This window comes from Lepidochelys olivacea (assembly GCF_965140295.1).
Source record: "Lepidochelys olivacea isolate rLepOli2 genome assembly, chromosome: 7".
Classification (NCBI taxonomy): Eukaryota; Metazoa; Chordata; order Testudines; family Cheloniidae; genus Lepidochelys; species Lepidochelys olivacea.
Genome location: NC_140417.1, coordinates 31845655 through 31905127, shown reverse-complemented (window position 1 = coordinate 31905127; position 59473 = coordinate 31845655). Strand labels below are relative to the sequence as shown.

Below are 59473 nucleotides of genomic sequence, written 5' to 3'. Positions count from 1 at the left end.
CAGAGCCATGATGGGAGTCCTCCATTGGAGAGGTGGGGATACAGTGGGTAGGAGATGAATGGGTCATCCCAGACCACCTCCTTAACAGGAGTCGGCATTTATTAGGCAGCATGAGTGTTCTGTTTACGCCCCATGGAAACAGACGTGATGGTAATTGAAGTTGTTTTAAACATTTCCTCTGACCCAAGGGCTCCGGTATTCAGGTATGTGGAAAACGGCCATGGGCCTCTCTACAATGGGAGCTGAATGAAACACATTCCATCCACAGCCATTAGATTTTATAGGGTGAGTTTTCCATAAAATACAGCTGTTTATGAGATTTGGGTTGGGAACCAATTTATTGTCTGATGGCAGGAGGTCGAGTGTTAACCAGCTGTGGTGGAAAGGGAGGGAGCCTTCTAACAGTGCTGACCTGTGTGTTTGTTGCGAGTGTGTGTGAACGGGAGTGTGTGAGAACTTCTGTCTGAGTGAATGAGTGTGTATGTGTGAGCATGTGTGTGAGGGTTTGAATGGGACTGGGTGTATGCATGAGTGTGAACATGCATGAGTCAGTGTGCGTGTATATATGAATTCGAGTATCTGACTGTGTACGCAGCTGGGTGTGTGTGACAGAGATACTTCAAAGATTGAGGAATCTGCCATTTATTTGTTGTGACTCCCCTGAAATTTCTCTCTGCTCTGTAGCACTGCATGGACCCAGGCCCTGTGAGTGTACTGCTGTGCACAGAAACATAGGTGACACTTTGAGCAGAGGACTACCTAACTCAAGGGGCCCCCTCTTGTATCACACCATCAGGCTTCCTGCAGCATTGCTGGCCCCATTGTCTGCAGAAGAATCTTCTCCTTTTGATCTTCATTCTTTAGGTCTCTAGCCCTTGTCCTTTAAAAAAAAAAAAAGAGAGAGAGAGAGAGACAAATAAATATTGAGCCAGATCCTCAGCTGTTGTGATTGGCCTAGGGCTATTGACTTCAATGGAGCTATGTCCGATTTTCACCAGCTGGGGATCTGGCCCATTGAGTCCAACTGAGCGACACCTATTTACACCACCTGGGTATCTGGCCCCGTTCACTTCAGTGACACTACAGCCAATTTACACTGGCTGGGGATATGGAAGTGTTGACTCCAGTTGAGCTCTGGCTTATTTACCCACCCTAACTGAGACCAAGACTCCATTGGGCCAGGTGCTGGACAGACAAGCAATAGGAGACAGTCCCTGCCCTAAAGATCTTATGATCTAAAAAGGCAGAATAGACAAAGAGTGGGAGGGGAAACAGAAGCACAGAGTGACGGGAGTGAAACCCAGTCTCCTGACTCCCAGTCCAGCGCTAGCCCATGCTGCTGCTACGGTGGGAGGTGTCAGTTCTTTTCTTGCTATAGTGTAGTTATATTGAATCCAAGGCAGTTTCTTCCCATTTATATGAGAGAGAAGGCTCAGACGAACTACTGTAGGAGAAGACACAATCAAAATGAAGTGAAAGCAGACTAACCCTCTCTCCACTTCTTCTATGGTGTCGGGCAATGGCACATTGAGGGTCTCTGGCAGGAATATAGCAGCGATGCCTGAGATTATAGGAGCTGTCCCATATATAATTGGTGGGAGGTATGGGAAATATTCCCCCGTCACCCTTACCACCGGAGCTACTATGCCGCCCACGCGAGCCATGGTGCTTCCGAGCCCCATGCCGGTCTGTCTGCAAGTGTAGAAAACAACCTTTAAAAAAAAATCATAAAATCATGATAATATTGGACTGATTCTGCAAAAGACCAGATTCAATCTGCCCATGGACTTTTTTCTCCCCTTGGTCTGCTCAGAAATGGCCTTTGATCAGAACCGTCTTTCCTTATTTCTACAGCCAGTTAGGAACTTCCCCTCAACAGGAAATGCAGTTTCTGCAAAAACGAATTTTTCTGTGGGAAAAAGGTCACATTTTTGCCAATTTTTTTTTAAATTTCTCTCAGGGTCGGGAGGGATCAAAACTAAATGTTTTGGGTTGACTCTAATCTTTGAGGCTTCCCCAAACTGAGGTCAGGACTCACTGTGACAGGAAGGCTGGTGCTGTACTATAGGATTATAGTCTGTAAATACCTAGGTGGGCAGAAGTTATCTCCTAGTAGAGATGCATCCTTTGAGGCAGAGGTGGGCAAACTACGGCCCGCGGGCCACATCCAGCCCACGGGACCATCCTGCCTGGCTCCTGAGCTCCTGGCCGGGGAGGCTAGCCCCCGGCCCCTCCCCCGCTGCTCCTCCTCCCCCGCAGGTATGCCGCTGCATGGGCTTGCGCTCACCCACCTCCCAGGCTTGCCAATAAGCTTGTCCTGCCACTCTGAGCAGCGTGGTAAGGGGGGGGGGGGTTGGATAAGGGCAGGGAGTTCCGGGGGGCAGTCAGGGGACAGGGGGCAGTTGGATGGGGTGGAGGCGGTCAGGAGACAGGGAGCAGGGGAGGTTGGATAGGGGGTGGGGTCCGGGGGGGGCAGTTAGGGACGGGGGTCCTGGGGAGGGGGCGGTTGGATGGGTCGGGGGTCCCGGGGAGCCTGTTAGGGGGCGGGGTGTGGATAGGGATTGGGGCAGTCAGGGGAAAGGGAGCAGGGGGGGTTTGATGGGGGTGGGGTCTCGGGGGGTGATTAGGGGCCGGGGGTCCCCAGAGGGGTCGGTCAGGGGACAAGAAGCAGGGGGGGTTAGATGGGTCGGGGGTTCTGAGGGGGGCGGGAAGTGGGAGGGGGCCAGGCTGTTTGGGGAGGCACAGCCTTCCCTACCTGGCCCTCCATACCGTTCCGCAACCCCGATGTGGCTCTCGGGCCAAAAAGTTTGCCCACCCCTGCTTTGAGGCATCAGAAAAAGGGCAAATGAGAGTTGCAAGGGCTAGGAGTTGGAGCTAGACCAATTCAAACTGGAAACAAGGTGCACATTTTTAACAGGGAGAAAGTTTTGAAAATGGAACTTAGGTAATTCAGAAAATGTTACTTTAGGCCTAAGAATAGAACTGAGGGGAAATTTTCCACTGGAACAGTCTTCTGTAGGAAAATGCTGATTCAACGAAATTGAAATATTTCATGGGAACATAATGATTTTGTCAACATTTTCAATGAGAAATGATTTAAACATTTCATTTCAGTGAGGTCAAAGGGCTTTGTTGTTTTTCTTTTTGTCCTGGTGGAGCCTTGGGAGCCCAAGGATGGGAACAGGAGAAGACTTACATTGGGGGTGGGGGATGGCGAAGGTCGATGGTTCACCTATTTCTATCCCCCGGCCAATGGAAGGAAAGAAACCTCGTACCCCCGAGGTGCGTTCTTTACTTAATCAGATATACGGAAAGTGCAGGGCTAGGAAATATTGAACGGACTTTATCAAAATGGTTCAATAGGGACCTACTGAAATGATAACTGATTTATCATTTGGACTATTATATTAATCAATAAGATGAAATTCAATAAAGACAAGTACAAAGTACTAGTGTCATGGGACATGCCTGCCTTGTAGCACCCCATGCTGCTTGAGTGTGGTGCTGCAAGCACTCCCTGCCTCAGTTTCCTCCTCCTCTGGCTTTCCTGTCTCTCCTGGGGGTTCACATGGCTCAGCCCTCTGGCTGGCTCATTTCGAGTTCAATTGTCCCTTGGGGTAACAAAAGTTCAAACACAATCAAAAGTTCTTTGTCCCCACTTCAGTTCCCCTTCAGCCCACCCATCAGGCTTAGTTCCCAATCCTTTCTGGGTTACCCTTCAGTCTCTGTCTTTGGCTGAGGGACACAGCCCTGACTGCTTCCCTGGAGCCTTTCACAATCTCCTTCAGACTCTTGCTCAGGGCCTTCCACGGAGTCCTTCCAACATCTGACCAGGACCAGCTAAGGCAGGGGGTTAGCTAATCTGGCGCAGGTGTGGCTGAGCTCAATTACCCTTAAAGGGCCAGGCAATCTGTGACAACTGCATGTAAGAAGGGAAAAAAATCAAAAGCACAAATACAAAATGATGAATAGCTGGCTAGGTGGTCGTACTGCTGAGAAGGATCTGAGGGTTATAGTGGATCACACGTTGAATGTGCATCAACAGTGACATGATGTTGTGAAAAAGGCCAATGTAATTCTGGGATGTATTAACAGGACTGTTGTATGTAAGAAACAGGAGGCAATCGTTCCACCCTACTCTGCACTGGTGATGCCTCAGCTGGAATCCTGTGTCTTGGAGGGAATCCAGAGGAGAGCAACAAAAACAATCAGCAGTTTAAAAAACCTGACCTATGAGGAAAGGTGGATAGAACTGGGCGTGTTTAGCCTAGAGAAGACTGGAGGCTGGGGACAGGGGAAAACACATAAGTCTTCAAATATGTAAATAGTTGTTATAAAGAGGATGATCAATTGTTCTGCATGTCCACCAAGGTTAGGACGAGAAGGAATCAGTTTAGTTTGCAGCATGGGAGATTCAGGTTGGGTTTTAGGAGAAAACTTTCAAACTCTAAGGATAGGAACAGGTTACCAAGGGAGGTTGTGGAATCCCCATTCTTAATGCTTTTTTAAGAACAGTTAGACGAATACCTGTCAGGGGTGGTGTAGTTATACTTAATCCTGCCTCAGCATGGGGGGATAGACTAGATGATCTCTTGAGGTCCCTTTCAGCTCTACATTTCTGTGATTCGATGGTTTATATAATATAATGTTATATAATAATTGAAATGATACATCAGTTATTGTTTTCATAAGTCCTTATTGAAATGTTTCATAGAATTTAAGGCCTGAAGGGACCAGTAGATCTTCTAGTCTGACCTCTGGTTTAACATGAGCTGTTAAATTTCACCCAGTTACCCCTGCGTTTAACCCAATAGCCTGGGTTTCAATAAGGTTGTTCAGCTATTTCTGAAATGAAATTTTTTGGGATTTTCATCTTGCAAGAAATTTTGAAATGTTGAAACTTCCTTTGGAATGGAAATTCGGAACTCTGGTTCCAGCTGCGCCTGAGGAGCATTGTCGTTCCGAGCACCGACCCCCTGACTTGAGTAAAGCATTGGGTAGATTTTCATCTAATGCAGAAATAGATGAGTGCTGCAATAGGTACCTGATGACTGTTGGGTACAGCTCCCCGGTGTAGAGGTACAAACAGTTAAAGGAAGAGGCTAAGCATCCTTTCCCAAGCACTGCCAGGGATGTACGTAAGGCCTTCAGCTCTTGTGGGGGGACATAAAAGGATGAGAGTTAGTGGTCAGTGCTGGTAGCAGTCCCGAGTGGGGTCAGTTGCTGGAACAGTCCTGACTAAGGCTGGTCACTCAGTGCCTATATACAATATGTATCCGAGATACAGCCAGAGTAACACTATGATCTATAAAAGGAATGTCTACATTAGAGATGGTCAGAAATTTTCCATCAAAACTGTTTTTTTGATGGAACATTGGGGTTTTCAACTAAGCGAAGTTTTCACAGAGTGTGTCAGCCTCCCGCAGACCATGTCAATTTTTTGTGTGTCAAAAAATGAACACCTGAAAGTTGAAATAGTTTTGATGCTATGGTGGTGCCACGTGGGAGTTGCAGTTCAGTTGCCTCTTGTCCCCATTCTCCTTTGTGGGCCTGGCTCCCTCCCTGGACAACACCTCCCATGAAATTCCTGTTCTGCTCCCGAGGAGATCGCTCCCTCTGTCATTTCCAGTGGATGTGGGGCTGTAGGTCGGGGTTGGGCTGTGGGGGTTGAGGCCGGGTCATGCAGTGGTGGGTTGTGGAGGGGAGGCATAGCTGGGAGGAGGCAAGGCCATCGGGTAAGTTTTGTCTATGGGGGCAATGGACAAGGCCATGGAGAGGGCTTTGGCTGTGGGGGTGGGGTTCAGCCAAAGATGCAGGGTCATGGGGTGGATTGTGGGGGTGGGGTCATGAGTCAGGAGAGGCCCCTGGGGCGGGGTATTGGGTCAGGGGAGGTCCCTGGGGGTATGGCCATAGGGGTAGACTTGGGCTATGAGGGCTGTGGCCCAGGGGAGATCATCTTGGGAGTAGGCTGTCCCATGTCATGGTATGACTAGAGTCCCAGGTCATCTTAATTCATCCCCGTACCTCCCCTGGCTGTTGCACCCTGAATGCCCACCTCGTGGCACAAATATGTTCGCCAGGATTGCCAGCCCTGCCAGGATGACGGAAGCTGCCTGGGTGAATCGCCGGCCGATGAAACTCATCCCGATGGCAGCGCTCAGCTTGGCCGGGATGTCAATGGAGCCAAAAGCCACCTGGATGAGATAAATGTTGAAGCCGAAGTGCTGCAGGTCCATGGCCAAGCCATAGAAGGCAAAGCTGGTGGCAAACCTGTGAATGGTCATTGGAGGGGGGATGTCAATATAAAGTGGGGCCAGATTTATCCCTGGTGTAACTAACTCTGATGGGAAAAGGGACAGGGGGATCTTGACTGGCCACATGTTTTTACCTTCAATAAATCATGGTGCGGTATTGGGGTCTGCACTGACTCTGAGGAGAGGGTGCCCTCTATTGAGCCCCCCCACCCCTCTCCCTGTAGCACAGCACCCCCTAGTGCTGCACTGGGGCCTCACAGTTAGAAAGAAAGAATAGAGCACACCTACCAGACACTAGATATGCAGCAGGATATCCTGCGTACATTGGGTGTGCGGACCAAACTATACAACGTGTAGGAAGATTGTGCCAAGGCCATTTCCTTCTTCATGTTGGATTTCAAGACCTAGGGAGAAGAGAGAGTAGGAAAAATAATTCTGGTGTATTATCCTGCTGCATCCTCCTCATTGTGCTCAGCACATCTGATACGCTCCATTGGAGAAAATGGGGCCAGATCCCCAGCTGGTATAAACCAGCTGTTGCGCCATTGAAGTCAGTTGACAATGAAGCTGAGGATCTGGCCCATAGCATGTAGCAGAAATATGTGGTGAGGGGAGGCAAAGATGTGCAATGCGAATGATTAGAGCTCTGGAGAGACTCCCATGAGACTGAAAGGATTGGGAATGTTTAGCACAGCAAGAGGGGACCTGATAAAGGGCCACAAAATAATGGATAGGATAAAGAGTAGTCTGCCAGGTTTGAGATAGGATGAGAACCCAAAAGTACTGAATCCCAGTTCCTAGCTCTAACCAGTAGGCATCACTCCCCTCCCAAAGTTGGGAATGGAACCCAGGAATTCTGCTTCCCAGCCTCCTCCAGCTCTAACCACTAGGCCCTGCTCTTCTCCCAGAGCCTGGAATGGGACTCCATGCTAGCTACTATCAGAGACAGGATACTGGGTTACACAGATCACTGGTCTAATCCAGTCAGGCAATTCCTGTGACCATCACTCCCCAAGGCCCAGGAGCTGTTTTACAATGTTTGCACCATTCCATTTAGAGGAAACAAAAGCAGACCAGGAATGTGGGTAAGCTCAGCACAGAAGAAAACATACAACCAATCCTTCATCCCCCTCTAGTGACCATCCGAGGGCTATCGCTCGGCTACAGGAGCTGGCACAACACTGAAGTGATCCGAAGATGGACTCAAGAGAAATGCAGAACACAGAGACTTTCCAGATTTTTTTAAATATGTTCATCCAGTTATATATGAACATAGATAGATACAGACAGAGGGGTATGTATGCAGATACATCGGATCACTTCATCCACCACTGAAATGCTCTGGGTTGGAAAGCAGAAGCTGTTTAACAGCTCATAATAATGCGACTCAACCTTAGGACAGAAGATGAAGATAATTTGACTTCGGTAGGTTTTCCTGGGGTATTAGTCCTCTGATAGTTTGGACCGAAATGTTAAAGGTGAAATTCTCCCTTGTGCTCTAGCCTAGACACCACCGAAGTCCCTCTTTTTACCCTTACACAATAGTGAGGGCAGCTTTATCCCCGGGGTAACTAACCCCATTGGGAAAAGGGCCCTGGGACCTTAACTGACCACATATTTCCACCTCCAGTGAATCGTGGTGGGTCATTGGGGTCAGCACTGACTGTGAGAGGACAGCACCTCCTGCTGGGCCCCCCCATCCTACTCCCTGTAACACAGTGTTCCCTAGCATTGCACTGGGGCATCAGGGCTAGCATGGATTCCAAGGAGAGAGTGCCCCCTACTCAGTCCCCAACCTCGTAAGCCATTGTCTTAACGTAGTAGAACTGTTAGTATCAAAACACTCTGCAATCTGTTGTGACATACAAGTAGCCAGCAGGAGAGTGAGTTTGTGTGTGTGGTTCTTGGGAGGGGGGGGAGTGGGGGAGAGAACCTGGAGTTGTGCAGGAAATGGCCCAACTTGATTGTCATGCACATTGTGTAAAGAGTGGTCACTTTGGATGGGCTATCACCAGCAGGAGAGTGAATTTGTGTGGGGGGGCGGAGGGTGAGAAAACCTGGATTTGTGCTGGAAATGGCCCACCTGATGATCACTTTAGATAAGCTATTACCAGCAGGACAGTGGGGTGGGAGGAGGTATTTTCTCATATTCTCTGTGTATATATAAAGTCTGCTGCAGTTTCCACGGCATGCATCCGATGAAGTGAGCTGTAGCTCACGAAAGCTCATGCTCAAATAAATTGGTTAGTCTCTAAGGTGCCACAAGTCCTCCTTTTCTTTTAGCGAATACAGACTAACACGGCTGTTACTCTGAAACAAGTAGCATAGTTTGTACCCAAAGGCATTTGTGTCCCTGAGTTAACCATTGACTTAGAATGCCACAGAACCATGCAGGGATTCTGTTTATCTTTGAGAAACAAGCAGTTGAGATCATGAAAGGGCAGGAATTATTAATCTTAGTTCAGTCCATTGGCGTGAGGATCAGAATTCTTATTAGGGCTAAGACCTTACAGTCATATCTTTCTGCACAGCTTAATAGGTTTACTTTTGCAAATGAAACTGCTTCTTTCTGTAGGTCAGAATCATGGGACTTTACAGGGCGTATTAATGACAATGATTTTCAGGTTGGAAAAACAACAGCCACTTGTACTTTGGAATGAATTAGAAATCAGAATTCAGGCACAAAAGGCGAACAAATTTGTAATCTGATTTTGATCCCTGGACTAGGGCCAGAATTTAAGCATCACTGGAAGCATGCTAGATTTATATCATCCATATATTAAATTAATGTCAGCAAACATACCAGATCAGTAAGTGTGGTTATTCAGATGACATTGAGAGCTTGTATTTGAATGTGGCTAGAGGGGCTCAATGTCTAGCTAGATGATCTGGTGGTCTCTTGTTTTGGCCTTAAAATCTATGAATGATGATTTGAGGGCTGGAAAGAATGCCTTAGAGTGAACGACTGACGGAGCTCAATCTGTTTATTTTATCAGAAGAAAGATCAAGAGGTGACTTGATTACAGTGTATAAGTACCTTCCTGGGAAGAAAATATCAAGTATTAAAGGACTCTCAAGAAAGTGAAAGGCAGACCAAGAACCAATGGCTGGAAGCTGAAGCCAGACAAATTCAAATTAGAAATAAAGCACAAATTTTTAACAGGGAAGGTGACTAATCATTGAAACAAACTCTCAAGAGAAGTGGTGCATTCCCTATTTTTTGAAGTCATTAAATCCAGATTGGCTGCCTTCCTTGAAGATGCTTTAGTCAAACACAAGTTACTGGGCTCAATACAGTAATAACTGGGTGAAATTCTATGGCCTGTGTTATGCAGGTCAAACTAATGGTCTAATGACCTTAAAATCTATGCGTCCATGGACCAGCTCCTCAGCTGATATAAATTGACATAGATCCATTAACTATACTGATTTACACTAGCTGAGGATCTGGCTGCCAAAGCCTAAATGGATTGGATGACAAAGTTTGAGGGGTGTATTCTGCTCTCTGTTGCACCAGTGTAAATTTGGAATAACTCCTTTGACTCTGGATTTACAGCAGGTAAACAAAAACATCATCTGGGCCACAGTGTATTGCAGAATCTCCAACACTCCTCCCAAGGTGAAATTTGTTCCTGGGCAGCACAAAACCTATGTACCAGTAGTTACATTTAAGTCCTTAAAAACATAGTTTAGATGGGATTTAAGTGCTGCACAGATCTTGTGCTAACTCAGGGGTGAATTTCACTTTAATATAATCTGTGCATAGCCGTCAAATGTTGTGCAACTCCACACTGAAATTTTATACATGTTATTTAAATGCCAGGGTGACATTTATCCCCATGGACTTCTGGAGCCCAGCCCCATGCACCTCCTCTTGGAACAAATTTCAAGACGGATAGTCTTGTTCACTCTCTCTCTACTAGGTAAGATTTCACCTGAGCCAATGGCGTGCATTAGAAAGCTGCCAAAGAGCTGGGTTGGAAACAGTTTTCCCATCCCAGGAAAATTTTGGAGATCTCAAATTTTTCTGATCCCAAATCAATATGAGAAGACAGCCTCGAAAATTTGCACAAATTAACAGTATGAAAAAAATTTCAGTTTGAGTCAATTGAAACATTGTTTTGACATTTTCAAAATGTTTTATTTCAATTTTGACATTTTTTTCTATTTAAATTTTTAAACTATAATTAGCAAAAATTTTGAAACTGAAAATATTGAATTTTTCTTTTAAAAAATGTTTGAAATGGGAATTTTGAAACTTTTTTCCAAAAACTTTTCAAAATGAGAAATTTGTTGATTTTCCAACAAAAATAAGTTTAGTTGAAAAATTGCTGACCAGTTCTATTGCTAAATGCACGAGTATCATGCAATAATGCATGAATAGATCTGGACAGAAAATGTGGGAGTTTTTTCCGATGGAAAATTTCAAATTTTCAGTGAAAATTCAAATACTGAAACCAACTAGAAATGGAAATATTTCTGTTTGGGAATGCTGCCATGGTGCCTCATGGGAGTTGTAATTCAGGTGTCTCATCTCCCATTCTCCTCCACAGGCCAGGATCCCTGGTTAGACTATATATCCCATGATGCACCATCTTGGAGAGATGAGGTGGTGTATCCTGGGCACTTCTGACCCTAGTGCATCATGCAGTTCAGAGGGCCAGCTGAAAGCCTACACATCACTTAAGTGTTCCTTCTACACGTCCTCAGGGGTTCCATCCTTATTGCACATAAGATATGATTATCTGTGGTTTCCTTTGATGGTCAAGAATTCCATTCATCTCTTTACCTCGGTATTGAGCTTGTCTCCTTCTTCTTTTTTTCTATTTATCTGAGCAACTTTCTTAAGCACCTGCACGGCTCGGTCCGGTTTTCCTGATAGAACCAGCCAGCGAGCGGACTCTGCAAACCACCTGCAAAATGAGCAGCAATGCCAAGAAACAATGGAGTGCTTTCTTCTTTCCAGTTGGGTTCTCTTTGTAGGAATTTGTGGCTCATGGGAATTAGGGACACTCAAACCTGGGTAGAGCTAAGAGCTTGTAGGGCAGATTCTGAGGAGAAGTTATACATTGCAAACACAGAGGAACTCCACCAAGTTGTTGTTGTTTCCATTATAGTTGGACCTAAAGCTCCCAGATGAGTTTGAGCCTCTACAGTACTAGCCCTTGAACATATGCATTTTCTGCACTGACAGGTACAAATGACTGCCTTGGATCCAAAGACAGTCACAGACCTTGGTAATGGGGGCACTAGGCTGTGTAACAGATCACAGTTAAATCAGATGGGAATACAGACTGAAGTGGAGCTTATTTCAGCTCAGCCCAATGAGTATCGGACTGTCAGTGTATGCTTCCTGCAGCCCCATGCTTGAGCCCTGTGTCTAAGAGTGAGATCAGAATCTAGCCCTGTGAACCTATCAACAAGCAGCGATGCACTTACCAGGAATAGAGAAAAAAGATGAAGAAGGGCATTGATGCAGTGAATTGTAACCAGCGCCAGTCCGGGAGGGCATATGCCAAGCCTGCAAGAACAATCTGCCCGATGGTGGCGCAGTATCCCACCACTGTGCCGGCTATGGTCCGTACATTGGTTGGCACCCACTCAACAACTGGAAAGGAAGGCACCCACACCAGAGGGGTTAATACTAGAGCTGGGCGAAATGTTTTGGACACATAGTTTATTTGCTGAAAAATGCAGGTTCAGGTTGACTATTTGCAAATTCAGTTTGAGTTCAGCAAATAGCTTTGCGCCCTACCCCGCCCTGCCAAATATATTTTTTTCTGAAAAGGTCAAAATGTTTTAAAGCCTAACGGATTTATTTGGGCATAAGCTTTCGTGGGTAAAACCCCATTTCTTCAGATGCATGGAGTGAAAATTACAGATGCAGGCGTTATATAATGACACATGAAGGGAAGGGAGTTACCTCACAAGTAGAGAACCAGTGTTGACAGGGCCAATTCGATTAGGATGGAAGTAGTCCACTCCCAATAATAGATAAGGAGGTGTCAATTCCAGGAGAGGCAAAGCTGATTTTATACAAGCCAGCCACTCCCAGTCCCTATTCAAGCCTAAATTAATGGTGTTAAATTTGCAAATGAATTGTAGTTTTGCTGTTTCTCTTTGAAGTCTGTTTCTGAAGTTTTTTTGTTCAAGTATAGCTACTTTCAAATCTGTTACAGAATGTCCAGGAAGATTGAAGTGTTCTCCCACTGGCTTTTGTATGTTACCATTCCTGATGTCTGATTTGTGTCCATTTATTCTTTTACGAAGGGACTGTCCAGTCTGGCCAATGTACACGGCAGAGGGGCATTGCTGGCACATGATGGCATATATCACATTGGTAGACGTGCAGGTGAATGAGCCTCTGATGGTGTGGCTGATGTGGTTGGGTCCTCTGATGGTGTCGCTAGAGTAGATATGGGGACAGAGTAGGCAACGAGGTTTGCTACAGGGATTGGTTCCTGCGTTAGTGTTTCTGTGGTGTGGTGTGTAGTTGCTGGTGAGTATTTGGGTGAGTATTCAGGTTGGGGGGCTGTCTGTAAGCGAGGACTGGCCTGCCTCACAAGGTCTGGGAGAGGGAGGGATCATTTTCCAGGATAGGTTGCAGATCATTGATAATGTGCTGGAGAGGTTTTAGCTGGGGGCTGTACGTGATGGCCAGTGGTGTTCTGTCATTTTCCTTGTTGGGCCTGTCCTGTAGTAGGTAATTTCTGGGTACCCGTCTCACTCTGTCAGTCTGTTTCCTCACTTCCCCAGGTGGGTACTGTAGTTTTAAGAATGCTTGATAAAGATCTTGTAGGTGTTTGTCTCTCTCTGAGGGATTGTACTCCATGAAAGCTTGTGCTCAAATAAATCTGTTAGTCTTTAAGGTGCTACCAGACTCCTTGTTGTTTTTGTGTATACAGACTAACACAGCTACCCCCGATACTCAAAATGTTTTGTTTCAACTCTTTGTTTTAAAACGATGTTTTGTTTAGAAATTTAGCTAGATTTATTTTTAAAAAGCCACAACGTGTGTAATAAAAATCCAGAAATGCAGAAAATGAAAAACCAAAGAGCTCCCACCTCCCAAAAAGATTTGTTTTCGGTTGAACACAGCATTTCATTTGATCCAAAATGAATTTTTGTTTTTCATTTTGGTGAGAAAAACAGAAAAATTTCTATTTTGTATCACCCTGAAACAATGTAAACACATTTTTTTGGTTCAGCCACTGAACCAAACAATCAGTTATTCCTACATCTCTAGTTAATATGCTGCACAAGTGAACAGGTTTTGGAGGCATGTGGGAATGTTTCTGTGGGCATGGATTAAGATCTCAGTGGTGCCACCTAATCGGTGAGGGGCTTTGCTGTCCTTCAGGGTTAAAATGATGCTGAGCTATGAATGTGAGGCAGGGGTGGCCAGTGGTTAAGGTACTAGACGGGTATTTAAGGCACTGGTGTTCCATTCCATCCATTGGATCTGCCACAGAATTTCTCCATGAACTTGGGCAAGACACTTTCTGTTTCCTCTATTCCTTATTTGTATTTTAGTAGTGCTTAGGTTATGTCTACACTACACAGCTTTAAGCGACATGGCTGTGTCACCACAGCCATGCTGCTAAAAGTTGCTCAGTGTAGCTGCTGTTTGTCGGCTCTCTTGCCGATAAAAAACTTCTATCCCCAAAGAGTGGCATTTGTGTTGTCGTCAGGAGAGTGTTCCTGCCAACAATGTGCTGTTCACACTGATGCTTGTTGCGGCAAAACTTGTCTTTCCGGGGAGAAGAGGGGGTAACACCTCTGAAAGACAAAAGTTTTGTCGTTCAGTTGCCAGTGTAAACATAGCCTTAGGAATCATGCACCAGAACCCCATTGTGCTAGGCGCTGTATACGTCCAGAACAAAGAGATGAGTTTAAAATATAAGACACGAGGCAACAGAAGGATGCAGAAAAACAGATGGGGGGAACACCAAGAAACAATGAGACTGGTCATCACAGTAGGCAGTGATCTCAGTTCACCACCCTTTGTCTCCCACTCCACCTTCTCACCCTTTGTGTATTTTAAAGCTCTTCAAGACAGGAACTGTTGCTCACTATGTGAATGGACTGGGCCCAGCACAATGGATGCCCTGATCTTGACTGGGGTCTGTGCAGCACCAGGCACAATGTAGGCCCCAATCTCAGTCAGGATCTGTCAGCACCCAGCACAATGGGGGCCCTGATCTTGGGGTCTGTTTAGTGCCTGGCAGAATGGGGGCCCCAGTTTCAGTCAGAACTTCGAGGTGCTACTGTAACAATTACTGTTTTAGCACCGTTAATATTAGAAAGGACTGTCTCAAACCCTCACCCACAATTCCAAAACAAACTTTTTTTTAACATGTCCTTAATTGCAAAGTATTATTATTGTAATCCAGTGATGCTACCATGCTGGGCTCCCTCTGAGACACCCTCCTGACTCAGGCTGCATATAAGCAGAAGTGATGCGTGCAAACACAGGGATAAATATTTGTATACCGGGGCCAGATCAAAACTAACAAGAGCAGGAAAACAGCATCCAAAAACGAAAAGCAGACATTGGAGGGAAGGGATGGCTGCAAAGCAATGCTGGGAGTCCTGTCTAACAATGGACCATTATTAGCCTGCGTAACTCACTGTCATAAGACTACCTTGAGGCTGAGACCTTAGCAGCGTTCAAAAGAGGAATCTGGGCATTTGTCTGGAAAACAAGGACACTGAGAATCCCAAATGAAAAAAAGTAGGTTACTTAGGAGCCATCTATTGTTCTGTGTTTGTGCAGCCCCTACTCTGCATGGCCCTGATAGCTCGGGCGCTAAACGAAAAGTGGGGGATTGTTAGATCATTCACACTGCATACCAGGGACCTGTGTCTTGTCTTCTGGCTGGGCTGGGCCATGAAAAGTGGGACAGCAGCTTCACAGCTCTCCCAGTTAATGAGGGCTGCCGGGGCTTGAGAGGTAGGTTGGCCTCTCAGGGGGACTCAAGTGAGCTGGGTTCAGTTCCTGGCTCTGGCACATGCTCCCTGTGTGATGGTGGGAAAATCAAACCCTGCTGAGCCTCAGCCCATAAAATGAAAAGGAGTACTTGTGGCACCTTAGAGACTAACCAATTTATTTGAGCATGAGCTTTCGTGAGCTACAGCTCACTTCATCGGATGCATGCCGTGGAAACTGCAGCAGACTTTATATATACACAGAGAATATGAAAAAATACCTCCTCCCACCCCACTGTCCTGCTGGTAATAGCTTATCTAAAGTGATCATCAGGTGGGCCATTTCCAGCACAAATCCAGGTTTTCTCACCCTCCACCCCGCCACACAAATTCACTCTCCTGCTGGTGATAGCCCATCCAAAGTGACAACTCTTTACACAATGTGCATGATAAGTCATTATGCAAGGTAGCCTATTTCCTTTTGTTTTTTCCTACCCCCACCCCCAGATGTTCTGGTTTAACTTGGATTTAAACTTGGAGAGTGGTCAGTTTGGATGAGCTATTACCAGCAGGAGAGTGAGTTTGTGTGTGTATGGGGGTGGGGGGGATGTGAGAAAACCTGGATTTGTGCTGGAAATGGCCCACCTTAACTATGCACATTGTAGGGAGAATGGTCACTTTGGATGAGCTATTATCAGCAGGATAGTGAGTTTGTGTGTGTGGTTTTTGGGAGGGGGGTGAGAGAACCTGGATTTGTGCAGGAAATGGCCCAACTTTATTATCATGCACATTGTGTAAAGAGTTGTCACTTTGGATGGGCTATCACCAGCAGGAGAGTGAATTTGTGTGGGGGGGTGGAGGGTGAGAAAACCTGGATTTGTGCTGGAAATGGCCCACCGGATGATCACTTTAGATAAGCTATTACCAGCAGGACAGTGGGGTGGGAGGAGGTATTTTTTCATATTCTCTGTGTATAAATAAAGTCTGCTGCAGTTTCCACGGTATGCATCCGATGAAGTGAGCTGTAGCTCACGAAAGCTCATGCTCAAATAAATTGGTTAGTCTCTAAGGTGCCACAAGTACTCCTTTTCTTTTTGCGAATACAGACTAACACGGCTGTTACTCTGAAACCAGTCCATAAAATGGGGACAATAATTCTTCCTTTGTCTATTATAAGCTCTTTGGGGCCAGGACAGTCTCACTGTGTGCACGTCACCTAGAGCTCTGTGCATGGGTCTCTATAGGCTGAGCTAAACAACTCATTCGCTTGGAGGTTCTCTGGGTCAGTTCCCAGCCCCAAGTCACTAAGATGGTGGCTGTTTGTTAAGCAGGGCTCTGTGGCTGGAGCAGTTATATCCTCTGCACAGCAGACACCAAGAGGGAGGTAGACATCCAGTGCCTCACGCAATGGGGACCAGATCTCAGGGCTTCTAGATGCTTCTGTAATATTAATACTGCACACACTGTAATGAACCCCTGATTTTACTTAGTGCCTCTGGGTGCTACTGTAATACTACTAATAACCTGTCCAATGTAAAGTGGCCCTGATCTCCGTAAGGGCCTGCAGGTGCTACTGTAATATTACTAATATGCACACTATACTGGGTCATCAAGGTGCTACTGTAATACTGTTAATTATGCACACACCAGAATGGGGCTTCTAGGTGCTACTGTAATACCAGAAATAATGTGCATGCTGTGTTGGGGTCTCCTAGGAGCAACTGTAAGGCAGGTAGTTATAACAAGGGCTAATTTTCCCAGGTTAAAATCAAGGAGCAGTGGAAGAAGGTCCCTTACCCAGTGACATACAGTTGAGAATGATCCCAGAAAGGGCCATCCCGACAAGGAAGCGGAAGATGCAGTATGCGGTGAAATTGGGCGAGAAGGCGGTACAGGTGCCCGAGACAGCCATCTGCAGGTAAGACCAGCTCAGGAGAGCCTTCCGCCCGAACCTGTGGCAGAAGATGGCATGTTCATAGCTGTGCTAGGTCTGGTGACTGATAGAATCCTGTATATGCAGAGCCACAGAGCCCTGAGGATAGGTGGGGACAGCACTGATGTGACCGCACCTGGCAATCTGCATTCAGTCCTGGGCACATGGACGTGGATGATCTATTTTATCTAATCTAATCTCTCAGTGTTTTGACATAGCCTGTAAGGTGTTCAGGGGAGAGCAAGCACAAATGACCAGGGCTCTGGAGGGACTGACCCACAAGGCAAGGCTGTAAATGAGTTAAATGCAGCTAAGCAATGACTACAAGGGGACGTGGATCAGCATCTCAAGTGTAAGGGAAAGGGTAAACCTCAAGCACTGAGAGGAGTTACTTTCCAAGGGCTACTGCAGCATTGAAATCAATGGGAGTCGTGTCTTTGACTTCAATGGGCGCATGATCAGGCAAGGAGAGGGAATGCAGCTGGAAGGAAGAGGATGAACATAAGCAAAGGAAAATGTAGCAACTGCCAGGCCATGGGTCAGATCCTCAGCTGGTATAAATGGGCCTCATCCAATGGTCGTTGAATACAACAGAAAAATGCTTATTGGCACCAATGAGTGGTGCTGATTTACACCAGCTATGCATCTGGACATACTAGGCTATTAGACTCTGGTAGATTATTCTACCCCAACCTCCACATCCCTCATCTCTGAAGTCAAAATTTAAACGTTCAGTTCATTGCCTGAACTTTTGCCCCTAGCCCCAGCAGATACCATTCACCCCATGGCTGCTGCTTTCTGTGCCTCTGCAGCTGCTCTCAGAGCGGGGAGAAGGAAGAGCTTTGCAAAGACCCACCTGTCCGCTAAGCTTCCAAACAGAAGCGCTCCCACCAGCACCCCAGCCATGTAGATTGACTGAGCCATCTGTCCGAGTGTCCGCAGGTTACACACCAGATCCCACTGCAGGCGGAGGAGGAAAGGTGGTCAAGACATTGTCATAACAAGCTGCTCCTACCCACGCAAGGAGAAAACAGCCAATGCTATGGATGGGGGGAGTATTTAATTTAGCAGACAAAGGTATAATGGAGAGCTGGGGTGGCTGATCACTAGGGGCTCAGGGGAATTATCCCCAGCAGTTATGTAATGACTGTATTAGGCAGTCGATGGACTTCAGGGTGCAGTACTGCTTGCTACCAGTGGGAGGTGGACTGTCTCAGGCTGCAGGACTGCAGGTGGCAAAGGGAGGAGGTATAGAGCCAGGGGCTATGAGAGCTGTTGCCTGTGCTCCGGCAGCCCCGCCAATAGCTTTGAGCACCAGAAACCCTTGAAGCAGAGGAAAGGTGGCCTAGTGATAATGTGCTGGTCTGGGACTCAGGAGAGCTGGGTTCGGGTGTGGGCTCTCCTGCTGTGTGGTCTTGAGTAAGTTGTTTCCCCTCCCACCCATTGTCTTTTAGATTGTTGGCTCTTCAGGGCAGGGACTGTTTCTCTCTGTGTGTCTGTGCGTTGCCTGGCACAATGGGGGCTCCCATCTCAGTCAGGGTCTGTGCAGTACCTGGCACAAGGGGGCCCTGAACTCAGTCATGGTCTGTGAAGCGCCTGGCACAATAGGGGCCTGATCTTAGTTGGGGTCTCTAGGCACTACAGATATTTTAATAAAAATAATGATTTTATTGGCACCAGGATTTGGCCATTTGCATTTGGTAAATAAGGTTACATTTCAAATAAAATTAATCCCTGCTTTGTATTTATATATTTTTTTAAATTGCAAGTAAATATTTAACTAACCAACAATCTGAGAATTGTCAAGGGCAGGGAACTTTCTCTGTGTGCAGTCCTGCAGCTCAGCATTGGTTAAACAAGCAAACAGTACTTTGCTGTGTCAGTGGATTTCTTAAGGGGGTGGCTCACAACTTGTATGAGGTCACATGTGTGAGTGATATAACTACTGGTGGATATTTGAATAAATCACCATCTCAGTATTGGGTATTTACTATTCTGCAGCTGCATGGTGTGGCCTAGTGGTTAGTGCAGAGCACTGAGGGTCATAATTCCAAGATGTGGAATTATGTGTATTGGTTAAAGCAGGGACTGGGCATAAGGACTCCTGGGTTTTAGTCCCAGCTCTTGTGGAGGAGTGGGGTCTAGTAGGATAGAGCAGGGGGCTGGGAGTCAGGATTGCTGGGTTCTATCCATAGCTGTGGGAGGGGAATGGGGTCTAGTGGTTAAAACAGAGAATGGGCATCAGGTTTTCTGGGTTCTGCTCCTGGCGCTTGGAAGGAGAGTGTTCCAGTGCTTGGAGCACTAAGACTGGGATTCCTGGGTTCTATGACAGCTTGTGTGATTCTAGGGGTTACAGGAGCAGGACTGTAAGCCTAGGACTCCTGGGTTCTGTAGCCAGCTCTATGGTTGACACAACTGTGACATTGGGCAAGTCACTTCACCTCCCTGTGCCTCAGTTTCCCCATCTGTAAAATTGAGATAATGGTACTACTACACACTTAGCTCATAGCAAGTTTGTAAAGCTCTTTGAATCATGGGAAGGGCTGAGTTTTATTATATCCAGCTACAGCCATCTCTTACCATCTGGCAAACAGTTACCAGAATCCCCTTTTACAATCTGAATGTTCCTTCCCAGGACAAATTGTCAGTAAATAATAGGAGCAGAGACGGCATGGAGACCTACAGTGTCTCATCATATATGACATTATTATTTTCTGTTCTAGCAGCAGGTAGAAGCTCCAGCAACATGCAAACGCAGTAAAAGATACCCCCCACCCTTAAGGGTTTACATTCCAAATAGACACAGGTGGGAGAAAGGAAGAATTATCCATGTTTTACTTATATGGGAATGTGAGGGACAGAGAGATGACGAGATTGCTGGGTGCAGACCTAGTCACCCCATCTCACAAAGGATATTGCAGAACTAAAAGGGCAACAAGAATGACCAAGAGCCTGAGAAACTCTCTTGTGGAGAGAGATTGAAAGGACTGGGATCATTTACCTTGCAAAGGAGATGAACTAGAGGGGACAGGATAAAAGTCTATAAAACAACAAGTGGGAGAGAGGCAACAGATCAGGAGCATCTGTTCTTCCTGTCTCATAACAAGGGGATGTTCAATGCAATTAAAAGATGGGAGTTCAAAACCGATTAGAGGAAATACACTTTTTCACATGATGTGGGATTAGCCTGTGGAACTCACTGCCACATGAAGTCATTGAGGGGAAGAAGTTAACAAAATTGAAAGGGGGATATCAAAACCATCCAGAGTAATCATAACAGCAACAACAAGGCTTCTGGGAGGGATATTAAACCTGGTACTTTAGGCTTGAGCCAATCTCCAACTACTAAAGATCAGGATGAGGGCTATGTATGGGACAGGGTATCTCACATGGGTTACTGCAGGGTTCTTAAACCTGTCTCTGAAGCATCTGGTGCTGGCCATTGTCCAAGACTGGAGACTGGGCTGAATGGACCTTGGGAATGATCCAGCTGGGCAACCATAATTTGCATAAGGTCACAGAGTAGGAATGGTTCAGAGACAGGAACTGAACCCAAGTCACAGTTCACTGGCTGGACCACACTTCCTCCTGCTCCTGTGCAGTCAGATGTAAATATTGATCAATAACACCCAAGCAATGCAAGGTTTCTCTGAGCAACGGTGAGTGCTTTAGGCCCTTCCTTACCTCCATAATGATGGTGTTGGTGAAGATGCTCTTGTCGTAGGTCCACCCATCCGTGCATGGCTCTGTTTCCATCTCTGTCCCATTTGCGAGAGTGGCGTTGGGATTTAGGAGCTGCCACTGGGCGGTGACGAACCGGCGACACTTCTCCGGCTCCCATTCCCCATCCATCGGGATGGAGACCCTCAAGAGATCTTTGGTGCTCAGTCTTTGAGTCATGTTTGTACCACCCGTGCTGTTGGCAGCTACACGAATCTGGCAGTGGTGTCCTGGAACAGCAGCAGAAAAATTCTGCAGGAGGTTATGAGAGGCTGTCATTAAAACAGGGATAACAAGTAAAGCGACATGGATGATTTGAAAACGGCCCATGCCGCCAATGCTGTCTAGGAGTTCGGCAAAAGTCATGCCGAACAGATCCACCGTTAACTCGCTTCCTGAGGACTTAAATGAATTTCACAAACAGAGCTGCATTTGGAAAGAGTACCTCCTACAAAAGTTCCTGCTCTCTTAGAGATCTGTCAAAGCACAACAGCTACAGCCAGGCGCTTCCTACAGGAGAAAAGCAAAACTTGGACGGCTGCATGGGAAAGTTTAGTCTCATTGTCTCAGAAGAAAGTTCCCTTTAAATTTTTGCCTACAACTTTGAAACCGCTATCAATCTGGCATCCACCCAAAGAGTGGGGGTCTCAGCAGGGATACCAGTCTGTTGGAAGAAAATCTGAGCAACCTGTGGTGTGAACTTGGATCACCTCAGTTGGACTGTTTGATTCTGGGATGCTGGAAACTGTGCGTGTGTAGTGGTGGTAATGGGGGCAGGGGGATGGGGGGAGTAATATATATATATATTTAGCCTTAGGAAACTGATTGGGTTAAAAGGGTGCGTGTGTGGGTTATGTAAACCGTAATCATCTTACTTGGGTTAAAATTCTACCCTGGGTTTGAAGGATTAGCTTGAAGGGAAAGGGAGACAAAATCTACTGATCCAGTAAATGTGGGACAAAGGGCCGTGTTAGGAAGGCATTAGGCCTCCAGTACACAAGGGCACCGAGCCTGCTTTGCACTGGTTGATTATTATTGGCATTACTATTAGAGGCTCCAACTAAGACTATTGTTCCATTATATCAGGCACTGCACAGCCCCCGACTGAGATCAGGGCCCCCATTGTGCTGCGGGCTGCACAGACCCCAATTTAGATCTAGGTCCCCGTGTGCTGGGTGCTGCAAAGACACTGATCTAGATCAGGGTGCAATGTGCTAGATGCTGTACAGATCCCGAATAAGTGCAGGGGCCTATTGTGCTGGGTGCTGAAAAGATGACTCATGGGACCAAATCCTGAGCTGCAGTAAATCAACTTGGTTCCACTGAAGACAATTGAGTTACGCCAGTTTACATCAGCTGAGGCTCTAACTCCATATGCACTTCATCAAAGCTGGCTGGTGATGGAGGAGTGCTGGGGTCCATGTGGAGGCAAATTGCTGGATAAGGACAGGGCAGAAACAGAGCATAAATCCATGGGAGAGAGGAGAGGACAAAGAGAATGGCTGGGGGGAAAGGTTAAGGAAGAGCCTGGAGCACTGGCTTAGGGAAAGCAGACCTGGCTTCTATCCCTGGTTCTGCTGCTGGGCAATTCACTTCTTTTCATTGTCTATTTAAACTGGGACAGGGTTCCCTCATTGTTTGTCTGCTCTTAGATTGGAAGCTCTTTGGAGCAGGAACCACCTCTTTGTTCTGTGTTTGTCTAATGCAATGGTTTTCAAACTTTTTTTCTGGCGACCCAGCTGAAGAAAATTGTTGATGCTCGCGACCCAACAGAGTTGGGGATCAGGGGTTTGGGGTATGGGAGGGGCTCAGGGCTGGGGCAGAGGGTTGGGGTGTGGGGGTGAGGGCTGTGGGTGGGGCTGGGAATGAGGGGTTCAGGGTGTGGGAGGGGGCTCTGGGCTGGGGTAGGGGGTTGGGGTGCAGGAGGGGGTCAGGGTTCTGGGCTGGGGCCAGGGATGAGGGGTTTGGGATGCAGGAAGGGGCTCCGGGTTTGGGGGGGCTCAGGGCTGGGGCAGGAGATTGGGGCGCAGGGTTACCTTGGGCGGCTCCTGGTCAGCGGTTCAGTGGGGGTGCTAAGGCAGGCTTCCTGCCTGTCCTGGCACCGCGGAATGAACTGCGCCCCGGAAGTGGCCAGCAGCAGGTCCAGCTTCTAGGCAGAGGTGCGCAAGCAGCTCCGCATGGCTCTCGCCCACAGGCACCATCCCCCCAGCTCCCATTGGCCGGTTTTTGGCCAATGAGAGTGTGGAGCCCGTGCTTGGGGAGGGGGCAGCGCGCGGAGTCCTGTGGCCGCCCCGCCGCCTAGGAGCCGGACCTGCTGCTGGCTGCTTCCGGAACACAGTGCAGTGTCAGAACAGATAGCCGGGCAGTACCGCTGACGGGACTTTTAATTGCCCAGTCGGCGGTGCTGACCAGAGCCGCTGTGATCCGCTGCCTTACGTTCCACGACCCAGTACTGGGTCACGACCCGCAGTTTGAAAACCACTGGTCTAATGCATAACACAATGGGCTCCTGGTCCTTTGCTGGTGCTCCTTGGTCCTACCACAATAGAAATAAATACAAATAATAAATAATGTTGCAATCCTGATCTTGGTTGTGTCTTCTAGGTACTACCGTAATACACACAGTACTTGACAGCAATAGCAATAGTTCTGGGTAACAGCATCAGGTGAGTGTGAAAGGCAGTCCAGCAAGTAGATGTCCTTTGATGTAGTCAGTTATTCACAAGAGATGTTAGTATCTGGGACAAAATTCACCCTGAGCCATTGGAGCAATTGCTAGGGAATTGGTGTGCTGTGAATGCAGTGTTTTTTCCTAAGCGTGATTGTCTTACTCTTACCTTCTCCTTGTGTACTTATGATTTGTAGTACAGCACTGCCTAAAGACCCCATTGTGCCAGGTGCTACACAGACCCTGACCAAGATCAAAGCCTTGTTATGCCAGATGCTGCCAGAAACCAGCTGATACTATCTGAGATGCAGGCCCTGTCATGCTGGGTGCTGCACAAACCCTGACTGAGATCAGGGTCCCATTGTGCCGGGCACACTTGGTAAGAGACAGCCCTTGGTCTGAAGAGCTCGCGATGCAAATAGTCAAAGGAAGGTTTATTAGCACTCTTTTACAGATGGAGAAACTGGGGAACTAAAGCCCAGAGTCTTAAAGGTATCTCAGAGTTGCTCCACTCAGCATTTCAAGTGACTTAAATCATTTAGTCTCATTTTCAAAAGGGAGTTAGGCACTCAAGAGCTCAAGTTTCTATGAAAGTCACGGGGACTCAGGTTCCTAAGTCTTTGAGTCACTTCTGAAAACGGGACTTCCTTCCTATGCAACTTACGAGCTTTTGCTACCCTCTGCAACTTGTCTGAGGTCACACACGGTGTCTCCGGGGAGGCGGGAATTGACTCCCCAAAAGGTCCCAATCCAGAGCTGTAACTGAAACATCCACCATTTTTCCTGCCCTGTAGCCCATTCCTTGGGGGAAGCAGTTGTTGTTTCTTGTCCTATGCTAAGACTGTGAGTTCTTTGTAGCAAGGAATGTCCTCATTTATTCCACATCTCTACTGCAGTGGGGCCCTGCTCTCTGACTGGGGCCTCACGTTGTTATGATACTAATAGCGCAGTGGGACAAGCGTTTGGGATACAGTTGACATGTGAGTAAAGTGATTGTGATGTTCCCCTGGTCAGGCCATAAACCAGGGGTTTGGGAGTTGTGGGTTCGAATCCCCGCTTTTCCGCCAAATGTCAAAATTTCCCTCTGGAACCACCCCCATTTCTGACCCACTCTAGCAATGATGCCAGCACTGGGCATTTTTTAGAAGCAACATGGTCTTGTGAATACGACACTCACCTGGGTTGTAGTCCCAGCTCTGCCATTGGCCTGGTGAGTGACCTTGGGTGAATCACTTCCTCTTTTTGTATCTTTGTTTCCTCTCCCACCCTTTGTCTGTTCAGATGGTGAGCTCTCTGGGGCAAAGGCTGGCCCTAGCTACGCGTATGTGCAGTGCCTAACCAATGGGGCCCTTCTTCTTGTTAGGGCCTTTGAGCTCTCCTGTAACATGAATAACTTTGTCTCACGTATGACCCTAATACAACATCGCCATACAAAAGCCCTGGCTGGAGGTATTGAAAACATGGTCACCTTGACTTTGAGTGACATGTGTATCTCAAGAGGGTGGGGCTTATTTGTGGGTGTGGCTTGATTGTGGACGGGGTTAAACACTTCCTTTTTGGACCCGCATTTGTTCTTCCCCTATGGGTCTGATGCAAATTGTCAGCCTGGGAAGCTAGAGTCTGGGAGATACATGAACTACTGAGTGATAAACTCTCTCATTGCATGGCAGCACGGCCCCGGACTGTAACCATGTTTCTACCATACTCAGAACCCCTTTGTGCGGAACCTCCTCTAAACATGTATGTTTTTATGCATATTTCAGGAGCAATAAGAAGTCACGATCCCACTATGTAGGGTGCTGTCCCTGCCCTGAAAATCTTGTAATCTAAATAGACCAGGTGTGGGAGGGGAAACTGAGGCATGGAGTGGGGAAGTGACTTGCAGAGTATAGTACAGGAATACAGCAGAATTAACTAGTCTGTGGTCCCTCTAAAGGCTTTTGCTGTGTTCTGTGTTTTCAAAGCCACTCAGAGCAATGGTGTCTATGTAGCTAGGCTTCGAATGGCTACATGTACTAAATAGAAGAGCTGGGTTAGAATTTTCTGTGGGAAGTTGCCAATTGGTCAAAACCGAAACTTTCTGGTTTCGACCAAAGTTTTGTCGGGAGGGTTTCTCAGGTCCAGGATGGAATTTCTGATCAAAATGATAGCGTGAGCGAGGCCCACCCCTGAAAAGCCTGGTGGCCAGAGTACTCACCTGTGATGAAGAATCAGGTTCAAGTCCCTGCAGAGAGTGAGAAGGGCTGACTTGCTATCCTGGTTGTTAGGGAACTTGGTTGGGGTGCAGAAGAACAAGGTTTAGGTTGCTACTTTGCCTGAGCTATTGGCTCTTCTGGGATGGAGCTCTCTGTTTTCATGAAACGTTTTGAAAGGTCTTGGTTTTGTTCTGATATGAAACCTCTGAAATTATTGTGCTAAACAGAATTCCTGTTTTCTGGCTAGCCCTATTAAATAGACACAGTTATTTGGGACCCAACTGGATCAGTGCAGTTTGTTCACGCTGGTTTTGCTGTGGGAAGAGCAATAGACATAAGTCCAGTGTCAATGGTTGAGCCAGGATCAGAATCCAGGTTGTCTGTCTCCCCGCCCAACGCTGTGTCCAGTCTCACACCTCCGCCTCATGTTGACAACCATGGCTTGTACCTTTGGAAGCACAGTTGACTTTATTAGCTTCTCTGAAAGTGGATACAAAAGGCTGACATAATATCTCATGAATACCCCTTGCACAGAAGCAATCTCTGATCCTGAGCCAGTAAAACATGCGGGCGTGTTTGATTTTAATCTGACTAATTGGTATCAAGACCTAGAGTCTGTTTAGTTTCTCCTCTCAAATGATTTCCTTGAGTGGTTCCAATCTGGAAGCTTTCAGCAGAACCTTGTCTTCCCGTCCTACATCTGTAATCACTCTGGACCTTCTCCTATAAGGGAATAAGAAGAGACCACATGATTATATAACAATTCTGCATTTCTTTTAATCTTTTCATCACAACAAGTCATGACTCTGTAAATAGGGATTAGCTAAGCCTCCCAATAGCTCTGTGAATTACACTATCCCTCTTTTATCCCCCCCAACCCGCATAATGCAGCATGGACTCAGTCTAGAGGTCCTGGAGTTGTGGTCCCCAGGAGAGCAAAGAACAGGCGTCAAAGGGTCAAGATCACCTTCTCCTTCCCATGTAGGAGTCAGGCTCTTGGCTCGGGCAGGAGCAGGGGGAATGATTGTCATGTCCTATGAATATTTTTGAGTTTTGAAAAATGTTCCTGTCCCCAATTGGGATGAAAAGTCAAAACCTCAAAAATTGTCATAAATCAAAAAACTGAAAAAAAATCATTTTGAATCAATTAAAATGTTTCATTTCAATAATTTTGAAACATTTTGTTTTGATTTTGACCAAATTACTTATTTAATTTGTTTTTCTTACCGTTAGCTTAAATTTCTGAGAGGAAAGTCATTTCAAACCAGAAAACCACTTTATTTTTGTTTTGAAAATGTCGACAAATTTATTTTAAAGAATGTTTTTCAATTCACCAACACTGACATTTTCCCATAAACAGTTTTGGTTTTGACGAATTGGCATTTTCCAACCAAAAAAATTTGGAAAATTCACAACCAGCTCCAGTCCTGGCTAGTTGCCAGCTGCAGGGTCCTGATATAGAAACCATTGAGAAGCGCTGATCTAAAGAACAGGATGAGGGAGTGAGAACTGATGGCAATCCCAGCCCTGCCACTAACTCACTGGGTGACTTTGGGCACGTCACTTTCCTTCCCTATGGCCCATACTTTGCATTATGGTAGCACCTTGAAGACACCAACCAAGACCAGGGCACCACAGTGCTATACAGATCCCGACTGAGATCAGGGCCCCGCTATGCCAAGTGCTTCATAGACCCCGACTGAGATCAGGGCCCTATTGTGTCAGGAGCTGCACAGTCCCCAACTGAGATCAGGGCCCCATTGCGCCAGGCACTGCACAGACCCTGGCTGAGATTGGGGCCCCCTGTGCAGGGTGTTATGCATGTAATCCTTGTGGCCTGAAGCCCTAGGGAGGTGGGAGCTGACTGTTGTGAACAGTTTGTGAACAGGAAGAAGAGTAGTCCAGAGCTGCTTAAGAACTCCAGATGGACAGGGCACCATGGGATGGGAGGTCTCTGCCAGCATCTGTCGATGAGGAAAGAGAAATGTCCAAATGGAGCAGGCTTCATTTCAGACAGCCGCCCAACCTGAAGCAAATACTCACCAGCAACCACACACCACACAACAGAACTGCTAACCCAGGAACCTATCCTTGCAACAAAGCCCATTGCCAACTGTGTCCACATATCTATTCAGGGGACACCATCATAGGGCCTAATCACATCAGCCACATGATCAGAGGCTTGTTCACCTGCACATCTACCAATGTGATATATGCCATCATGTGCCAGCAATGCCCCTCTGCCATGTACATTGACCAAACTTGACAGTCTCTACGTAAAAAAATAAATGGACATAAATCAGATGTCAAGAATTATAACATTCAAAAACCAGTCAGAGAACACTTCAGTCTCCTTGGTCACTCGATTCCAGACCTAAAAGTGGCAATTCTTCAACAAAAAAACTTCAAAAACAGACTCCGAGAGACTGCTGAATTGGAATTAATTTGCAAACTGGATACAATTAACTTAGGCTTGAATAAAGACTGGGAGTGGATGGGTCATTACACAAAGTAAAACTATTTCCCCATGTTCATTCCTCCCCCCTCCCCTGCACCCCTCCCCACTGTTCCTCACACGTTCTTGTCAACTGCTGGAAATGGCCCACCTTGATTATCACTACAAAAGGTTCCTCCCCACTCCCCCGCTCTCCTGCTGGTAATAGTTCACCTTACCTGATCATTCTTGTTACAGTGTGTATGGTAACACCCACTGTTTCATGTTCTCTGTGTATATAAAATCTCCCCACTGTATTTTCCACTACATGCATCCGATGAAGTGAGCTGTAGCTCACGAAAGCTTCTGCTCAAATAAATTTGTTAGTCTCTAAGGTGCCACAAGTACTCCTTTTCTTTGTGCTAATTTGGGGCATTTTGGTTAAAATATAGTTAAGTTTTGAGTTTTGGGGCAATAAAATGCTATTGACCCTGCTGGGAAATGAAAGGACAAGTGAACAGCACCAGACATGCTGGGTGAGGGGGTCACCCTAACTGACACCACAGTCGGGCACCGTTGGGTAAGGGAGCCTCATGAGAAAAGAAAGAGAAGGGCTCCTGCTAGCTGTGGGTTGAACTAAACTGGCTTTGAGATGGTGTACGGTGCAGTGGTGGGGAGTAGAGCTGAGGTGCCTTTGAGGCAGAGACCAGGGCTGAGCTGAGGCAGTGTGTTGGTGCTGACAGGGCTTGGGACTCTGCCCTGTCAGAGGGGCTTGGAGGGACTCTGCTGCAGACCTTTCTGCCTAGCAAGCAAAGCTGAAATCAGGCCACTGGAGCAGCCCAGGCAGTATGGCCAGACTCCACCAGCCCCGGGCAGCAAACCGTGATGATGCTGAGAAGGGAAGTGGCTGGAATGTCTGAGCTGCTCACAACTGTGAAAGGTTTCAGAGTAACAGCCGTGTTAGTCTGTATTCGCAAAAAGAAAAGGAGTACTTGTGGCACCTTAGAGACTAACCAATTTATTTGAGCATGAGCTTTTACATCCAATGAAGTGAGCTGTAGCTCACGAAAGCTTAAGCTCAAATAAATTTGTTAGCTTCTAAGGTGCCACAAGTCCTCCTTTTCTTTTTACAACTGTGAAAGGAGGCCTGAGGCTGGGATTACTGCCAAAATACCCGGGGGAGGGGGAGAGTCTTACTTAACAGTTTGTATTAATTAATTGCTGGCTTTCTCAAGTTAGTTCTGTTGCCCCCTTCCCCCATCCTCATAAAGCTTTTTTTATTAACCCCTACACTCAGTGCTTGCAAGTGGGAAAGTATTACCTATCAAGGGTGCCAAGGGTGGTGTATACAGTTTTCCAGGTTTCTGGGTTGGGGCTTAAGCTGGTGTTTACATTTTTTGAAGGACCCGATTGAAAACTGAATCCCACCGCTGACAACACCTAATTACACACATGTTCGCTGAGATCAGGGCCTCATTGTGCTGGGTGCTGCACAGACCCCGGTGAGGTCAGGGCCCCATTGTGCCAGGCGCTGCACAGACTCACACTAAGAGACAGACCCTGAAGAGCTTAAAATCTAAATAGACAAAGGGTGGGAGGGGAAACACAGGCATAGAGAGGGGAAGGGGCTTGCCTAAGCTCAGGCTGGTGGAGATAGAAATAGAACCCAGGTCTCTGAGCCCCAGCCCATTGCCCTAGCCTCTCCACTAGCTGTCCGTAATAGTCACAGAAATTACTCACTGCCTCTCGATGTCTTCTATGGTGTCTGGCAACGGCATGTTACGGGTCTCAGGCAGGAAGCAGGTGGCGATGCCGGATACAACAGGGGCAGCTCCATAGATGATCAGCGGCAGGGAGGGTAAGTACTCACTGGTCATTTGCACAAGCGGGGCCACTATGCCGCCCACCCGAGCCAGGGTGTTCACAAACCCCATTCCGGTCTGTCTGCCATGGAGAGAGAACAGTCAGGGACTGGGAACCAGCCCTCAGCTGGGTTTGCCTTTTCTGAGCTACAAATCTCCATGTTGTTTATTCACAACTTGCATACCTAATCTACTCTCTAACCTGCCTGCCTGCAATGTCCTGTCAGAAAGCAGTAGAACAAGGTATGCTGATTCATTCAGTCTGCCTTATCCAATAGATTCGTTTGGATTTGCATCTCCTAACAGCTGTAGGAAACCCAGTGGCTCAGCTGACCAGAGCTCTTGCTGTCATTCTGTCATTGCCATCTCCTTGAGGTTAATCATGCAGGGTGAAAACTGCAACACAGCCCAGCAGCCCAGGTAGGACTCCTTAATGGGCGTTTGCATCTACATACCTAATCACGGTGGGGTAGAGCTCTCCTGTATAGAGGAAGGCACAGTTGAATGAGGCAGCCAGGCAGCCCTTTCCAAACACAGCCAAAAGAGTGCGCAGGGTCTGCAGATCTAGGGAGAGGGAAAGGATGACATCATCAGGTGCTGCTGGAACTTAGCTCTTTGCACAGTATGGGCATGCAAACACAGTCCTTAATCTCCCTGTCCTCGAGTTCCCCCCCAACTCTGTAAAAAGAGTCAGTAATTACAAGAGGTTGAATTTTTTTTTGGTCAAAAAGTAATTTCCAAGAAAAATGTCTTTATGCTGCAAATTAATTGTTGTCTTGTTTTTTAATGGTCAGATTATATTTCCAGGATGCACCGTGGCCTCCCCATATTATTTATTATTTGTATTATCGTAGTGCCTAGGAGCCCCAGTCATGGGCCAGGAAAGAGAGAGTCCCTGTCCCAAAGAGCTGGCAATCTATGTATAAGACAAATGATGACATGGATACAGACAGATAAATACATAAGAATGGCCATACTGGGTCAGGCCAATGGTCCATCTAGCCCAGTATCCTGTCTTCCGACAGTGGCCAACACCTGATGTTTCAGAGGGAATGAACAGGGCAATTACTGAGTGATCCCTTCCCTGTCATCCACTCCCAACTTCTGGCAGTTAGAGGCTTAGGACACCCAGAACATGGGATTGTGTCCCTGAGCATCTTGGCTAATAGCCATTGATGGACCTGTCCTCCATGAACTTACCCAATTCTTTTTCAAACTCAGTTATAGTTTTGGCCTTCACAACATCCCCTGGCAACGAGTTCCACTGGTTGACTGTGTGTTATGTGAAGAAGTCCTGCCTTGTGTTTATTTTAAATCTGCTGCCTATTGATTTCATTGGGTGACCCTTGGTTCATCATGGGGCAGCACAAGGAAACAATGAGACACTATTGGCAAGCACGGTAGGGCGTGGTTTCAGCACACCAGCAACCTAACCACTGTCAAGTTTTTTGTAGGCTTCAGAGCAGAGGGAGTTTTAAGCAGGGTTTTGAAGGAGGATATGATGTTAATTTTGCTGATGCTTACAGGGAACTTTTCCCAAGCATGAGGGGCAGCATGGGGGAAAGCACAAAGGTGCTTGTTTGAAAATGTAACAAGTGGGTGATAGAAGCTGATATCATAGACTGATTGGAGTCGATCTTTTAATATTGAATGAGAGCTGTTAGGGCAGGTGGGGATAGGTTATGAAGAGTCTTGAGAGTGAAGACAAGTAGCTTATATTTGATATGATAAGAAGGAACCAGTAAAGGGAAGCAAAGAGATGGGAAGTGATGAGTCATGGCAGCTGCATGGCATTATGGGAGACAAAGTCTGGCTAGGGACCCCAGCATTTCAGAATTAAAATTTGGGTGGGGGGAAGAAGTGCCATGGGTGTTCATTTTTTTACTGAAAAATTGAAATTTTCTGTGTGAAGCTGATGACTTTCACATAAAACTTAATTTAGCCAATCCCCCAATTTTCTGTTGAAAAACAGTTTGAATGAAAACATTTTCAACCACCTTTAATATACAGACGTTGCTTTTATAGACTATTCTTGTAACATTACTCTTGCTGTATCTTGCGTATATGCTAATTAAATTATATGTATGCTAAATGTATATACATGCTAATACATGCTGATTAAAATCAGAGCATGCAGATCGATAGTGCACCAGGACCTCACCTTGTGGCACAAATATGTTGGCCAGGATTGCAAGCCCTGCTAGGATGAGAGCAGAAGCCTGGGTGACTCTCCGGCCAATGAAACTGATCATGAAGAAACCAATCAGCTTTGCAGGGATGTCGACAGCTCCATATACCACCTGGATGAGGTAAATGCTGACCCCAAAATTCTGCAGGTCCATGGCCAGCCCATAATAGGCAAAACTGGTGGAGAACCTGTCGTTGATGGCACAAAAATGCATGGTACAATGGAAAGTCTGCAGAGCGCAGTACCTCCTGTTGCCACTGGGAGTGCTGTAAAATGCTCTCTGGCCTGGGACTTGGGGGACCGCATTTCAATTCCCCTGTGTCACAGACTCCCTTGTCTGACCTTCAGCAAGTCACTTAGTTTCTCTGTGCTTCAGTTCCCCTTCTATAAAAATGGAGGCAATAATCCTACCTCTGGTCTACTTAGATTGTAAACTCCTGAAAGTAGGGCCTGGCCCTGTCTCGTCCTACTGTACAGCACTAAGCACAACAGCATTTGGATCTCAGCCGGTCGTACCATCATAACAAAAGCCCCTGGTTTATTTTCTGCCCTTCCACCCTCTTTGCCTCCCTCTGCAGCTGAATGAACCCACCTACCATACGAAGCACAGGCACCAGGATACCCGGCGTACAGACGGTGTACGCACCAGATCGGCAGCTGTGTGGGTGGACTTGGCTGCGGACATTTCTTTTTGCAGGCTGGCTCTCAAGTCCTGTGGGGAAGAGACACCGGAGAGTTTATATCTTCCCCAAATCCTTGGTTATTTAAATCCTTATCGTTATGACTTGGGGTATTCTCGCTATCCGTGTAAACACCCGGGGTCTGGAGCTGCTGCAATAGTGAGTGCCGTCACCGGCCGAGCCAGTCTTCAGGCTGCAGTACCCCTGGCTACCACTGGGAGATGCAGGTAGCCGAGGGAAGCGGCAAAGAGCAGGACGGGCAACCTCCAGTGGGGCTATTTCAACTCATAGCACAGGGCTCCTTGTTTAGGGCACTGTGCAAAGTACTGAACGCCTCCTACGGATTGGAAGGGTGCATCCTATGAGGTCTCCCATTCTAACATCCCCTTAGCAAGCTACGTTTCCAGACAGCAATTCATGTGCTAGATTTCTATGGGGATCACCCTGTCAGTACGCCTGGCTGTCTCTTTTACTGGAGTTGTTAAGGCCTATGGATATGATTTTTTTGGATTCTTTATTGCTATTGTTTCACAACAGCTATAGCTGGACTCTACGACTTGATTTCTGGGCTTGGGAGAGTGTATATTTATTACCCTCTTGGCACCAAGTGTTCATGTGTCCCTGTCTAGAACTGGACAAAATGTTTTGGCTGAAACTTTTTTCAGTGAAAAATGCAGATTTGGTGACATCAAAACAAATTGCAAATTTTTGTCAATTTCACCAAATTGTTTTGGAAAATTAAAAACAAACAACCAGCCACCAAATTGAAGTGTTTTATTTTTACATTTTTGAAATAAAATGTTTTGATTTTTTTATTTGAAGCAAATTTTTGTTTTGAAATTTTCTTTAATTTTATATAAATATTTTTTGTAAATGTTAAAAAATGCTCAAATTAAAAAAGCATCATTTCATGGTGAATGAAAATTTGGCCTGAACTGAATATTTTCCCTTTCGATTTGCCAAAAACTTTGAAAAAAATTGTTTTCAGTTTGACCTGAAACAATTTTTTTCCACAAGTTTTTGGAATTGCCAGTAACCGAAAAAATCCATTATTTGCCCAGCTCTTTCCCTCTTTGTGTGTGTGTGCGTGTGTTTTCCCCCTCTGGAGAAGGGGTGTATGAGTTTGCTCTATGGTGTGTTCGTGTGTGTCAGTCCTCTCTCTGACAATCACGGGGTGAGAGGCACGCAGATAAGATCCATGTATTACAACCTCCCTTTTAGCCTATTCAATTCCTCACCTCTACGCTGAGTTTGTCCCCTTCTTCCTTTCGCCCATTTATTTGTGCCACTTTCTGCAGCTCCTTTAATGCCTGGTTCAGTTTGCCGGCTGTTGCAAGCCAGCGGGCCGACTCTGTGAACCACCTGTTTGGAACCAAAAGGGCACATGGTAGCCAGCTTCCCTGCCATCGGCCTTGGTGCAGGGCAGGGCTGATGATGACCCCACGTGGTGACACCAGGAAGTGCAGGGTTGAAAACCCAGGGGAACCCCAGGGCTGTGTTTGTCCAGCAGCTTAATAAAGAATTGCCTGTATGTTCATTACAACAGGATACTTTTCACCATGAGAAACACCAAGACTCAGGACACCTGGGGCTCCCAACCTATGTATGATACAGAAAGAGTCTGTTGCAGTTCAGGTAGGGTGACCAAATGTCCCGATATTGTCTTATATACACAACTATAGTACTCCCCCCCCCAAAAAAAAGTGTCCCAATTTTTCACACTTGCTATTTTGTCACCCCAAGTTCGGAAACATTTCAAAACTCCTCTGTCTCTATGTGCTTAGAATAGATGCAGTGTTCAGGCTAAAGGAGCAAGTTGAGAAGCAGTGTGGTCTAATGGATAGGGTACAGCATTAGGAGGCAGGGCAGCTGGGTTCTCTTCTTGGCTGTAGAACTGCCTGTCTTGTGACCTTTGGCAAATCACTTCCCAGCTGGTTCTCTGCCCAAAGATCATCTGTTGCATCTGTAAGCATGTCTGGGCAGGAACAGTGTCTGTACAGCTCCTAGCCCTGGTCTGTAGGGGCTACCATAATAATAATGGTCTTGTGAGTAGGACACTAGCTTTGGAAACCTAGGTTCATTTTCCTGCTCTACCACAGATGCCCCATGTGACTTTGGGCAAGTCACTCCATATTTCTGCGCATCAGCTCCGCAGTCTGTAAAATGTGAATAATTGCCCTTCCCTTTTCTATTTAGACTGTGAGCTCTTTAGGACAGGGCCTCTCTTTCAATGTGTGTCTATGTCGCACCCAGCACAATGGGACCCTGAACTCAGATGAGGCCTCTAGATGCTACTACCATAATATGAAAAATCACAATCAGTGCAACCTCAGATTGGGACCCCCACTGTGCCAAGTGCTGGACAGACATACAGTGAGAGACACGCCCAGTGTCTGAGAGTTTGCAGTCTGAACATCTTCCAGAACCTCTTGGTCCACGCAAGGGATAACAGGGAAGTCCCCATGCTGGCAAGGTTTACAAGTGGGAATGACACCTACCAGCCATAGAAGAAGAAGATGAAATAGGGCACCGAAACAGCCAGCTGCAGCCAGCGCCAATCTGGGATGACATAGGCTAGCCCAGCCAGAATGAACTGCCCAATGCTGTAACTATATCCTGTCACCATGCCAATTGCTGCCCGGAGTTTAGTGGGGGCCCACTCCACAGCTGCATGAGGAGATAAAAGGGGGAAGAGCGTCAAAGTCCAGAGAACACCAATCCCAGCTTTCAAAGCCACCTGCACACCTAAATCCACCCCCAAACAAGTGAGTGGAATTTCAGCAGAGTAGGGAGAATAATGGATTTTTCATTTTGGTGGCAACTTCAAAAAGAAAAAGGAAAAAAAAACAGAAAAAAATTCATTTTGGGCCAACCAGAATTTTTTTTTTTTTTTTAATTTTTGGGCAAATCAGAGAGTTGAAAAAGGTTTCATTTTGGGTTAAATTAGCTGTTTTGTTTTGCCTGTCAAGAGGTTTTTGTCATGTTTTGGAATTTAAAAAAAATATAAAATTCAAGGAAATTTTGAAATGAAAAGTCATTTGAACCAAAAAAATGAAAACGTTTCACCTTTTTCTGATTTGTTTTTGATGTGAACAATGTGGCTGAACCAACATGAATTCACGAAACGTTTTATGGAAAAAAGTTTCAGCTCAAAAATATCACCCAGCTCTAGACTGCAGCTCTTTGCAGGGGGGGACTGTCTTTTAGTTCTGTTTTTAAAGGGACTCTAGCACAATGGGATCCTGACCCATGACTGGGGCTCCGAGGTGTGGCCACCTTTCTGGTCAGACTATAAGCTGTTTGAAGTGTGAATAACGCCTCACCTAGCGTCTCTGTCACATGCATTATATTGTAATGCTCGTTCTCCTCAACATCCTCTTTATCTTAATGTAGGAAGATACTGTTATGCTGGGGGGTTGGAGCTGGTGGGCATAACTGCCACTTTTCATTCAGGATAAAAGTAAGAAACAATCAAGCTCCTTTATGGACCCAGATATCTGAAACAATAGGATCCACCACCCAAAACATAGGCACATAGCAAGGCTTGAGCAGATGCTGAGTCATGTGGCCCATGGGGGTTCCTTGGACAGTGATATAGCACACAGGGCCTGGAGCATGGACTGGTGCAGTTGCGTGTGTCTTTGTGTGTGAGAAAAGCAGCAATAATAGGACAAGTACAAAGAAGCCTGTGACACAGCCAGAGAAGTCCTGGCAGTATGACCCTGAGAAAACACTAGGAAGGAGAACTTTTTGGGCAGAGTGTTGGCTGGAAAAGGGTTGGTACAGTGAGCAAAGAAACTGCCTCCTGCTGTTTGTTTCCTGCTGTGAACAGGGAAACAAGACATTGTAAATAACCAGGAATGCACCAAAGAAATACCTGGCTTCATCATCAACTTCTCCTCTTAATGGAAACATCCTGTAAGACCCCAAAGGACTTGCTGCTTGCTTGGGTTGGTACTTACAGAGGGACACGCAGTTGAGGTTGATCCCCGACAGAGCCATCCCAGTCAGGAAGCGGAAAACGCAGTACATGGCAAAGTTTGATGAGAAAGCAGCACAAGAGCCGGTGATGGCCATTTGCAGACAGGACCAGATCAAGAGTGACTTCCGTCCAAACCTGTGGCAGAGAAAACCAAGGCTAGCTGCTAACAGGCAGGATAGGCTTGTGGCTAGAGTGCTGAGTCATCACTCTGGGGGAAACAGTATGACCCCCATCACTGTGGTAGGGCAGTGCTACAATCCCCATTGTACAGATGGGGAACTCAGACCCAAAGAGAGTAAGGGACTTGCACAAGGTCACAAAGGAAGTCTGTGGCAGAACAGGGGCTTGAACCCAGGTTTTCCCAAGTTCTAGGTGAGTGCCCTAACCACTGGGCTATTTTTCCTCTCTGATTATAAGTGCTGGTAAAGACAGCTGGAAACTGTTAGAACTGGGCCACTACCCGCCCCCACCCTGCATTCATCTCCTGCACCCTACCTAAGTGAAGTGACAGACAGGCATCTTACTTGTCAGAGAGATTTCCAAACACAATCACTCCCACCAGGACTCCCGCCATATAGATCGACTGAGCCATCTGTTTCAATGTCCGTGAGCCACACACCAGATCCCACTGCAAGTGGGAGAGAAAACACCATCCCAGTGAGAAAGCATGAGGGAGACAAGTCCAGCAAACTTGGTCATAGTGAGAATGGGGGCCCCAAACTCTGATAAGGTTTGTGAAGAACCTAGCAAAATGTGGCCCTGATCTTGGTCAGGATCTGTGCAGCACCCAACATGGTGGGGTCCGAGGTGTCCAGATACTACCACAATACTAGTCCAGATCCTTATCTGGCAGACATCAAAGTAGCTCTGTTGGTTTCAATGAAACTATGCTGGTGGTCACCAGATAGCAATCTGATTCAGCATAGTCACTAGCCAGCCATTGCCAGGAGACTCTTTCTTACCTCGGTGATGATGGTGGAGGTGAAAACACTCTTGTCATATATCCATCCATCCATACAGGGCTCGGTGTCCATCTCGGTCCCATTGGTTGTTGTGGCATTTGGGTCTAGGAGCTGCCACTGGGCGGAGATGAAGCGGAGACACTTCTCCGGCTGCTGGTTCCCATCCACAGGGATGGAGATCTTGAGGAGCTCCTGGCAATACAGGAGGTCAGTAAAGTTGTCATCACAAGTGTAGTTAGCAACAATGGCAATATGGCAGTGGTGCCCAGGGGTAGCAGCGGTAAAGTTCTGCAGGATGTTGTGGCTGGCCATCAGTAATATTGGCAGGACCAATAATGTAACATGGATACTTTGGAAACGGCCCATACTGCCGACCTGCTCTAAAAGTTCTGCAAAAGTCATGTTGCCCCAGACCAGAAGACTCTGACACCTTGAATGTGCTTGTTTTGTGAAATAGATGCACACCCAAAACAATGTGCAGATGTAAATAGAGGAATGCCACTGCTGTTTACTCACAGATGCGCACAGCTTTGTGTTTGCTTAGACATCCACTCCCAGTCTTGTCAGACGCTGCAGTCTACTCTGGAAAGACAGAAAGAGTTGCAATGGGTCTAGCAATAGCTCAAAGTGAATTCCTACAAGCGAGCGGCCGATTTGGCTGCATTAAGGATCTGCTGATTAAATAAGCAGCTAATCAGAATATCCATGCAATTAAACCAGATGCAAAAATTCTAGGTCATTCCGTGCACAACTAATCCACAGTCTCTTTTGGCTACTAGACAATTCCAAGTTGATTGTGAATCCCAGAAGCCCGATGGAGCAGTTTGGTTGGGAATGCTGTGCCTAGTTGAGCTCCAGGTCAAGAAGTAGATTGTTCAGGGTTCTGCTGCACTTTTAGTTAATCTTTTGTTGGGTTTAATTTGTTTAGTTCCCCTTGGTTTGGAGGGCTTAATGCAAAAAGAAAACTATTTTAAGAGGAATTTTGGAGAAAGGATGTCAAGGGAGAGCCAGGTAGAATATGCCCTTAAATCTGAGTTTTCCAACCCTGATGTACTTTGCACTGTGGAGCAAATCTTGTTGTGTAGATGGTCAACATTTTGGAATTTCACATAGCTCAGCGGGAGTTTCCATGTATCTATAGTGCAGAGGGGCAAGGTATAGAATTGAACTCAGCTGTCAATGAAAGACATAGGGCTATGCTGATTTACACCACCTGGCCTAGCTACACAAGCGTAAATCTGGAGTCACTCCCCTTCAAGCCCCTATTTAACAAAACCAGGGAGAGTCAATGAGCCAGATCCTCCGCTGGTGTAAACAGGCACAGATCTACAATGGAGCTGAGAATCTGGCCCCATACAATTAAAATATAAACCTTGGTAAAATAGACTTACCTGCTTCCTATGTTGCTACCAAGCAATGTCTTTAATAGGCTACAGCTGCTTTTCTCTGTGGGTCAATGGATCATACTCTCACCAAGTAAATTGTCCAGAAATCTTACTGGATCAGTGGAGATCAGGCTATGACAGCAACACATGAGGACAAAGGAGGTGGGACTTGCTCAACTTCTCTCATTAGAACTTGCAACCTCTTTGCCCTTGGCCCAATAACGGCATCAAAAGCCCAGCAGGCAAAGCTTGAGTGCCCCTTTAATGACCCAGTTAGGAGAACCCCCACTTAGCAAATTAATAGACAAGAGCTAACATGATCCCACCATGCAGCCGGGACCTGGAGCAGAACATTATGACTGGGGAATGTAAATATGATGCCTTTCCTGCAGTTCCTGGTATGAGGATGCTTGCCGGTAGAACAAAAATGATGCCAGAGAAACAGATGTGGGATGAACCTTTGAGAGCCAGGGGCTTGTTTCAGAACAAGAAGAAATTTGAAACCTTCTAACAAGGCAAAACAGGTTTCCTGCAAGCTAACAGTCTTATCAGAACACTGTAATAATGCTGGGGATGTGCTCAGCTGGATAGAGCACTGCTCAGGGATTCAGGAGAGCTGGGTTCTGCTTCCAGCTCTGACCTATTGGGTAGCTTTGGGCAAGTCATTTAATCTTGCTGTGCCTCAGTTTCCCCATTTGCAAAAAGGGCACAATTATATTGATCTTCCTGTTAGACCTTAAAAATTTTCCATGTGGCAACTTCTCTTCCTCATGCACAATGGCTTTTTAACAAAATGGAATTTTTCACTAAACTTTTTCATTTTTTAAAGGAAAAAAAATCTATGTATCTATGGAAAAGCTATGGAGAGAGAAATAGATGTACATGAAATAATGTTGCAGTGTTAATGGGTTTGAAAGCAAGCTTAGTACATTCACCCTTTCCCAGTGCAAACTGAAAAGAATTAATGTAAATGTTGCTGGCCAGAAAACAGAAGAGGTTTTCACACCGGAGCAGGCAATTCTGGCCTGCTGACATGAAAATAATGAGGGGACAGGCCATGCCAGCAGTCTTTGTAGCACTGCCAGCATGTGGGGGTCCTGCAGTGATCCGCTCAGCTCATGCTAGTCATTGAGGCATCAGCTGGCTGTAGAAGCTGGTTGCTTGCATAAACTGAACATCCCAGTGAAGAGCCAGATCCTCAGCTGCTGTAATTTGGAATCACTCCCTTGAAGATGAGGAAACTATGCCAGTTTATACCAGCTGGGGATCTGGCCCCATTGACTCCACTGGAGGTTCAGCCAATTTACACCAGCTGGGGATCTGGGTCCATTGACTCCAGTGGAATTACACTGATTTGCACCAGCTGGGAATCTGGCCAACTGTAGCTTTTATGTCCCTAGCTACTTTGTCCCATTTCATTCTCCTTTTCTCTTCTCTTTTTCCCATTGGGCTATATTCAGAGGTGCTGTAAGTTACAAAACAGTCTCTTTCCTAATAGTGCAGAAGTTGCATCCAATGTATGTGGCAGGGGATAATGCATTGTCTGTTCTACTGGTTAGAGCAGGGGGCTGGGAGGAAGGACTCCTGAATTCTGTTCCAGGCCTTCGTTGGAGTGGTGGAGTCTAGCGATTGGAGCAGAGTGGTGATGTGGGCTGGGATTTAGGACTCCTGAGTTCTATTCTCAGCTCTAGATGGGAAAGTGGAGTCTAGTGGTTAGTGCAAGAGACAAGCAACTAGAACCCTTAGGTTATTTTCCCATCTCTGTCAAGGATTCACCCTGAGATCTTTCAGTAAATAACTTTTTGCCTCATCCATGAAAATAGGGGGATGATAATCCAGATCAGTTTGTGAAGTGCTTTGTGATCCTTTGGTAAGGTGAGCTGTATCTTTGCAAGTTGTTATTTTAATAGGAGCTTTTCCTTTACTCTTGTCTCTTGCAGTCCAAGTTGCAAGGACCAAAACCAAGATCTCTTTTCAAAATACAAGACTGGGCTTCTGAAATTGTACAGCATTTTTCACTGCAAGAAAATATATTAAACTGCAACATAAACTCCTTTATTTAGCTCAGGATTTTGCAATAATATTCCTTTGTTACAATAGATAGGTCCTTTCCCATATTTTTAACCTTTTGTTAAAAATTTTCACTTTTCACATACAATCCTTTTCCCTCCATTTTTCGTTAAGCATATAAATTTATTTATGGGTAGGGTTAAACCTAGTTGAAGCTGGTGAGTGTAATAACTGTCTTTCACTCAGGATAAGTGTAAAAAGCAATGGAGCTCCTTTATGGAACCAGGCAGCTGAAACAATAGAAGCCACCACCCAAAACACAGATATATTGTAAGGCTCGAATAGAAGCTGAATCATGTGGCCCTAGAAGTTTCCCTAGGGATTGATACAGCAAACACAGGGACTTGGGCATTATTTGGGGAACTGTGTCTGCATGGGAGAGAGAAGCAGAAGAAAACCAAAGACACACCCACAGAAAAACTAGTAGCATTTCTTTGAGAAAAAGCTAAGAGAGTGAGAGCTTTTGGGCTAAGTGCTGGTCGGAAAGAGGCTTGGAACTTGTGACATTTCCCTCTGGTGTTATCCGGACCAGTGATCTGCTAGGTCACTCCAATCCTTGACTCTGGGAGCTAGCCTTACCCTGCTCTGCTGTGAGAACCCCTATTCCCACGATGTTCATGCACAGCCTCTGGCATGTAAGCTGCTCTTAGCTACTTGCAACTGAATGACACTAGCTAATATTTCCAGTCCCAGACACAACCCTAGGAGCCTCTGACACTTCAAACAAAACACACTGATTCAGGTAGAATAAACAAACAAATTTATTAACTATAAAGATAGATTTTAAGTGATTATAAGTCAAAGCATAACAAGTCAGATTTGGTCAAATGAAATAAAAGCAAAACGCATTCTAAGTTGATCTTAACACTTTCAGTGTCCCTACAAACTTAGATGCTTCTCACCACAGGCTGGCTGGTTGCTCTTCAGCCAGGGTCTCCCTTTTGATCAGCGCTTCGGTCGCTTGGTGGTGGTGGTGTCTGTAGATGTAGATGGAAGAGAGAGAGAGAGAGTGTGGCAAATGTCTCTCCCTTTTATCATGTCCTTTCTTCCTTCTTGGCTTTGCCCCCCCCCCTTCAGAATCAGATGAGCATTACCTCATCACAGTTCCAAACTGACCAAAGGAAGGACAGGGTGACTCCCTCAAGAGTCTAACAGATTCTTTTGTTGCTGCCTAGGCCAGTGTCCTTTGTTCCTGTGAGGCTGGGCTGGGTTTGTCCCATATCTGACCTGGTGAGGTGTGAACTGCCTCTCTGTTCTTGGAGAGTTTTTGCCTGGGCTTGCTTTAAGCCATGAGGATACATTTTCAGCCTCATAACTATATACATGAAATTGTAACCTATAGCATTACTGTAATGTTACTGTAATCATTACTATAACGACCATGCTCAGTGCATCATGAGCCTTCCAAAGATACCCAACATGACAAACGTTGCATTGGATACCACACAATCATTTTATAAAGATGAACATGGGGGTCTTGGGCGTTCCCCCGAGGTACAGAGAGTCACAGAACTGTGAGCAAGAAACTGCCTCCTGTTGTTTGATTCCTACTGTGTTCTGGGAAACAGGACTTACTGCATACTTCATACATAAGCAGGATTGCATAAAAGAAATACCTGACTCCATCAGTTGCTCCTCCTAATGGAAACAACTTGCAGGACCCCAAAAATTGCTTAACTGCTCAGGTCACAAAAGGATAACAGTTTCATTATTAACAAGCAGCACAAAGTCCTGTAGAAAAGCAAAGTTATGTTCACGGAATCCTACATGGGCCAGATCCTCAGCTGGAGTAAATCAGTGCATCTCCATTGGCTTCAACAGAGCTATGTTGATTGGCACCAGCTAAAGATCTGGACCACAGATGTTAGAGCTGGAACACACCTCACCCAGCTCTCTGCTGGTGCAAGGTGTGGTGTATTTGCCAATTATTATTTGTATTATGGTAGCACCTGTTGAACAACTGAGACTGGAACTTCTTTGTGCTACGCAAACACATAGAAAGAGGCAGTAACTTGATTTCTCTGTGCCTAAGTTTCCCTATCTGTAAAATGGAGATAATAATAATTCCTTTTTCTATTTAGATTGCAAGGTCTTTGGGGCACAGACTGTCTCTCGCTAGCTGTTTGTGCAGCACCTGTCACAATGGGGCCCTGATCGCAGTGGGGGGCCCCTTGACACAACTGAAATACAAATAGTGATAGCAAAGCAAGGGTGCCTTATGAAATAGAAGAAGGTAGTTACAATTGTGCAAAGTTGGAGAAATGAACGCTGAACAGGATATAGTGAGATACAACCATTTAATGAGAATCTCACCAGTAAATCACTATGCGGGAATATCTGTCCTGGGAAGTTTGAGATGTGCCTGTTTTTTCCTCATGTGCTTCTATTCTGTTTTCTCCTCCTATCATGAGGCAAAAAGTTTGCTGTTCCTAGGTGCAGAGCATTGTCTAGTGAGTTAGAGCTGATGGCCAGGACTCCTGAGTTGTCCTCTGGAAGGAGAATGGGGTCCAATGGCAAAAGGAGGGAGGACTCGGATTTTGCTGGCTCTGGGAGGGGAATAGGGTCTAGTGGTTGGAGCTGGGGTACGGGGTAGCACTAGGACTCCTGGGTTCTCTTCCTAACTATGCCACAAGCTTTACTGTGTGAGGTTCAGCAGGTTCCTTTACCTGTTTGTGCTTCAGGTTATAAGTCTTCATCCCTACCCTATTTTATGAAATAATGGGCTTGATCTTCAACTGGTGTAAATCAGCAGAGCTCCACTGACTCCAGCTGGGGCCTGGCCTTTAATGGAGCCTTTTCAAAGCAGTGCTGTGTAACAAAACCTCTTAATGTACGTACTGCACTCAGACTACTCTATCTATGAACATTAGACCACATCACTAGCCCCTTCCCATATACACTCAATTCAATGGACAGTGTGGTTACACAGGCAATGATAGACCATGACCCATATTGGCAGCGTGTGTTGGATTCTTGCAGTGAGCTATGTGGGGTGTTGAACTAGAGGGAGATGCTGTGCAGAGCAGTTGGGACATTGTTCCCCTTTTGCTTTCTAGCCAGTCACACTGTATAAATACTTCCAGCAGGAATAGAATAATAAAGCTAAAAAACATTCTTCATTTTTCTCTCCTTAGCTCACTTGTTTGGCTGGATCTGGCTATGTGGAATGTAGGAGGACATTCATTTGTAGTTCATCCTTGATTGTATGTTTTGATCTTAATAAAAAAAAAGAAGAAAATAAATATCAGTGTTTGCAGAATCACCAAGAGAAGTGATTAATTTAAAACAGATGCTCAAAGCTAATGCAAATTTTTGTTGTTGTTTTTTTTAAAAAAGTTCCAGGGTGTTTGATGTTTTTATTTATTTTTACAAAACCCAAAATGAAAAAGTTTATTTCCTCCCCCAAAAAATTTTAAGGGTTTTATTTTTGACAAATCCTGAATATGAAAAATGTTCATTTTTCTTGAAATTTTCCACTTTTCTTTTAGGAACCAAAATCAAAATATTTTAATTTCTTTCTGAAAATTTCTCTTTATTTTTGATAAACCCCAAAGCTGAAAGAAATTCATTTTAATTATTTTTTTAACAAAACCAAATAACGATTTTTAAAAATTTTCCTGGGATTTTTGATGAAGCTGAAACCAATTTCCCCCCCTTTCCTCCCACTTTCAGTGGCAAGAGAGAAACGGGGAGACAAAATGACTAAATTGGAGGTAGAAAAATGAAATATTTCTATACAAATGGTGAAAAAATGTTGAGAACAGTGAGATATCTGTTCCTGTTTGGAACACACAGATCGAAAACAACTTCCAGGTTTCCGAGCAATGTCTTTTTTATTCTGGTTAATTACACAAATGCCACTTACTGTCTTTCCACTTCGTCTATGGTCTCGGGCAATGGCACGTTGTGTGTCTCTGGCAGTAGGCCGGTTGCGATGCCGGAGAGGATAGGGGCAGATCCATAGATAATCAGGGGCAGGGATGGGAAGAATTCACCAGTCAGCAGAACAAGTGGAGCCATGATGCTGCCAACACGAGCCATGGTGCTGCCTAGTCCCAGCCCAGTCTGCCTGCAACAGCCATAAAGAGTACCCGTCTGAGCTTGGGATATTGGGCCAGAGCCCCAGCTGGTGTAAATGGGCCATAGTTCTGAAGTCAATGGAGTGACACACGAGCTTTGGATTTGAACCATTGACTCCAAAGAAACTATGGCCAATTTACACCAGCTGGGCAACTGATCCCATTGATTCCAATGGAACAACGCTGAGTTACACCAGCTCTGGATTTGAATCATTGACTCCAGTGGAGCTAGGGTCAATTTACACCAGCTGGGCATCTGGCCTCGTCGATTCCACTGGAGCAATGCTCATCTACACCTGCTGGGGATTTGGCTTCATTGACGCCAATGGAGCGATACCAATTTACACCAGCTGGGGATCTGGCCCTTTAAATGTGTATTTCAGAGGGGATTCCCCCATAAAAAGAAGATGTGGTCTGAGCATAGGACGCAGGGATGACTGAAATGGAGGCTACAATGAAAATTGTGATTCACTTCTCTCACTTAAACTGGTGTAACTCTACTGATAGAGCTAGATAAGAGTACAGACAACGAGAGAGAGAAAAGAGTATTTATGGGACCAATAGCTAGAACTCTATCTCTGAGGCCTCAAGTGGCATGGAGGGCTTGTACGGGCCCTGTGCAGGGGTACATTTCACTCTGAGAGCACAAGTCAGCTCTGTGATGTCTGAATTCCCAACACTTTGCAAGTCATCAAACAAGTTCCATAGAGCGCAGCCAAGGTCACAGTTTGCTGATAGGGCTTCCTAGGCAGCAGTGGGGTCTGGTGCTGGCTTCTAGATACCTGATCACCGTTGGGAACAGCTCTCCAGAAAATATGTAGGCACAGTTAAATGATGCAGCCAGGGATCCTTTTCCGATCACAGCGAAGACCATGCGCAGGGTCTGCAGTTCTGGGGAGAGGGAAAAATAGGGCATTTCAGCCTAAGTCAGGAGTGACTTAGGAATTATTACATGCAGTGTTGGTGTAGCCGTGTCAGTCCCAGGATATTAGAGAGACAAGGTAGGTGAGGTAATAGCTTTTATTGGACCAGTTTCTGCTTGTCTCTCTTGCCAACAGAAGTTGGTCCAGTGAAAGATATTACCTCACCCACCTTGTCTCTCAGTTATTACAGGAATTCTGACTATAGACCAGTGATTCTCGTGATCAGCAGTAAAGAAGTGAGATGACCTCTGTGTATGGGGTTGGTGGGGCCACCCTAAACAAGGTTGGGTGATCCAATGGGCGTGGAGGCAGGATACCTGGGTTCTGTTCTCAGCTCTGCTGTGTGATCTTAGGCAAGTCACTTCACCTCTCTGTTTCTGTTTGCCCTCCCAAACTTTGTCTCACCTGGCTATTTAGATTGTAAGCTCTTTGCAAGTGATGGTCCATGCCCTAGTGTGTCTGTATAGCCCCTAGCACAATAGGGCCCTGATCTCATTTGAGGTCTTTAGGTATTAATGCAATAAAAATAATTATAATAACACCACCAGCCCCGATCCTCAGCTGCTAAAGACCACGGAGCTAGGCTGCTTGATGCCAGCTGAAAATCTGCTTCACTGTGTCCAGTTCTAGTCCACACTTTAAAAAGGAAGTTGAAAAATTGGAGAGGGTGCAGAGAAGAGATTTGAGGTCTGGAAAACCTGTCTTACAGTGAGAGATTTCAGGAGCTCCATCTATTTAGCTTATCCATTGGATGGTTCTGGGATGGCTTGATCATAGTCTATAAATATCTACACAGCAAGGTGATTTCTAATGCAGAGGGCTCTTCAATCTACCAGACAAAGGCAGAATGAAATCGAGTGGCTGAAAATTGATGCTAGACAGATTTCAACTAGAAATAAGGCTCACATTTAAATCTTTAAATTCAATGAACATATTTCTAAAAAATACTAGCTCAACCATCAGATATGGGCTTGATGCAAGAATTACGAGTGAGATTCTCTGGCCCGTGTTATACAGGAGGTCAGATTAAATGATGATGCTTAACTCTTATTTAATGCTTTGCATTGGTAAATCTCAAAGCTCTTTATAAAGGAGGTCAGTGTCATTACCCCCATTTTAATTATGGGGAAACTGAGGCACATAGAGGCAAAGTGACTTGCTCAAGGTCACCCTGCAGGCCAGTGGTAGAGCAATGAATAGAACCTAAGTCTTCAGAGTCGCAGTCTAGTGGTTTGTTCACCAGACCACACTGCCTTCCCCTTCTGGCCTTCAGTCTATGGGTCAGATCCTCAGCTGCTATAAGCTGGGAAGATGACTAGATACATAAACTCCTATGTATGGTTCAGACAACTAGAATGGGATAGAGAACCACATTGTGTTAGTGTGGGATATACTGCAGTTGAACTATGCTGATTTATATCAGCTAAGGATCTAGCCCACTGTTCCATGGTTAAGCAAATGCTCTCCTGCTCGGACATTTTCATAGTTTCATAAAGTTTAAAGCCAGAAGGGACCATTTGATCATTTGGTCTGACCTCCTGCATGTCACAGGCCATTAAATTTCATCCCATTACCATCCTATGTTAAACCAAAGCATTTTAGTTTTGAGAGAATGGAACTGTTGTGTGCCCCAGGCCAAGGACATGAGAGACTGAGGGGCTACCAATGTCTTTGCAGGCTATTGGTTAGGCTGAAAAAGGCCCAGATGATCCCAGTAGGTAGGTGACCGCCCCTCCCCCCCGCCCCCCCGCCCGCTGCAAAGAAAGAGGAAAAACCCCTAAGCTCCCTGCTATTGTGATCTGGGGGGAAATTCTTTCCTGACCCAAAATCTGGATTTTAATTGGACCCCCAAGCATGTGATCAAGACACACCAACTGGGCACCTAAGACAGAATTTTCATACTACCGCACAGCACTGGTCCACCTTGTCTGTCCCCCATCTCTAGCTGTGGGAGATTTATACAAGGGTCCCTTGAGCTACTGAACCCTTGAAAATCCTTTATGCCATCCCATAATGAGCAAATCCTCTCTCACCTTGTGACACAAAAATATTAGCTAGGATGCACAGTCCGGCAAGGACCAAGGAAAAGGCCTGGGAGAAACGGCGTCCAATGAAAATGATGGTGAGGACTGAGATGAACTTGGCTGGAAAATCAACTGCTCCAAAGATCAGCTGGGTCAAGTAGATATTGACATTGAAGTTCTGCAGGTCCATGGCCAAGCCGTAATAGGAAAAGCTGGTGGAGAACCTGAGATGGATGGATGATACGACCGTGGATTAGAGCTGGTCAGAAAATTGGGAGGGGTAGTCACAATTTTTTTGATGAAGATTAAAAGAACAATGTTATCTATATTTTCCACTGAAAATTTGTGGTGAAGATTTGAATACCAAAATATTTTGGCCAAAACATAAATATTTCTGTTCAGAAATGCTGCTATGATGCCTCATGGGGACTGTAGTTTGGGTGCCTGTTGCTCCCATTCTCTTCTATGGGCTAGACTCTCAGGTTGGACTACATCGCCTATGATGCACCATCATCCTCCCTCTTGAAAAGGGGAGGCAGTGCATCATGGAAGTCCCTGGCTGAGATGTATCTTGGGAGATGTAGTCCAGCCAGGGAGCCGGTCCCATAGAGCAGAGGTCTCCAAACTTTTTGAATCATGCACCCCCAGGGCCAGCTGTGGGGAAGCAAAAAAAAAGAAAAGAAAAAGAAGAGCTGCCGCCGGCGTGCTGCCGAAGACGGAGCGGGGAGAGCCGAGCTGCCACCGGCATGTTGCCGAAGACGGAGCGGGGAGAGCCGAGCTGCCGCTGGCGTGCCGCCGAAGAATCAAAGGTCCAAGAGCGCTGTTGCCGCCATGCTGGCAGTGCTTCTTCGGCGGCTCTCCTCCTGCCACGCACCTCCAGGGATGGTCTTGTGGACCCCCTGGGGTGCACGCACCCCACTTTGGAGACAACTGCCATAGAGTACAACAGAGGCGTGAAGCACCCAAACTACAATCCCCATGAGGCACTGCAGTAACATGTCAGAATTTAAATATTGAAATATTTTGCAGTTTGAGTGTTTAGTTTTTTCCTATGAAAAATGGAATTTTTTTGCAGGGAGCCGACACTTTTTGCAAAAAACATTTGTTTAATCAAAACTCCAATTTTCTGCTGAAAAACAGTTTTGACAGAAAAATGCTGACCAGGCCTAATGTTAATACATATCTAGGTCCCCACCAAATTCAAGGTCCATTTTGGTCAATTTCACGATCATAGGATTTTAAAAATAATAAATTTCATGATTTCAGCTATTTAAATCTGAAATTTCATGGTGTTGTAAGTGTAGGGCTCCTGACCCAGAAAGGAGTTGTGGGGAGGTCGCAAGGTTATTGTAGGGGGCGTTGTGGTACTGCTACTTTTACTTCTGTGCTGCTGCTGACGGCAGCGCTGCCTTCAGAGCTGGGCAGCTGGAGAGTGGTGGCTGCTGGCTGGGATCCCAGCTCTGAAGACAGAGCTGTCGCCAGCAGCAGCACAGAAGTAAGGATGGCCTGGCATGGTATTGCCACCCGTACTTCTGCGTTGCTGCCTGCAGAGCTGGGCCCTCAGTCAGCAGCTGCCACTCTCCAGCCACCCAGCTCTGAAGGCAGCAGCGCAGAAGTAAGGGTGGCATGGCATGGTATCACCACCCTTACTTCTGGACTGCTGCTGGTGGGGCGCTGTCTTCAGATCTGGGCGCCCAGCCAAAAGCCGCCCCTCTCCAGCCACCCAGCTCTGAAGGCAGTGTAGAAGTAAGAGTGGCAATACCATAATACCCCCTAAAATAACCTTGCAACCCCCCTGAAACTCCCTTTTGGGTCAGGACCCCCAATTTGAAAAACAAATCTATATAGTATAGGGTAAAAGCACACAAAAGACCAGATTTCATGGGGCGGGGGACACACACACCAGATTTCACGGTCCATGATGCGTTTTTCATGGCCATGAATTTGGTAGGTCCCTATACATATAGGTAAACCTTGACTCCTTGTATTTGCGCTGTAGTACATAGCACTTAGACAACTGCATTTCATCTATAGACCTTGTTATCTTCATTGTCCAGGTGGGGTTCAGAAGTGGTTTGTCTAAAGATGCAGAAGGAGTGTGGTTTAGAGCAGCAGACTGGAGGTCAGGACATCTTGGTACCATTCCCAGATCTGCCACTGACCAGCTGTGTTAACTGCGATAAGTCTCTTCCTCACTTTCATTCTCCTCTCACCCCTTTGTCTATTTAAACTGTCAGCTCTTCAGGGCAGGAAGTGTCTCTCACTAAGTCTGTGCAGCGCCTGGCACACTGTGGACCCTGAAGTTAGTCGGGGTCTGTGTAGCGCCCAACTTTGGGGGGCTCCCAATGTTGGCTGGGTGCTGTGCTCATTTACACCAGTAGAAGAGCAGGCTCCTTATGCTTCAGTATCTTCGCCTCAGCAAAATGAAAGAGCCCACTTGCCATATGCAGGAGACTCCGCAGGAGATTTTGCGCATGGTGGTTGTGCGTACCAGGTCCGTAATGGTATGGCTAGATTTGGCTATGGACAGTTCCTTCTGCATGTTGGATTTCAAGACCTAGATGGAGAAGAGAGTTTGCTGCAAATGGTACCCGTGAGAACGAAGCAATGAATAGCAGGGACAAGTGCTAGTTAATACAGTTGTGTATGAAGTTCACAGCACTGCTCAAATAAGGCTGACCCAGACTGAAGGTTTGGATTCCTCTACCTACAGGGCCAGATCCTCAGCTGGTGTAATTGGCATAGAATCATTGCCTTGATGGAGCTATGCCCATTTACACCAGCTGGCTATCTGGCCCCATTGACTCTAATGGAGCAACAGTCAGTTTACACCATCTGGAGATCTGACCCCAGTGACTCCCTTGGAGCAATGGTCAATTTACATCAGCTGGGGATCTGGCCCCTTTGACTCCAGTGGAGTGATGGCAGATTTACAACAGTTGGGAATCTGGCCTAATAATTTCAGGCACACTTCCCAGCTGACAATTCAGCTGTCCACTGATAGCTTAGGGCAGGGGTCAGCAACTATTGGCCCGCAGCCCATCAGGGTAATATGCTGGCGGGCCACGAGACATTTTGTTTACATTGACTGTCCGCAGGCACAGCCCCCCACAGCTCCCAGTGGCCGCAGGGACGTGCTGGCTGCAACTTCCTGCATCTCCCATTGGCCAGGAACGGTGAACCGCAGCCACTGGTAGCTGCGGAGGGCCATGCCTGTGGACGGTCAACATAAACAAATGTCTCGCGGCCCACCAGCAGATTACCCTGATGGGCCGCGGGCCAACAGTTGCCGACCCCTGGCTTAGAGACACAGGTATCCCCTGACTGGGTCAGACCAGTGGGTTCTTCCAGCCTCTGACAAGAAACCTTTTAGTTATGTTGTAACCTGTCCCCATGGACAAGGGCCTCCTAACCCTCACTAATTCGAGATCAGCGCATGCCCTACAGCATTCAGATTGATAGGAAGGATGGTCTAGTGGTTTGGGCACTCACCTAGAATTTAGATGACGGGTTTAATTTCCTGCTGTACCACAGATTTCCTGTATTACCCTGGGCTAGTCACTTAGCCTCTCCGTGACTCAGTTCCCCATGTCTACAATGGGGATAATAGTGCTCCCTTGCTTCATGGGCGAGCTGTGAGGGTAAATACATTCAAGAGTGTGAGGTGCTCATGAGGTGATAGGGCCATATAGGGAGTTTAAATGAATAGTTTACATCCCTTCCAAAACACTTGCTTATTTTTTATTAAATCCTTCCTTTGGATTTTCTCCTTATCCATATAAATGTCTGATCCTTTCCTGAATCCTGCTATGTTTATATCTTGTAGCAGTGAATTCCAAAGGAAGTTATTTGTGGGAAAGTATTTACTCTTATCAGTTTTAAATGTGCAGTCTTTACATTTCAGCAATTAGTCTCATCAACCCCAAATCTTCAAAAATCATGGTTTACCCTCTCCTCAAAAATCCTGAGATTGTCTTAAAAACCACAAGATTTTAAATATATAATAAATGTTGGGTTATTTTTATTTGCTTTCTGTTTTTGGAACTTTAAAAGACACTTCGGTCACGTTTTCAAGCTTTTCTCAACAACTATGAGTACTAGAAAGTTACTTTTTTTTAAAATGAAAACAGAGATTGTCACAGAATGACCTCTCTCCAGGAGTCCAGGGCATCAGATATCACAAGACTCACAATAAAATTACAAGCGTTGATGGCATTGCATCGCTTTAGTCTTCCATTCTGGGAACAAATGTTCCCAGTCTCCATCCCAGTCATTGCTCTGCATCTAGCTGTCTGACTGTCTATCGTGTTCCTTCTTATTTTCCTCCTCTCCACACTAAATAATCCCAGTTAGAGGTGGTTGAAACTCGGAAAGTCCATTCTGTGTGAAGTTCCAACATTTTGAAATTTCCTTTCATCTCAAATTAGAACAAAAAGTCAAAATTGCCACTGGCACAGAATTAAAAAAAAAAATTAATTTGAGAAATATAAAAACAAGCTCATCAGAACAAAACATTTTGGTAAGGTATTTTGTCTTCACCATTTTGACTTTTATATGTATAATATAATAATATATAATATTTTCCAAAAATATTCAGCCTGAGGCAGACACCCAGCATGGAAAATTTTAGCTTGAACAGTTATTGTTTGGGAAAGTTATAGGCAACTGAAAACACGGTCTTATAATGGGAAGTGTCAGGCAACCTTAATAATAAATGGTGCTAGCAGGCCTGCCTATATTATATTTTATTTATATTTATTTATATTATAGACCAGTGGTTCCCAAACTCGTTCTGCCGTTTGTGCAGGGAAAGCCCCTGGTGGGCCGGGCCGGTTTGTTTACCTGCCATGTCTGCAGGTCCGGCTGATTGCAGCTCCTAGTGGCCGCGGTTCGCTGCTCCAGGCCAATGGGAGCTGCTGGAAGTGGCGTGGGCCGAGGGACGTGCTGGCCGCCGCTTCCAGCGGCTCCCGTTGGCCTGGAGCAGTGAACCGCAACCACTGGGAGCCGCAATCGGCCGAACCTGCGGACGCGGCAGGTAAACAAACTGGCCCGGCCCGCCAGGGGCTTTCCCTGCACAAGCAACGGAACAAGTTTGGGAACCACTGATCTAGACAAAATGTAGTACTTTTGACCTTCAAAAAACATTTTGATAATTTTTTATGAAAATTTTGACGCCATCAATAAGTTCCCATGAAATGTTTCCATTTAATCAAATCAGCATTGTCTGATGGATTACTGTTCTGTTGGAACATTGTCCACCAGCCATGATTGCTATGAGTCTGACCAGGCTCTGATTCCATCTCAAATTACTGCCATATCACAGATTACTGCCACATCGCTTTATGAGAGGGTGACCAGAACAGAATACATTAGCCCCAAACTTCATGCTACAACTTTGTAGAAGCCTGTCACCATGCGCTGGACCCAGGGTCTGGATCAGTCCAGTCTGTGGTGGTACATCGTAGGAACACCCCTCCCACGCTGCTTTCCTGTTCTCCACAAACTTTGCATTAGTTCTTTTCTTTTCAAGTAAGTTTCAGCTGTTGTGTTTGCAAAGAAGATCTTGAAAGCATGACCTGGGTGCAAATGCCTGCCTGAGTTTGTAGAGAGCCTGAAACAATAGCTTGGAGAGATGTGAACAATCATTTTAAGGACTTATAGGCAGAGCTTATTTTGTGGAAAGGGCATGGACTTCCCACCTGCATTTTAACCCCAGTTTGGACCACTTGATTTGTCTATGGGACCATAAAGGCCTCTATGGATTCTTTACCTCAGTGCTGAGTTTTTCTCCTTCTTCCATTTTCCCATTGATCCTGGCAACCTTTCTCAGCCCTTTCACTGCCCGTTCTGGTTTTCCTGATATCACCAGCCAGCGGGCAGACTCTACAAACAACCTGCCAACAAGACGAAGCCAAGACAATAGCTTTGATTCTCAGTTACACTTCTCTCTTAGAGCTGGGAATAGAATCCAGGAGTCCTGACTCCCAGCCCCTACCCCTGCTCTAGCCACTAGACTGAACACCTTTGGCTCTTGAAGGGAAGTTGTGTCTAGCAGTTAGAAGAGAGAAGAGGAAGTGGGTGTCAGGAGTCCTGGTTTCTATTCCCTGGTCTGGGAGGAGAGTGGGGGACTGTCTGGTTAGAATGACGGGATTCAGGACTCCTGGGTTCTTTGGGAGGGAAGTGGTGTCTAGGGTTAGAGCAGGGAAGTGTCTGGGAGTTAGCAAGGCTAAAGAAGGACTTAAATGGTCTTCTACCCAGGAGGTGCATTACACACCTAGAAATGGGGGAAAGAGCTGGCGGAAATAATTCAAGCTATTGATCAACATACGTACCAGGAGTAAAGAAAGAAGACAAAGAAAGGCAAGGAGACGGTGAGCTGTAGCCAGCGCCAATCTGGGATAGCATAGGCCACCCCAGCCAGAATGAATTGCCCAGTAGTGTAGGAGTATCCATTGATGGTACCCACAATGGCCCGAACATTGGTAGGGATCCACTCTATGCCTGAGTAGAGAAAACATGAGACCCACTGGGTCAGTATGCAGTGCAGGTCCCCTCCCCACTCTGTGCCCGCGTTGCAGAGGATATGAGTCTAGCACGTTAGCTCAATCTGTAGCAGTTTGTAAGTTTTAGCTCTGGAGGTGACTGGTTCTGACTCCAGAGTCCTCTCTCTCTCTCTCTCACACACACACACACACACGTGTACGTTATCTGGGATTAAGCGTCAGGACTCCTGGGTTCCATTCCCAGCTCTGGGTGGAGGCATAGGGTCTAGTGGGTTAGAACAGGAGCAGGGCCGGGAGTCAGGACTCCTGGGTTCCATCACTGGTTCTGTTAGCGGCGTGTGTTGTGTGGGTTAGAGCAGGTGAAGAGGGCTGAGTGTCAGGACTCCCAGCTCTGGGCAGGCTGACATGGTGCATACGCTTGTGCTGGGCCCACTACCCTGGGTGAATTTTGTTCTGTCCTGGTTCTCCCAGGAGCAGACACCAGGTGTCCGGTGCTATCAGAGGCACCGTTATAAGATTGCCGGGAGAGTAACTTGCCTCTGCTCCTTAGTCTGCTGGGATCATTCAGACCTGCAGTGCCTACTTACACAGCGAGACAGAGTTGACTGAGATCCCAGAAATGGCCATGCCGGTGAGGAAGCGGAAGATGCAGTAGATGGTGAAGTTGGGGGAGAAAGCAGCACAGATGCCTGTGACCCCCATCTGCAGGTAGCACCAGATCAGGAGGGCTCTCCGGCCAAACCTGCAGCATGGAGAACGGAGTTAATGCGGGGGAGGGGAGATCAGGAAGCTGGTCCGGGGCAGGGAATTTGGAGGCGGGCATGATTGCACCATATGCCATAGTCCTGCTTTGGTGATCTCAGCTACCTCTAAGCACTGTTTGCAATGGAGAGTGCTTGAACCAAAATTCAGGGTTAGGAATTAATTTGAATGTGTGACATTAGCCCAGTGCACTTCTGCCGATGCCCCTCAAACCCTCCTGCTGTTCCAGCCCTGGCCTCCCCTCCCCCAGCTCTGTGATGCCCCCCAATCTTAACCCTATTCTCTCTGCCAATTCGTATCAGTTGTGACCTGCAGCAGTCCCAGCAATCCCTCCCCAGGCCCACTACACAGTCCTGACCTGCAGGCAGTAGGTACATAATCATTGTGACACGTTTTTGGAGCTGGGGTTGATGTGGCTCCAGCTCATATTAGCAACATGAAAGTGTGTGGAGTTAGGAGTCACAGCCTCACCATCTCACCTGTCCGCAAGGCCTCCAAACACAGCTGACCCAACCAGCACGCCAGCCATGTAGAGCGACTGAGCCATTTGCTGGAGTGTCCTGGACTCACACACCAAATCCCACTGCAGGGGGCGGGGGGGGAGAAAACAGAGACCAGTGAGACCAGGACGTTTTCAGGGCACACATTGCCTGAGCTGGAATTTTTTGGACGTGCCTATGGGTGGCAGGGAGGGAAGGTTGGACATGCTGTAGTCTGGTCTGTAGAGAGGAAACTTTGATCCCCGGGTCTCGATATTTCACTCCAGGCAGACACAGAGATGGGAAGAGGTGGCTTTAACCCACACTTGTGCTCCCCATTTCTGGACCCTACTTAACCCCTGGGGTATGTGTAGAGTGGCCTCGGAGCTGCTCCGACTTCCACTCTTCCTCCTGATGCCCTTAGGAAGCAGAGCTCAATGCAGCCAGGGATGGGTTATCAAGGGGCTATTCACACCCCGACCCTGAAAATCTGAGCCCTAGAAATCAGGCTCTGAAGTGGACACCCACCAGTAAAATTGGTGTACAGAGAACCCATAGAGTCAAGTGTGTGTATGGGGGGATGGGGAAATCCATACTGGTCAGTCAGCAAACCTGTTACAGTACGAACAGTGGGTGTGGTTCCCCTTGCCCTGTACCTTGTAGCGGTGCCACCCATCCGGGTGTTCCCGGGTCATCCCTTTTTTGAGATAGCTGCCCTGGGAAATCTGTCAGGGTATTCAGTGCACCCTGCCGGTTTTATGGGCTCAGGATCATCTTGGACCTCCCATTTTATTGTACCTCAGAGGTGGCAATGCTACTACCTTGTGCGGTCAGTTATACCTGTGTCAAGGGGGAAAAACAGTCTGCCAGATCACAACAGTAAGAGATTTGGTGGAGGGACTGTCTCTCACTGTGTGTGTATATAGAGAGCGTAGTGCAACGTAACAGTCTACAAGCTACTGTGTTGTATTAGCATAGCACTTATAGATCCCAAAGGAGAAATGGGGCCCAATTGTGCCGAGTGCTGCCCAGACCCCAAATGCGATAAGGACTCCATTGTGCCAAGCGCTGCACAGACCCTGACCAAGATCATGGCCCCAGTGTGCTATACCCACATATTTAGAGAGGCTTACATTCTAAATAGACAAAGGATGGGAGAGGAAACAGAGAGGATGCGATTTGCTCACAGTAGATCAGTAGCAGAGCTGGGAATAAAATCTGGGTCTCCTCCTCTCTCAGCCCAGTGCCCTAGGCACTGATCCACACTGCCTCCCTATGACAGCACTGCCTAGGCTATAGCAGAGTCAGGTCTCTCTCACCTCAGTTATAATGGTGTAGGTGAACAGGCTTTTGTCATAGGTCCACCCATCTACACACGGCTCAGTATCCAGCTCTATGGTGTTGGTGCTTGTGGCATTTGGGTTTAGGAGCTGCCACTGGGGGGTGACAAACCGCCTGCACTTCTCCAGCTTCTGGCTCTTGTCCATGGGAATGGAGACCCGGAGCAGATCTTCAGCATGTAGGCTGGCTGTGAGATTGACACGATGGGTGTAGTTGGTCATGACATGCACTTGACAGTGGTGCTCTGGGATCCCAGCAGTGAAGTTCTGCAGGAGGTTATGGCTGGCCAGCATTAAGAGCGGGATGGCCAGGAATGCCACATGCATGACTTGGAAGCGTCCCATGCCGCCAATGCGGTCCAGAAGTTCTGGAAAACTCATGGCTCTCAGGTGGCGCTGGGTCGATCAAAAAAAAAAATTACCAGTGATGGGTGAGAAGAATACACGCTTCCCCTGTGTTAGCAAAATATCTCCGTGGTTTGGCCAAAAAATAACTGCTGAGTGGTGCTGATTCACAGCATAAAATGGAAATATGGCCACTTGGGATGCTTATGCTGAACTTCTTGTAAGGCATGTGCTTCCCAGCAAATAGTCCCTTAATACCACAGGTTAAAATTGCAGAAGGTGACGAGTTGGCTTAATAACTTTGCAGGTTGCCACCTGCATTAAGTGTCTGTTGTTTTTCCTGTTGCTGCAGAAATCCCAGGTTAATTGGTCCCAGTTTGCAGTGGCAAACCGTTCAGTCCCAAATCAGTGAAAAGACACCAGTTCCAGGAATGCTAGATGGATTTTCTGCCTGGATTGAGTCCCTGAAGATCCCCAGGTTTTACCCTCTTGCAAACGGACTCATTGTTATATAAAGGCTTGATATGCTCAGCCAGTTAAAGTTTTACTTTGCTTATTTGGTGGATTAAGTCCGATAGGAAAATGCTTTACATGATATGGCGCAAAGGGCAGTGCTGGCAAAGGAACAAGTCTGCAGAGCAGAATGGTGACTTTGGTTAGTATATTAGCGTTATAGAAAGCGTGTAGCATGGACTGAAATCTGGGCTGGATTCTGTATCATTTACTGCTGATGTAAAGCTAGACTATTTGCTAGAGGGAGATTTTCAAAAGCTCTTTAAGGAAGCACCTGGCTCCTCTTACCTTTTAGTCCTTAGGAGAGGAAATGCCTCTTCCACGCAAGAGGTAATTAGTCTGTGGAATTCAGTGCCACAAGAGGCATTTGAAAGCTCCACCCTACCTCAAGTTTATGGGCCAGATCCCCAACAGGTGTAAATTGACTTTGGCGGAGCTACACCAGTTTACGCCAGCTGGAGGTCTGATGCATCTAGGGTGACCAGATGTCCCAATTTTATCGGGACAGTCCCGATTTTTGGGTCTTTTTCTTATATAGGCTCCTATTACCCCCGACTCCTGTCTCAATTTTTCACATTTGCTCTCTGGTCACCCTAGATGCATCCGACTCACCCTCGGATCATCCTTAGCTTTGTTTTCCACTGTAACACTTTCATGTTATTCACAATCACAGGTTTTAAGGCCGGAAGGGCCCACTGTGATCACCTAGTCTGACCTCCTGCATAACAGGCCACAGGACTGGATCAATTCCTGCTTGAACAAAAGTTTATCTTTTAGAAAAACATCTTGATTTTAAAATTGCCAGTGATGGAGAATCCATCACAGCCCTTGGTAAATTGTTCCAATGGTAACTACTCTCACTGTTAAAAAATATGTGCCTTATATGTAAATCAAAGCGCCTTATTTCTAGTCTGAAGTCCATCGTGGATGGAACAGATGCGTTGACTTCTGAGGCTGAACTCCAGACTATTTTTGGCCTGTATAGCAGTTCTAGGTGTTCCTCCAAGATGAGATCTCATGTTCCGTTAACACCACATGTGTGTTTGGGGTCCATAATTCATTGACAATAGGCTGTTCCTTTCTCTCGGAAGACAAGACAAATGGCTCCCTAAATGAACTGTCATTGTGAGAACCCAGGAATTGCAGACTGGATCAGACCTGGGGATAAGTTTAATTCAGTATCCTGTCTCTGACAGTGGCCAGCACCAGATGATTCAGAGGAAGGTGTGAGAATGACAGAGTAG

The 59473-nt window shown here is 46.4% G+C and overlaps 3 protein-coding genes across 6 annotated transcripts; all 3 read right to left on the bottom strand.

Annotated features, from left to right (window-relative positions):
* Positions 1-261: 261 nt before the first annotated feature.
* LOC311524438 (solute carrier family 22 member 6-A-like) lies at positions 262-26048 on the bottom strand. Of its 4 annotated transcripts, none has more exons than XM_084635539.1 (11): positions 25701-26048; positions 20800-21087; positions 17972-18075; positions 16980-17134; positions 11694-11862; positions 11044-11167; positions 6543-6658; positions 6056-6270; positions 5045-5153; positions 1489-1692; positions 262-880 (listed from the first exon to the last, which is right to left on the bottom strand). In XM_084635539.1, the coding sequence occupies exons 2-11, from the start codon at positions 21013-21015 to the stop codon at positions 793-795; spliced, it is 1500 nt and encodes a 499-aa protein (XP_084491665.1). In that variant the 5' UTR covers positions 21016-21087; positions 25701-26048; the 3' UTR covers positions 262-792. The 4 variants fall into 4 exon arrangements, with proteins under 4 accessions (XP_084491665.1, XP_084491664.1, XP_084491663.1 ...); XM_084635538.1 differs by having other exon boundaries at positions 20800-21065; XM_084635537.1 differs by lacking the exon at positions 25701-26048 and having other exon boundaries at positions 20800-21564.
* Positions 26049-26140: 92 nt separating this feature from the next.
* Positions 26141-38208, bottom strand: LOC311524442 (solute carrier family 22 member 6-B-like; the record flags this gene model as incomplete). Its single annotated transcript, XM_084635552.1, has 10 exons — positions 26141-26421; positions 29873-30076; positions 30450-30558; positions 32156-32370; positions 32779-32894; positions 34101-34224; positions 35361-35529; positions 36825-36979; positions 37369-37472; positions 37807-38208. The coding sequence occupies 10 exons, from the start codon at positions 38206-38208 to the stop codon at positions 26331-26333; spliced, it is 1689 nt and encodes a 562-aa protein (XP_084491678.1). The 3' UTR covers positions 26141-26330.
* A 3846-nt stretch (positions 38209-42054) lies between these two features.
* LOC311524439 (solute carrier family 22 member 6-A-like) lies at positions 42055-58155 on the bottom strand. The gene is made up of 10 exons (XM_084635541.1): positions 57351-58155; positions 56032-56135; positions 55378-55532; positions 54620-54788; positions 54058-54181; positions 50729-50844; positions 48297-48511; positions 46123-46231; positions 45127-45330; positions 42055-44476 (listed from the first exon to the last, which is right to left on the bottom strand). Exons 1-10 carry the CDS (start codon positions 57750-57752, stop codon positions 44419-44421), a joined length of 1656 nt encoding a protein of 551 aa, XP_084491667.1. The 5' UTR covers positions 57753-58155; the 3' UTR covers positions 42055-44418.
* Positions 58156-59473: the final 1318 nt, after the last annotated feature.

What these genes read in the sequence shown, in the direction of transcription:
- LOC311524438 (XM_084635537.1), bottom strand. Translation starts at nt 21,201, where the DNA reads ATGACTTTTGCCGAACTCCTAGACAGCATTGGCGGCATGGGCCGTTTT. An exon ending in CCAACACCATCATTATGGAG is followed by an intron (nt 18,076 to 20,799) that starts GTAAGGAAGGGC and finishes CTCCGCCTGCAG; the next exon opens with TGGGATCTGGTGTGTAACCT. An exon ending in GAACATATTTGTGCCACGAG is followed by an intron (nt 5,154 to 6,055) that starts GTGGGCATTCAG and finishes TCCCCCCACAAG; the next exon opens with AGCTGAAGGCCTTACGTACA.
- LOC311524439 (XM_084635541.1), bottom strand. Translation starts at nt 57,752, where the DNA reads ATGAGTTTTCCAGAACTTCTGGACCGCATTGGCGGCATGGGACGCTTC. An exon ending in CCTACACCATTATAACTGAG is followed by an intron (nt 56,136 to 57,350) that starts GTGAGAGAGACC and finishes CGCCCCCTGCAG; the next exon opens with TGGGATTTGGTGTGTGAGTC. An exon ending in ATAGACGAAGTGGAAAGACA is followed by an intron (nt 44,477 to 45,126) that starts GTAAGTGGCATT and finishes TTTTTTATTAAG; the next exon opens with ATCAAAACATACAATCAAGG.